The 72,089-nt window shown below is 40.4% G+C and overlaps 1 protein-coding gene across 1 annotated transcript; it reads right to left on the bottom strand.

The window, feature by feature from the left end:
- Positions 1-51,667: 51,667 nt before the first annotated feature.
- Positions 51,668-52,432, bottom strand: LOC129078413 (ras-related C3 botulinum toxin substrate 1-like). Its single transcript, XM_054583256.1, has one exon. It carries the CDS (start codon positions 52,429-52,431, stop codon positions 51,853-51,855), a length of 579 nt encoding a protein of 192 aa, XP_054439231.1. The 5' UTR covers position 52,432; the 3' UTR covers positions 51,668-51,852.
- Between the last annotated feature and the right edge of the window lie 19,657 nt (positions 52,433-72,089).

The raw sequence follows: 72,089 nt of genomic DNA, 5'->3' as shown, positions 1-72,089 counted from the left end.
AAACAAAATGGTAACAGACTCATAAATATAGAAAACAGACTGATAGTTGTTAGAGGAGGTTAGGGGGCTGGGTGAAAAAGGTGAAAAAAAACCCCCAAACCCTCATAGGCACAGACAACACAATGTTTGGTTATTAACCCCTTATCAGTATGGTGATAACCAGGGGGAAGGGGGGGTGGGGGAAGGTTGAGGGGTAAAGGGGAAACAATTGGTGATGCAATGAGGCTGGACGTTAGGTGGTAAACACACAATACAATATTCAGATGATATAAAATTGTACACTTGAAAACTATAGTTTTATTAACCAATTTCACCCCAATAAACTCAATACTTAAAAAAAAAAAAAAAACCTCCACAAGCATTTATTTTTTATTCACCTAATATTGGTGGGTGAATAGCTTTCAAGGGTTAAGGCTGCTGCCACCTTGTGGTACCTCCATCTCAACACACACTTCCATGGTTGATGATTCAGATGGGGGGCTGATGGAGCGTTGCACTGTTAAGTGTTTTGGCTCCAAAATGACACATATTACTGCTAATCACAACCATTTGTCCAGAACTAGTCACATGACTCAAATGTAAAAGAAGCAGTGTTCTTTCCATGTGCCCAGAAGTGGGGGGGTCCAGTATTTAGTGTAGCCATATATCAGGAAAATGTTTTCCAAGAAGTCTTTTGATGTTAGAGCCACAGAAGTTTGGTGATATTTTCAGCCCTAAAAAGACCTTATGTTTTTCATTACTTCTCAAAATTCTAGAATTCCCTATGTCTTGGGTAATTTTAAATAATGGCCCAAATTTAAAGTAAGGCTGCCACTTCATAAAAAATGAAGGATAAAATGAGACTATTCTTAGGGTTTTTGAGAGATTTGGTGTTGGTTATAAGGATGGGGTTGTCATAATTATTTATCTAAATTCCACTCGATGTGGTTCACTAAGGACCTAGATCTGGTACTTTGATCTTTCCCTTAATGCTATTTTCCCAAGGGGATGATTAGCAATATTATTATTCATGGGGACACTGGAAAGACAGACAGCCCAGTACATCTTTGGGCGTGCTCCCTGAAAGTTGAATCAATTCTGTGTCGCACAAGCACCAATAATTAAACAAAGAAGTACAAAATAACCCATGGAAGTGGAGTCAGACTTCATGTTCCAACAGGATTGGCACCAGCTGTTAGCTGTGCACCATTTCTGGGGGCTTCTGCATGCCACTATTAGTCCTCTTTATCAGGGGTCCACTAGATAACTTCTGGGGTAGAAAGAAAGTGACTGGCAGTTCTTTGAACTGGTGAACCTCTTTGGCACCTAGTGAAGAAGTCCCTATGCCAGTGCTGATTTTGTTTGGAAGAAGCGTGTAAAGAGTGTCAATGTTTCTTATCAGCTAGAGGAAGACTGTTAACGTATGGGTGTGTATCCTTCCAGGAGTTTTATAATCTTTCCATATCAAATATATTTAAACATATTTTCTTATTGTTATATATTTTAAATTGATGTGTAGAATTGCACCAAATGATGATATTCTAATTTGTAAAATCATTGTCCTATGTATGGATATTTTTTAGTTTGTCTTCAGTTTTGCCCACTATGATGGCTATTTAGTACTTCCTCTTAATGCATTGTTAATCAATTAGGTGGTTTGGGTGGCATTTTCTTTCTGTCTCCCCCTTCAAATTAGTCCTGTTTGGCATGAACTACTCAATGTATCCCCAAGCTCGTTGCTGTAGTGATTTGTTCAGGAGTGAACAAGGAACCTAAGTGATTGCATTGGAAATGAAGCCCAACACTGTGCTCTATGGTTGGAGAAAGAAAAAAAATACTTCTCCTATAACAGCTTCAGCCATTAAAAAAGTCATGTGGAAGCCAAGTCTAAGGCAGAGTCACTTATGGAGAAGGGCAGAGTCTAGATAACTGGTAGGAAGTGAAGCTGAGCCCAGGCAGAACTGTGGTGGATGCTTGAACTACTTCTAGACCTTTCTGTATGTGAACTAGCAGACTGCTTCATTACTGAGCCCAGTTTGAATTGAAGTTTCTATTATTTGAAGCCAAAAGCACCCTAGGTGATGCATCTATTTTAAATAGCATTGCAACAAACCTACAAAGTTAAATCTTTCCACACATCCATGGCTTTTTCCTCTGCATATATTTCAGTAGAATTAAGGAATCAGGGCACATAGTTCCATGCCCAGATTCCCCTGGATTCCTTTTTATGGCTTTTGCATTCCCACTGGTTTTGATGTGCTTTCACTGCCAAAGTAGGTACCTGGGGCTCTTTTTAGGAGAACTGCACTTGGGCTGCTGGAATTTTCCTGAACAGCTGGAGAGACAGAAGTGCCTGGAGAATTCACTGTGGAGCCTGGAAACCACTCTGGTATAGCCCTTAACCAGTAATGGGAGGATGGGGGTATAGGAAAGCCCAGCTTCTTTGCCCCAGCTCTGATGCATAATTTACCTGTCAGAGTCCCCCGAGGACCCATACGAAGCTACCCTCTGCAGGACCTGCCGGGCATTCACATTTGTGTGGCTTCCTCTTGTCTCTGTCCTGCTTCCTTGGTTCCCTTGCCAGTCTCCCTTGGAAGCATGTATTTAATAAGCCACATGTGCATGGATCCTCATCTCAGGGTCTGCCTCTGGGGAATGTAATCTAAGCCAGTTTGTGAATGATATTCAGGTTTTTGATTGAATTAGACTTTAGTTAAAATGATGAAGAGCTGCTACAACTGCTCAGCAGATGGGATATTATGATGGTCTGGACAGTGACACTGGATCTTAGATACCTCAGTGGTAAGATGACAAAGGAAAGGGCTTTAAGGCCTCTCATAGTGGTTTGCCGAATACACTTCTGTGCAATTTTGAAAGAGGCTTTGGGTTGTGAATGAATGTGGCAGCTCTTACTTCCTTTGGGAAACTGAATATTATCCTTTCTAACAGAGCTCAATATTAAGGCTTTTTTTTTTTCTGAAGTCTAAATCTCCATTTAATTTCATCCCATTTTCCCTAGTGGTAGTCTCTTGCACAACCCTAAAAACAATTCTCATGTAATAAAAGATGGGCTGTTCTTGCATTGGAAAAATGCATAAATTACCCTGCAGGAGAGGGGAGGGGGAATAATAGCATATTAAGTCCTGCATTGGGGCTGTTTTGTTCTGGGAGGCATCTCTACCTTCCCATGCCTTAGGCGGGTAATGTTAGTGTCGTCTTTGCTTCCTCTCTCTCCTTTATAAATATTGTCCATCTGTCCTTTCAAAGTCTCTCTTGTCTGTTCCTGCCCTTGCATTTCTATGGTGACTTCTTTAGTTCAAGCTCATACCATTTGTTATAAATTGAACTGTTCCCACCTGCCCCCCATTCATATGTTGAAGCTCTCACCTCAAACGTGACTGTATTTGGTGATAGGGCCTTTAAAGAGGCTATTAAGGTTAAGTGGGGTCATTAAAGTGGGGCCCTAATCCAGAAGGACTGATATCCTTACAAAAAGATGAAGAAACATCATGATGTCTCTCTGTCCATTCATGTACAGAGGGAAGACCATGAAAGAACACAAAGAGAGGTGGCCATCTGCAAGCCAGGCAGAGAGGCCTCTGGAGAAACTAACCCTACTGGCCCCTTGATTTTGGAGTTCAAGCCTCCAGAACTATGAAAAAAGAAATTGCGAGACTTCTGTTCAAGATGGCGGTATAGGTAAACATAGTTTGCCTACTCGCACAACCACTCCAAAAATACAGCTAAACTATAGAATAACCAACATCCAGAAACATCAGAAATTGAGCTGAATGGAAGTCCTACAACTACAGAATTAAAGAAGAAACCACATCAAGACTGGTAGGAGGAGCAGAGACATGGAATGGGCTGGTCTCACACCCATGTGTCGTGGATAGAAATCAGGAGGGATATCTCAGGAACAAGGAGGGGTCCCAGCCCCACACTAGGTCCCCCAGCTCAAGGTTCCAGGGGCAGGAAGATAAATCTCCATAACATCTGGGTATGAACACCAGTAGAGATTGAGGCTGTGGAAAATAAAGTTCTGGAATACCAGGCAGGTTGTCTTAAAGGGCCCATGCACAGACTTACTCGGATTTACTCCCTCTGAGCTCCATTGCTAAGGCAGCAAACTGAAAGACATCAGAGACATACAGGGAGGAACTGAATTGTCCAGCATAATGGCAAGAGCTAGGGGGTGGCTCTCTCCAAGAGAGAAGTGCTGGCAGAGACTATTGTTCTTTTTCTGAACCCTCCTCCCACAGAGCCAGCAGGTGGGTGTCGTATCTGAGACCCCATTAACCTGGCTCACACTGTTTGCCCACCCTGGTGATTCCCTGAGGCCCTTCCCCACCCAAATTTCAGGCCCACCCAAGCTTTTTTCAGTGGCTTTTCCCTATGAATGGCTTGTCTTGGCTTATGCTTCAGATTTTCCTAAATTCTCTCAAACAAGTAGCATCTGGCTTCAGTGAGCCCCATTCCTCTTGCTAAATTGCCCCAAGCCTGGCCCTAGCAACAGCTGGCCTTGGTTCATAGCTTGGCCTCCCCTGGGCACCTACAAGCCCAGCACAAGTAGCAGCCATCTGCAGATCACTTCATAGCTAATGCTGGGTTACCCTGGACAGAACACACGCAGTGGCTGACCTTTGATATGCCAACAGCAATCAAGGCTCAACTACAAGAGGAGGGTGTAGACAGTCCACACAGTGGGCCCACATTGAATACCCAGCTTGGGTAGGGGATACTGTGCCACTGAATCCTACAAGACACCTACTATCAATACATTAGGCCACTCTGTCAAGCCTGGGAGTTGTAGTAGCTTTACCTGACACATAAAAACAAACACAGGGAGGCTACCAAAATGGGGAGACAAAGAAACATGGCCCAAGTGAAAGAACAGAATGCAACTCCAGAAAAAGAACTAAACAAAATGAAGAAAAGCAATCTGTCATATGAGAGTTTAAAACACTGGTTATAAGGATGCTGAAGGAACTTAGGATCTTTTTTATGCTGTTGAGGTTCTCACTATCAGAAACAAAGTATACACTAATTGAAATGAAGAAAACTTTCAGGGGATCAACAGTAGAGTGGATGAAGCCGAGAATAAAAATCAATGAATTGGAGCATAAGGAAGCAAAAAACAAGCAATCAGAACAGCAAGAAGAAAAAAGAATCCCCCCCCGCCCCCCGTCCCTGCCAAAAAAAATGAGGTTAGTGTAAGGAGCCTCTGGGACATCTTTAAGCATTCCAACATTCACATCATAGGGGTGCCTGAAGGAGAAGAGAAAGAACAAGAAATTGGAACTATATTTGAAAAATAATGAAAGTAAACTTCCCTAATTTGGTGAAGGAAATAGACATGAAAGTCTAGGAAGCACAGAGATAGATGCAAAGAGGCCCACTCCAAGACACAGCATAATTAAAATGCTGAAGGTTAAATACAGACAGAGAATCTTAAAAGCAGTGAGAGAAAAGCAGTTAGTTGCCTACAAGGGAGCATCCCTAAGACTGTCAGCTGATTTCTCAAAAGAAACTTTGCAGTCTAGAAGGGATTGGCAAGAAATATTGAAAGTGATGAAAAGCGAAGACCTGCAACCAGATTACCTATAAATTGAATCTAAAAAAACCCAAGCAGAGCAGAAACAGAATCATAGATACAGAGAATGTTTTGTTGGCTGACAGATGGGAGGGGGATCAGGGAGAATTGGTGAAAAAGGTGAAGGGATTAAGAAGTACAAATTGGTAGTTACAGAATAGTCATGGGGATGGATAGTACAGTATAGTATAGAGAATAGAGCAGCCAGAGAACATACTCACATATGTAGGGCCCATGGACATGGACAATGGTGTGGGGATTGCCTGAGGGAGTGGAGGGGGCTGGGTAGAGGGGGAGCAAAGGGGATAGTTTGGGACAATGGTAATAGCATAAACAATAAAATATAATTAAAAAATAAAAAAAGGGAAAAATGGATTTCTGTTGCTTAAGATACCCAGTCTGTGATAGTATGTTATGGCAGGCCAAGCGGACTAATATACCATTTTACATTGAGATTTTTTTTGGCTAAGTTGCTTTAGTAGTTTTTGTCTTTTGTGCTTGGATCTACACTTAATGTTTGAATTTTAAGTGTTTCATGTTCTCTGCCTATCCCTACTGCTTGACATATACATAATAGATACAGTAAATATTTGTCAGTGTAGGAGTGAACAATGTGGCTAACAAGGTAGAAATAATGTGACTTATACAGATTGAAGTTGGAGCTGGGGTAAAACTGTCCATGGAGTAGGTAGTTAAAGGCCCAAAGAATGTTAGGATCTAGTTGCTATTTAAATTGAAGCTGCGTTGCTTACATCTTGGGCTTGTCACTTTGAGCCTATATTCAACTGATGGCATGTGTAATGTATGGTGAGAAAAACTGGCTTATATGTTGGTGTGAGTTTCTCCCTCACTCAACCATGTGTTTGGGGATTCTTCTTTTGGCTACTGCCATTGCAAAGTAGAGTTAGTAATTTGCAGAAATTTACCAGGGAGGGAATGATGGTGATTGAAGCCACTGGTGCCTAGAATCTCAAATGGATGAGAGTCTTCAACACAGGCTTAATGTCAGGCTATAAACAATACTTTTGTATATGTGTGTGTTTGAACTCATATACATAAGTTTGTGTTCTTTGAGTAAAGGGCTTTTCATTTAGAGAAAAAAGAGCCTGGCTCCCCCTCTGGAACTTTGTCTTTAATGAGGCCAATGCAGGTTAGATATTAAGACTGATATGCTAGGACCAAGCTGACTTTACAAAGGAAATTTATTGATTGATATTAGAGAGAGAAAGAGAACGATTGATTTTTTTTTTCCATTTTGTTCCATTTATTAACACATTCATTGGTTGATTCTTGTATGTGCCCTGACTGGGGATTGAACCCACAGCCTTGGCATACTGGGACAATGCTCTAACCAACTGGCCTATCTAGCCATGATGGTCCAGTAGACTGAGTTTTGTATGAGCATGTCATATGCAAAGACTGTTATAGGCGGAAGAAACAAATTAAGTGTGGGATTTCTGGAACTGCAGTCAATCACTTACTACATTGATGTGTTTTAAAAGAACGTTATTCACATTTCATCAGAAGTGATACTTTGATGCACAGCTAAGGACTTTTCAGCAGTATGTGTTTTCCAGCAATGTATATGAGAATTAAGTATGTGAGCGTCCACACTAGCAACCCATTCCATCTGTGTTACCAATACTTCTGGACTGTTCAGGTGGAAGGGACAGTTCCTGACAGTTTGAAACTTTTCCAGGTGGTACAGGCATTGAGTTTTGCTTGTGTGTGGGCTGAGTCATCACAGTGTTGCCTACTTTAGCCTTGCTGTAGCAATCATATCCAAGAAATTGTGGGGCTGATAGGCTATTTAAGAATTTATTTTCATGTTTGATAGAAAAATACATAATACATAATCCTTGTTTTGAGAGCCCTTGAAGGGCTTGAGCTCAGGGGTGACATGATTTGACTTGGGATTTATCAGGATCGCTGTGTCCCATGGACTGAAAATGGATTGAATGGGAATTGGGGCAAAGCAGAAAGACAAGATTGGAAAGGGTGGAGAGTAGGGGCTGGTGGGACCCGAGGGCTAATTTTCCTTTCTTCCCCAGGTCCTTCTCTTTGTCTCCTGCAGGGTGCTGGGGTAGGATTAGTTTTGGTGAGGCCACATCACAGCCTTTAACTTCCTTAGCTCTCTGTCTTCCCCAGCTCTTGTAAATGCAGGTTAAGTGCATCCTGGAGGATCTCCCAGAGAGTTGATGGCCATGCCTTGGAATAGTCCTGATTCACAGCCCCTTGGCTTTAACTAACACCAGGCAAACGTCCATCCAGGCCATTGACCTCCCTCAGGATGAGAGTCATCATTCACCAGGGAGAAAATGGATATCTTGTAGCTGCCTGCTCTTAACTCCCTTAAAGCTGCAGGACAAATGACTTAACTGAACATACTTCATGCAGGGAGGGATGAGTAATCTCAGAAAAGGGAATAAAAGTCCACAAAGCTCTGAACCTGAGGAAATTGCAGAGATGCTGGTTTTCTTCTCTCTTGCATGCATATGAATCGTGGAAGGGAGTGGTCAGGCACCACTGCCAGCCTTCGAAAGCCCTGGCTCTCGGCTCTTCCTCTTCCTGGGCAAGTTTCTCTCAATATCACCTGAATTTATTTCCTGAATTGTGAAAACACCCAGTGTGGAAAGGGCGAAAGAAAAGTTTGTTAGTTAACATGAAATGTGGTCACCTGATTACTTGTCAATTGTAGATTTGAGGAAGGTGAGATTCTGAAAGCCTTGATCTACCCAAGGAGAGAAAATTGCCATTGTCTAGACTAGGATTTCTTACCCTTGGCACTGGGGACATTATGGGTTGTATAATTCTTTGTTGTGTGGGCTCTGCTCTGCATTGTAGGATACTTAGCAGCATCCCTGGCCTCTACTCTCTAGATGCCAGTAGTACCTGCTGAGCTGTAACAATCAGAACTGCCTCTAGCTGTTGTCACATGTTCCCTGGTTGGGGGTAAGTTGCCCCTGGGTTGAGGAGAGCCTTTGATGAGGTTTAGCAGGGCTTTGGTGCAGACAGGATTTTTTTTTTAAAAACTCCATATCCTTTCTGGCTAATGATATGAATGGAGTTAAAACTAACAGTGGCTTCTACTGGGTCACTAGGATAGCAGAACATGCACTGTTGTGCCTTGAGAGAACAATTTTTCTGTGTTTTAACTAATAAAGCCCTTGTGATGCCTGGATTCTGGGCACCTCAACAAACAAGCATGCCTGTAAGGCAGAGAAACCCAAATCGGCACACACTCTGATTTCCAGGGAAGGGGCATGTTTTCTTTCCCCTCTTTCTCCTGGATTCATGCAATAATTAGCCAAAGTAAAATGAATATTGGCTCATGCTTAACTGCTTTTACAGCATACTCGCCGGCACTGACCCAGTAGTGCTAAACCAATTATTTTTTGAACTTTATGGCTTTAAATAATCCTTTGCTCTAAAATTCCCTGTACCCCTCAGCTACTTAACCACAGGCCCCTCTGCCCTAAATCCTTTTCTTGTACTTTGTAGCTTTTTAAGCAAGGCCCCTCTTTAAGAAGACATAATCCCTTCTCTGTAGAAAACATGAAAGACCTTGAACAAATCAAGATTTCTCCATGGAGAATTCAGCTAATCCTGTGCTTAGCTCCTAACAAGGAAATCCATCTCTCCACCAAGCACGCCATTACCCGGACTAATGCCTGACTTGAATAACAAGCAAATTATTGTGCTTTTAATTGTACCCTGCTCGGTCACAAAGCACATCTGAGAGAGGAATGTGCCGAGTTTTTCCAGGAGAAACAGGTCATGCTTCTAATCCTTCTTTTCTGTCGCCTGCCCCTCCCCCTTTCCAATCTTTTCTCTTCCCAGCAGTGCACAGAGGGGAAAAAAGACAGCTAAATTATGTTTAAAATGGAAGAGTCAAAAGAAGAAAAAGGGTGGTAAATACTGACTTTGGAGAGGATGAATTATCCAGTCTCTGCAGTATGGCTCATTTGAGGACAAAAAGTGTTATCATAACCTGATTACTGGAGGGCAGTCTTTGTTATCCTAAACCAGGCTTCCTCAGCCTTGGCACTAGTGACACTTGCGGTTGGATAATTCTTTGTTGTGAGGGACTGTCTTGTGCCTTGTAGGATTTTTAGCGACTCCCCAAATTGTGACAATCCCAAATGTTTCAGGGCATTACCCAATGTCCTCTGGGGCAAAATCGCCAGTGGTCGACAATCGCTGCCCTTCCCTGCTGAGGTTCATTTGCTCTTATCCTCATGCTATACCTCCTGTACAAGTCCTCCATGAAAACAATGGTTCCTGTAGTGAAACAGGGAGAAAGTATGCTCATTTTATAGGTAGAATGAGTGGAAAGGAAAAGGACAGCAATGTGTGTGTTGTCAGGGGTGGGAGAGTGGGAAGCCCCCTCACCAGTAAGATTGGACAAAGTCTTACAATTTGACTGCATATCTGGATTCCATTCCTAAGTGGAGGTGCCGTTGGTGAGCAAGCCAGCTTTTGAATGCCTCTAGATGCACTTTGAAATTGGGCTGCTGTGGGTGAGATGAGCAGTGACGGAGAGGCTGCAGGGATGAAGGAGCCTGTTGCCTAGGGATGGTCACACTCTCCACCCACCCTGTTTAGGACGCAGACTCTTAACTGTCCATTGTTGAACTGGTGACAACCCCATCTTGGACCTCAGAATCAGGACCAATGAGAACTATCCACGAAAGACATCGTGCAAGCATTGAGTTGCACTTATATTACAGCCATTGGGGCAAACATTTTCTCACTCCTGGAGAGAAAAAGAATCTACCCTATTTTTAGTAATTTACAAGAAGCCTTATTGCTTGCCCTTAGAAGCAAAACCTGGGAAACTAGTGCATTGCATTGAGCGTCTATTTCCACTAGATGGCGATGTAAGTCTTCCTCAGAAGCCCTGCAGAAGGCAGCTCGCGTTGGCTCCTTGGCCTAAGCAAGACAAGTGCCACTTGTCTTTCGGAGACAGCCGGCTCCTCTCATTGTTGGCACAAACAGCCGCAAACAATTGTACTGACCACACAGCTCTAAGCCACATTCCAGGGTGCTGCCGTCTGCTCAGGAGTGAATGCTGGGAAAATGAACCAAGCTGTTAATTTGCTTGATTGGGGGAAAAATAAGATCTCAAATAACAATGGGCGTAATTTATTTTTCCAACAAGAATAGGGGCAATGCCATTTCATCCCTCCCTCCTGACTGCTACCATAAATGAAAGCAATCACCTAATTAGCCCTGAATTACTAACTGGCAGGGTAAAGGGTCTGCTGAAAATCAAGCTGAAGTGGAGACTTTGGAGAAAAGGATGTGATTTCTTAGGGAGGAGGGGCTGTAGGGAAGGAAGGTGTGGCGGGGAGGCCTGAAGCCCTTTGTGGGGCCCTGGGCCCCTGTGGTCTGCGGGCTGTGCTGGCCCTGACTCTGGGAGAAAAAGAGGCCCAGTGAGTTCTCCAGGGCATTCATTCTATGTAGGTGAACGACTTTCTAAACTGAGGAAAAAGAAGCTATTGGGGAAGATGTACCAGTGAGTTCCTTTTAAAATGTTACGAGTGTAGATTGGGAACAGAACACAGCCCAGTGTCCTCCCCCTTCCCCCTTCCCCCCATGATGGGCTCAGACAGGCAGACCCCACAGGAAGGTTCGTTGGTCAGTGCCCTCTCTCCTGACACACAGTAAGGGAAATTACAGGCAGATCTGAAAACAAGTTAGGATTTTAGTCATTAAGAAATACCCTGAAGGAATGAAATCAGTGCCTTGTTACACATTTTGTTTTTTGCATGTGTCTTTATTAATCGCCTCATCCCCAGCTTGAAACAATGAATTGCCCTGACGCCGCTGTATCAGGCTCTCTTCTCAGAAGGAAAGCAAAGCAAAGCAATAACGGGGGAGTAGGCAAGTGCTGAAATCTTCCACTTGAAGACTCCACAAATTGAAGTACTAATTTATTTGTTCGGAGACGACTTCTTGTTTTTTAGTTAGATATGACTTTAATTGAAATACTTTACTAATGCGATTTATCACAACTGTAAACTGTCAGTTTCCACAGCTGTTGCTTTTTTAAAGCAATCTGGCAAATGTGTGTGGGTAAAAACACAGACTTGGAAGGTTGAGAGGAGTTGGTTCAGGCTTTCTCTTCTTCCCACTTAGCTGGCCCACAGGCCGCTCACCCCCACCAAAAACATATGCTCCTCTTCCTCAGAGGCACCCACTTTGATTCTAGTGCGCATCTGTTGTTTTTGGCTGCTAAACATCCATTCCCTCTCTCCTGTGAGGGGTGCCTCATTTTCTTTTGGGGAGCTACCCTTCTCTCCATCTCAGTTCGAGACTTAGATGAAATTGACACCACTCTTCCCCTTACATACTGTAGGGCAGGCACGCAACTCAACTCTGGCCAAAAGTCTTTTGTTCCATTCCTCTTGGCCACAGTGATTGGCTCTTAGCATTGCCAGAATTAACAAAGCAACACCAACAACCAACTGAAACAAAATTGGATGCCTTAAATTTGATGTTAAGAAAAGCAATTTTGAATTTTTTGTGTATGTATGTCTCAAGTATTTTGTGAAAGCACTTATAGTCAAAAGTAGTTGTTTACCTGAACCTTTAATGAGGAGTCCTATATTTTATTTGGTAACCTTGTTGTTTCTAAGAATATTTAACTAAAGGAGGTCAAGTCAGAATTAGCATGGAACGTTTACTGGAGTAAGTACTGAAAAAAAATTGTTGGAGTTGATAGGTTGGTAGGATATATGCTTGCAACTGCTGGTGGCCATCTTTGCTACCGTGTGGGGACAACTGCCTGAGGTGGAAGCCAACACTGCAGAGAACAGAGCTGCTTCATTTGAACAGGTAGATTGAGCCATCCCTGAAGCTGGTCCTCTGGTAGATGAAGGCCAGGGTGCCGATGGCCAGGTGGATCATAATTTTCTGCTCCTTGAGCCAGGGAAATAAATAAATCAGGTCCCACTGAGCATGACTTTTATTCAACTAAAAGAATGGTGAATGGGTTTTGGGCAGCAAAAATAACTGATGTCGACTATACACTTACATTGTTTCCTTATTGTAAGCTTTTTGTCCTGTTGCATTAGCTCTTCTTCACCACATCATGGCTGGAAATACAAGGGCTGATACCTTTGGAACTGGAGACTTGAATTTTATATTTGCCTCTGCCTGGTTGAGTGGCTTTAGAGTCATTGTGACCTCTACAAAGTTGAGTTTCTCATTCTGAAAACTAAGGACAGAGTTTATCTTAATTCATTCAGGCTGCTATAACAAAATTCCAGGGACTGGGTAGCTTATAAACAGCAGAAATTTATTTCTTACAGTTTTGGAGGCTGGAAAGTCCGGGATTGAGGCGCCAGCGGAGTCAGTGTCTGGTGGGGGCCCACTTCCTGGTTTGCAGATGGAGTCTTTTTGCTCTGTGCTTGCCAGGTGGAAGGGCAAGAGTGCTCTTTGGAGTCCCTTATAAAAAGGCACTAATCCCATTCATGATGGTTCCACTCTCATGCTCCAGTCTCCTCTCAAAGGCCCCACCTCCAAATAACATTGTCTTGGGGCTTAGGATTTCAACATAGGAATTTGTCGGGGGGACACAGACATTCAGTCTATAGCAGAGGTACTTTTCCCATTGGCTGGGGATGTGGAGTCCATGAGGTAAAGTACGGAAGCACCTGATACAGGGCCTGGCGTGGAGTAGATGCCCCAGAGTGGTCTTCTCTTCTTTCCTCTTGTAAGAGAGAGAATATTTTTAGCTTCTCTCCTATGTAACTTAAGAAGAATGATAATCAAAGCCTGAGGAACAAGTATTGCCAGCACTACAGCTGTTCCTATTATCACCACACATCATTTGTTTACACTTGGCGGTTTTCAAGCATTTTCACATATATCATCTCACTTCCTGTTTTGGCACAAAATCCCCACTCCCTTTATCTTGGTTTTTCTGCTTTGTATTTTCAGGACAAGAGCTTTGCTCTGTATTATACATAAAAGTGAAGCATTTGAAACCTGGTTGCTGTCTTTCCATATTTCAGTGGCCTTTACCCACTTTTAATGATTTGGATATTTGAGATTAATTGACAAACCATCTCTCTCCTCCATTAAAGCTGCTAATTTTTTCTCTGTTAAAGTGGGTCCCTTTAACTGAAATGAAAAACGTGAGGGGGCGACAGCACTATTTGATAGCATCCTATGTGGAATTTTCCAGAATTTAGGGATAAGTTTGGGACATCTAATCAGGGAATAGCTTAGATTGGGAACTTGCTTTTTTGAGTAGGGGGTGTCACTGAGATCATGTCCTCCTTTTACAGGGTGACTGGGCAGAGTGAGGAGGGATCCCCTCAAGCCTGGGTCCCCTCGAGCTTGACCCAGTAAGTGGTGAGAGTCAGGACTGGAATTCAGTCCTCCTGACTTGTCTCCCCGACTGCAGGTTTCAGGACACTTGGCAAGCCTGGCAACACGCGCGTGCTGGGGGACATTTCAAAGAGGTTTCGGTTGGTTGGACTGCATTGTTTTAAAACTCACGCATATCTGTTAAATCCAGATGGGTGTGTATCTCCCGTGGGGAAGAAGATGGGAAGGGGCAGAAGGTTCTTTGAGGGTCTCTGGGAATGTGAAATGTGGAGAGGACAGAGGTGAACTTTAGACAGATGTTCACAAGGGATACATTTGTTCTTTCCGGGCTGTAAAATAACAAAGCTACAGATTCTCAGGGAATTAAGAGATAAGTAACAGTCACCTTTCGGAGGACTGGTGATAGCACTGCTATCCCCGATCTGTTTTGCAGTACCCCCTCCTCCTCTCCCATGCTTCTCCTTCCTACGGTTTTCTCTTGTCCTCTTCTCTTACCCTCAGCCCTCCTCTTGCTCTGTTTGTGTCAGGGAGGGAAGGGGAGAAGCAGCACACTCTGGTGAAAGAACACAGGCAAAGTCAGAGTCAGTGCTAAGACTCCTCTCCAGCTGTGAATCTGGATGGGTTTCTTAAGCCAAGCCTCATTTTTCACATCTGTAAGCTGGACACAAACATGTCTACCCTGTATGACTACTGTGGAGATTAAGTGAGATTATATTCATAAATATATGAGATTAAATATGTTACTTTGCTGGTATATAATAGTTGCTTAATAACTAGTAATTCCATTTTCTTCAGTGTATCAGGAATGCTGGAGAGAGGAGAGAAGGGCTCATGTGGAAGAGTGTTGAGATACAACTGATAGTGGTAACTGCTGGGTTAGCAATTTATTACATGTTAGTCACTCCCCTGAATGGCTTAGGTGTAATTTGTTTAATGCTGACAGCAGCCCTATGAGGTAGATATTATTATTATCTCCTTTTTATAGATGTGAATACAAAGGCCCAGAAACGATTTGCCCAGAGCCACATAGCTTATAGTGCAGAAGTTGTCTTGGGTAAGCTGTACTGCTCTAGGTGATACATGTCCTCAAGCTCGTTTTACAGACTCTCCCTGGGAGGGTAGATGAGGTGTCAGACAGTGAGGAATGCAAGGTTGCTGGTAAAGAACGGGTGCACCCTGTCCTTGGACTGAGTTTTTACTTTAATCTGATTGGCATCCGTCAAGTGAGCTGAGGTCACCTGCACATGACTGGCAGGTGGAACAGGAGGCCATGAGTGTGGCTTTCAGGGGCTAGAAAAGGACCCCTCTGGCTGTTCCTCAAGTCACAGCTCTTCACTTTGTTTGAAATCTTTGGAGATCTGTGTCTCCTTATTATTTTCCAAAGACTTCATTCTATACATTAGTGCTTAAATGGCACAACTCATCTCCCCTCCTGGCCAGGAGCTTAACATACTTCTTTTATATTCTCACTTGGGGGTGTGGGTAAGACACTGGTATCACAAACTCAATGGAAGCGGGAAATTCTACAGACAGCTTGAACTGTGATACTGATAAACAATTAAGAAAAAAAGCAGATACTCTCCTTCCAGTATAACTGGTAAGACCCTTTTACCAGCCTCAGATATGTTAATACCGTGCTCACTCTTCCTGTTTCACATTTGAGGGATACCTCATCCTTCCCACAAATTGACTCACTCCAGTTGGGTGGGCCCTGCTTCTACATCCTAGCAGAGAGAGACACTGAAGTTGAGACTCTCTGATAGGGCCACCAGCAGGCCAGGATCTTGCTCTCCAATGTTCTTTCCCCCTGTGGCACGCTGTTCTTGAAAATCGGGCTTACCTGGGCAGCTCTGCCTTGTCTATGGGGCCTGGGCAAGTCCAGGTTCCTGTTCAAGCCTCAGGAGCCTCAGGGTTGCAGCTTTCTTTAGCTGGTCTTTATGTGTGAGGGGTGAGCTTAGACAGGCTGCTAGCCCTGCCTTATATCAGAACCAGGCCTTTCCCATGGACCTCTCAGCCCTGGAATGGAGCCTGGGTCTGATCTTGACTTTCCATTTTTCATGGTGAGCCTCTCTTCAAGGCCTTCTATGCCCTACCTACCTAAGTAGCCTCTCAGTAGAGTAGTTCAGTAGGGAGTTTCCAATAAAGTTACAACCTCAGAAGCAGAAAAGATAGGGCCTTTATTCTCTCTACTAAGAAAGTCTTATGGTCTTTATGGTGTATGCAGGTAGTCCCTGTTGTTCACAAGTGAGAATATAATCAACAGGAAGGGTTTTACTTCTTCACCATATTTATGTCAGGCTTGGTCTTGTGACTTGCTTTGGCCAATGGCATGTGAATGGGAGTGCAGTGTACCCTTATGAAGTTCTGAGTGGTTACTTTGCCTTTGCCTTGTTGATCATGGAAGCCTGTGTCAGATTGTTTCTGCCAGGATGGGCCCCTGAGTGCCCACAATGAACAGAGCCATCTTGCTGACCCTAGATGTAAATGTAGCATGAAACAAAAATAACCTTTGTTGTTTTTTAAGCCATAGAGAAATTCAGATTACTTGTTATTGCAGCATAGCTTTGCCTGATATAGTCCTTATGTATCCTTATGTAATTATACAATGCTTCTCTGCTCACCAGAAAGAAGCATTAGTTTCCTAGTTCTTGCTGCACCCTAATAAATAATGCATACTTATTTATCTTATATTTGTATTGTCTAGAGGGCTACTTGGGCATCTCAAAAGACCTGCCTGAAGGCAATTTTTGGTGTCTACCTAGAAGCTCCTTTTCCTAAACAATTTAGATATACCTTATCAGTCTCCCACCCCTTGTAACCATTTAGAAACTATATAATGTATGTCTTGAGTTGTAAAGGACTTCAAGAAATGATAGCTGTGCTAAATCTTAATATATGCAATTATAAAAAAAATTGCCTGAGTGGGTTAATATGCTGTTGCTACTGCAGTGATATTAGCCTTTTCATTTTATTATAAGAAGATAAATACAGTCATCAAACAACTCCCAGTTGCATAATGGACTTACCGATTGCCTTACCCTTTCTGAAGTACAAACACTGCCTCATTTGTTAAGTAGTCTAATCTATTCAGCAGTAAAGAGCATTAGGTCTTGTTTCATATTACTACCCATTTTATAGATTAGGTATCCAGAGCAGGGGTTGGCCAACTCTGGTCTAAGGGCCAAATCCAGGTCACCATCTGTTTTTTTTTAAATTAAAGTTTTATTCAGACACAGCCATGCCATTCATATTTATATGTTGCTCATAGCTGCTTTTGTGCTATAGCATCAGACTTGAGTGTAACAGATAGTATGATACTACAAAGTCTCAACTATTTACTATCTGGTCCTTTAAGAAAAAGTTTGCTGACCCCTGATAGACATAGAGGTCTCAAACAACTTGTCTAAGGTCACAAAAATCTCCAAAGCGGAAATGTGTTTTCTTATAATTCTCCATTTTTGGAGATTGATTTGTCCATTTAGCTCACTGCATCTTCTTCATACAGGAGACTAAGCACTCCCCACCCCCATCCCAGTGGAGAAGTAGACTTATGGTAAAATTTCTACAGCATAAAAATACAGGTGAGCTGCAGTATTTTCAAGGAATGTGATAGCTGGCAACACCAGGGATGTGGGAAAATAATAATAATGTAAGTGAAGAATATACATCACATCCCCTAGATGTCTTAGCCGCAAATGATAACATTTGAGTCTACAAGACAGGTCACTGTGGTTTTGTGTTTTGAATTGTAGTGTTTTAGTTTTCTATCTTTTTCTCTTGGGTGCAATTAGCCCCATTTCATGAAAAAAAAAAAAATCCCAGCTCTTCTTCTGTAGATCTCTCCTCATCCCCATTTCTGAATGAAGCTCAAGGTCATCAGAAAATTAGAGACTTAAAGCTTTTTAAGTACCTACAATGTAACCACATGCATTTACAGTTGAAGGTTAAGACATCAAACCTCAGGAGGTACTCTGGGTTTTGCAAGTGACATGTGACTCCCAGATCTGCTTGAATTTCTTTCCAGCAGCATATTGGGGGAGTTAATTCTACTATATTTTATAGTATCTGGCCCAGCCAGAGATTGCTTTATTTCATTGCATAAATAACAAAGATCTGTACATTCCTTTATTTCTCCCTTTGAGCGACGAGAATTGCAGCAGATCTGAGATTTGCACACATCTACTTGATATAAATGTGTACTGAAGATGGGGGAATAATAAGGACTAACTTTTATAGACCTCTCTCATTAAAACTCACCTTCAGAAAACATTCCTGTTCCTTTCTTATAATCAAATGACACCTCATAACCACCTAACGATTTTTAATATCCCCTAGACTCCACTGAACTACACTGGAGCTCAGACACTGTCTAGCTAGTCAGGAAAAAGAGTCTACCGTCATATTTAAAAGCAGTTATTGGGAACAGCTTTACAGGCAGTGGGCTAGGACAATTCAGAAACAATTGCTTATGTGATAGTTAGAGGATTTGTCCCTGTCAAACAGTTAATATTGCTTTAATACATGAAGTAGGCTGTATAAGATGGCAATAATGAAAAATGTCAGGAAAGACAATATCAATTGTTATTCAACATCCACATCAAAGATTACTTTTTTGTCAGTAGCTTTTAGAAAATGTATTTTCCATCAGATCTGATTGCGTTCGTCTTTGAAGTGCTCCATCCTCCCGGTAGATTTAATGTGACATCTAGGCACTTTTTAGTCCCTGGGCCTCTGAGGCGATTCAGAGAGACACAACAAGCCATCACAGGTTTATCCTCAAAGGCCGACACTGTCTGTCTGATTTATTGTAACTTTAAGAATCATCTCCAGCAAAGCATGAGCCTTGCAACCCATCCACAGCGTCAGACTTTTATCAATTCATTTGTATGCAGCCGGTACCTCTTGGAACCGAGAGCCCTATAGCCACTCATGGAAAATGCATTACCTGCGACTAATCCTTTTTATCTTTAAAGTCTGTATTTTTTATGTATAAGTCATTTTGGGTTATCATAAAATATACATAATTCTCCCTCCCCTCCCCCCAAAAGAGTCAAAATGGAAAGGGAATGTATAATAAGTTATGAGCGTGTGGTGTTCTTATCAGCAAGGATTCTAAATAAACAGCTCTCTTTATGTAAACACCGAGGAATATAAAGCAGTGATTACTTTCAATGGGAAATAGGAATGCTTCCATTTTTTTTTCTCCTTTAGGTTTCAAAGTGAAACAGTGAGATTAATCATTGAAAATATGCTTATACGTGTGCTTCTGTTTTGCAGCGTGTTCGCTTGCGGGCGGAGGTATTGGTGGATTGAGCGGGGAGGGGTGGAGGCTAATGGCTGATGTTCCATTTCACAAGTTTCCCAAATTGCTTCACTGCACAAACATTTTCCAAGCCATTTGTGAATGGCCTTAATTAAGAAGACTAGAAATGCGTCTCCTGGAGGGATTGGGTTAAGTCTCCTTCACCAGGGCCAACCCAGTGAGGTTCCAGTGTTTGCACTGCAGTGGGCGTGGGAGCCCTGTCCCTAACATTGTATCTGCTGTTTGCTCTCTTGTGTTCTGTACTTGTTTCAGATAATTAAACTCTGCTCAGGTCTGAATCTTTACAAGCATGAGAAACACTCTTCTACTTTCAGCAAAATATAAGTGCCCACAGAGCTTATGGTCAGGATCAGGGGTCAGCACGCTGTGGCCTGTTTTTATAAAGATATATTCTTTATTTATGAATTGTCTATGGATGTCTTCATGCTGCAACAGCGGAGTTAATGGTTTAAGTAGACTGTATGGCCCATTAAATAAAAAAATAATATTAGTGATCAGGCCCTTTAGAGAAAAATTTGTTGATCCCTGTCCTGGAACCCTACCTGCAATTTTAAAGTAATTACCAAATTAAGTTTGTTAAGGGAGTCTAATGTTTACTTGCCCTTGGACTGAAAAGACCTTGTAGGGCTAGAGAAAATGGCCTTAAAGTCAGTATAAGCTGTCAACAAAAACTTCTGCGTGGGGATTGAGACTGTGGATGAATGTTGAATGGGTGTTTTTTATTCTCTTATACTTAAGGTTTTTATAAAACAATATGATAGATATTTTCAGAATCTGCCTAGTTTTTGAGGATGTTGTCTCTTTCTGTGCTAAACTCTGCTTAAATCATGCTGCTGCAAGGGGATAATAGTTCTCAGGACATCAGAGGTCATACCCAGTCACAGGGTTTTTATTGTCCCTTTTTATAAACCCAGTGCCCAGCTCAGATATTATCTGCATTGCTTTCAGCCGTCAGCCAAAGGTGGGTTTCTTTATGTGCTTAAACAGTCATGGACCCTCAAGCTGGCATGATTTAAAGGCAGACCAAGCGGGTGTATGCCTGCCAGCCACAGCCAAGCTCTGTGGGTTTTTCAGGAAAGCTGTTAAAAAGGGACAGGCGGTCCCGGGGGCAGGAATTGTGACCATGCCTCTCACCACTTTCAGGGCTTTGTGTGTTGTGGCGGGGGGGGGGACTCATTTCTTTCTTCTCAAATACAAACAGAAAGCCAAGAAACCATGATCTTCAGATGAAGAGGAATTTTTAACCAGAAAATTTACAGTCATTACATGTTCTCCTTTATTATTTCTACATGCAGCTTATCTTTTGGGAAAGGATCTCAGGGCTCTTGTTGGAACTTGCTTAAAAACAATGGGCTGAGTATATTAGTATCCTATTTTCCACAGGAAAGAAAAAAAATCATTTCAAAGTAATGTCTGAAGATGTTAAGATTTTTATGGGGATTTCTCATAATGCTCCCATGTATCACTTTGACAATAAAAACAAAATCAGGTGATTTATTCTCATAGATGTTGCTGACACATTAGCAATTTATAAACTTATATTGTATACAAAGTCTAAACTCAGGGTGATGTAGAAAATACCTTTCAACCCTTATTTTTATGGTTCCACGTAGATTTCCTAGGATTTTCCATAGATTTCCTAATAAATGTCTCTTTCCTTTCCTGCTGCTGTCATTGATGTCTCCTTAACAGTAGTGACTATATTGTGTTTGTCACAATACCAACCACTGTAGATAATTAATACACATCTATTAAACCTGATTCTATAACAGACTTTTCACTTATTGCCAAGAATGAACTCACATTTTGGTCCTGATGCTTATACAACTTAGGGAAAGCTTTGTTTGTTTGTTTGTTTGTGTTTTAAGCATACACTCTTATGGCTATAAAATCCAGTGCATCCAGGCCTTGGAAAGAGCCTGTGCAAGTGATGAGTTCTGAAGTGTAAGATGCACTGGCTTCATGGCAATGCATACTTTACATCTGAAATACAGGTACACCTGCTAATTTAAATGATGCGTTGTGTAGTCAATGGCATTTTAGAATCAAAACCTCTCTTATATCTCACTGGTCTTTTATAATAGCCTTCTAAAGCTTTAATCTCATATTGCTCCAAACCCACGTCCATACAACTTCAGGTTAACCTCCCTAACTCAGTTTCTATCATGTCATGCTCCATTCAGAAACTTCCTCTGCCATCCCACCACCTGTGGACCTGACTCCAACTCCCACAATCTGGCGTTCAAACCCCATTACTATTGAAACCTGGGAAGATTATGGTTTTGTAATGTTTACTATTTCCTCCCTCCCACCCTCCATCTTGTGAATCCAATCAATGTTTATTGCTTCAGAAGGAGAGGTGACAGATTCAAAGCAGAAAGAGTTTACCATCCTGGCCCTACCTTGCAAAAACTTGAATTCTCAAAATGGAGAGCATCTGGAATATAGTCACAACATTGGGAAGAAATAAAATTTAAAGAGTGAATTCTTTCCCCAGCTATAAGGAGAGCCAAGAGGAAAGAGAAGATTTGGGTTCTAAAGAGAGGTGTTCCGATTCCTGTTTTCCATGAAGAAACTGCCAAGTTTCTAGAAGGGTTTGGAGGGCCCAAGAGCAGACAGTCTGCATTCTCAGTTAAAATGATAAAGCAAGGGGTAAATCCCCCCAAAATGTCCCAGTAGACTGAGCCATGAGGTGGCCTCACTGAGATTCCCATGCCATAGGGAGACACAGAAGTAGGAAGAGAACCAGGGGCCCTAAACCCAAAGCCTGAGTGGATGGCTGATGACGACCAAGACGGCCCCTAAAATGTGCTGATCACAGCCAACCCTGGGACTTAGCCACAATTTTGGGCACAGGCAGGGGGGCACTTGGAATTGTCTGAGGCAAGCTTTTTGCCTAGTGAGAATAATAAAAATTAAGTTGAACTTAAGAAAAAGAAAGAAATGTATGATGCTTGTACACTTAACTGTTCATTAAGATTTATATTCATCCAAGTACTTATAATCCTAAAATTATGGATTAAAGCTACTCTGAATTTAAGGCATTAATTCCAGCCATGTCATTTCAGAGCTCCCAAAGGGGCATCTCCCTAGGCTCCTCCATGTGTAACTTGCCCAAGCCAACAGCTGATTTCCTTTAAAAATATCTATGTCTAAAAACATGGTCTGGGTTAGTCTCTCTTTACTGGGAAGATGTGCATCAGAGCAGTTTAGTACCTAGTCAAGATGGCTCTGTTTTTTCAAAATTCAGAGATTTGTGGGGTTTTTTTCCCCCCAAACCACAAATCTAATGACTGGGAAGAACTGATCAACAATTAATTCCACTAAGAAAACAACAGCCCATTCTAGGTCAGATCTGGGTGACAGATACGCTTACTTTCACTAGATAACCACTAATAGTCAATCTGTTTTTTGTAATACACAAAAATGATTACCTTGTATAAACATCACTGCCCCCCTAGATTTGTGCAGAATAAAATGAGAGATTCATTAATAAGGAAAAATTAGACCCAGAGGAGGACCCAATATAGAGAGCTAAATGAGACATAGTGCCAGCCCAACCACTGTGCACAAGTTACACAGAAGAATGGGCACTTGGTTTTGAAAATACACTTTCCCTGCTTATTTTTTCTATTTTACAAAATGCACCAAAGCACACTCAGCTGTATTCCCATGTCACTAATAGAAGAAAGAGCAGCATAGGAAAGTGGTGATAATATGGATGGACTTTGCTTTTATCTTCATGCCTTTCATCCAAAGATCTTTCTGTCTTTAAATGATAATTGATTAAATCTCACAATATCCCCATTGGCAGTACCTCCTGATGGGCCCAGATAGAAGCAAAAGAGATGTGGAATGCATCAGAGCATCCAGGTGCAGGCCACAGGGCTCTAACAGAGCCAGAAAAAGACCCAAAAGAATAATCTCTCATGACCTACCTTTAATCACGGGAAATACCCTGGCTCCTTGGGATTATTAGCCAAGCTACCTCCATTTTTGGAGTTAACTATGTTTTTCATTTAATTATTTGCAGACATCCACCTTTTATAGCTGTTCTTCTGAGAATATGACTAAAAAATTGTCAAAAGGCTTGCCTATGGCCTCCAAAGAGTGTCACCTCCCTGATCATTGTGTAGAGCTGGCAGGTAGCACATATCAAGTGCAGTTCAGTAATTGGGGGGCTGCTGCAGAAGTACTTTCATGCTGACTAATTAATCTCCAGTAATTAGCACTCAGATGTAATAAGTGTAGCATTCAAGGGCCACAACAAGAGAAATAAAATCTGCTCTTCAGAAATTTGCTCGAGAGTGTGAGTGCCTTTTTGCAGATAAATAATGGCACCCATCCATTTAAGCGCAAAAAGTGGAGTAAGGAATTTACTTCATATGCTCATGTTAAATACTGCCCCAAAGTCCCCCAAATAATAATATTTGATCTAATTTCTTTAAAGCCTTAACAAAAGTTGTATCATTCTAAACTTATTAGAACTGGAAAGAACTTCAGAAATCATCTAGGCCAACATTTTCCTTCTGCAGATAAGGAAATTGAGACCCAGGGAGGTGAAGTGACTTGCCCAGGACCCTACAGCTGGTTGGTGCAAAGCTAAGGCTAGAAAGTAAGTCACTGAGTCTAGTATTCATCATGCCCCCTGTTTTCTTACATGAAAAGGGTGTGGACCCGCCTGACACTGGGCATCCTCAAGAATGACTTTAGAGAAGTAGCTGCAGCAGTGGACGCTGGGTCAGATGCCACTAGACTAAGCCAAGTCTTTCTTTGCTCCCTGCCTTCATCTCCTTCACCTTGGACCGCTGTCTGTGCCCTGCTGTGCTTACACCCACACTTTCGTGCTCTTATCCTGTGCCTTACTCCTGTAGTGCCCCACTCTCAGACTGGAGTGTTTTGTGATCCCTTCCATTAGAAAGGCACAACCAGCCCAGAGGTATGTGTGCTTTATGGAACCCTGGGTCTACAGGTTTTTATCTGCCAAAGAGTCGAAGCTATGTTACCTACACATGCACATGGGGGAAGGGGAGAGGGGGGAGAGAAGTTGGGGGAGAGACGGAGAGACAAAAAGGGTTAGAGAGTATAAAAAGAGACAGACAGAGAAATTCCTCTAAATATCCTTAAGACCATTTGAGGTGGAGATATAGCTCTCTTCTTTCTCTCTTATTAATCTCAAGGCAAATGATGGCACCCACGCAGAATCATCTCCATTTATGCCTTCAACTCCCTCTCTCTTTGCTCCCTTGTCCGTGCCTCTGTGTTCTCTCCTCCTCCCCTGCCCCAGCCCTGATTCTCCTCCATCTCCCTCTCTGAGCCAATGGAACACCAAGGGAAGGGACTAGTCCATGGAGTTTCTCTGAGAGGAGAGCATCAGAGGCCCTGGCACCTGCTTCCTGTGGGGAGCCGTGTTCTATCCTGGCAGTTGAGAAGGCTGAGAGTGTGGAGAGGTTTGGACCCTTCACAGCCTCACCTCAGAGTAGCACTGGCCTCACTGTCCATCAAATAGGGAAATTCAACTCTTACTGGGCTACAGTCAGGCAGGAAGTCTGACCACCTGTAAGTTATTGTCCTCTGCTTTCTGTTTTGTTTCAGTTTTTCCTTTCTGTAAGGAGAAGGTCTGAAGGCAAAAAATAGACCTTTACAGAGCTTTCCCCTCCTCTCTCTTGGGCCAGCTCTGCAGAAGCCAGCCCCAGCCCTGGAGATAAAGTGACACATTGGCTGCAGCCCAGAAAGGTTCCAAAAGTAGTAATAATTTAAGCAACTTCTAATTTCTTTATGCCTCAGACTCCATCTACACACTGGATGACTTTGATTAGATGTTCTTAAAGGTTTCTTTGTGCTATGAAATTATGGCCCCACATTTTTTTTTCCAGTTAGCATTTTTTGAGTACCTATTTATGCAAAACACTGTCCAAAGTACAGGAGATACAGATGCCAATTAAACGTCAGGCCACCTCTTCAAGGACCTCATATAAAGTAGCCACATGATTTGGTAAATACAATGATTTACCAAAATCATTGCCCAGAGCATATGCAAGTGCTATGGGCAATTCCAGTGAAGTTATGAGTAAGGTTGGGGGACGAGGGAAAAGTCTCAGAAGATTTCATGGAACAAGGGAAAATTGTACTGGGTCATGAAATAAGAGCTGGAGTTTCTGGGTAAACAAGGACAGGGTATAGAGGACAATTCCAGGTAGAAGAGACTGACAAAAAGGCCAAGATTAGAGAATGTCTAATAGTGTGATGTAGCTGAGGAAAGAAGCAAATGTGGAAACATTGTGTGTCATAGCACACAAGAGTTCAAGTGAAGTCCATCATCTGCTCTGCTGAGAAGGAGAGCATGCTGGAGCTTTGAGAGACACAGAAGATGCAGAGAGAACTGTGGGGTTGGGAGTTTGTTGAGGAAACAAATTGATTTGTACCTACCAGATCATCTACCAACATGCTTATCAAACAGATGGAAATGTATGTGTGGGTTCTGGGGACTATGTGAGGATAATGATAGAAATTTGGGCATTTTTAGAGGCAATAATTGAAGCCATAGAAGTGGATAAGGATCTGTGTAGAGGGCCAACTTAATGTCTTTCAATGCCCCCGTTACTAGGGCCTTCCGAGAAATGTTTCCCCACATTTGGTGCTCTTATTTATTATATGGTCGACTTTTACATACTCTTTGCCCTAAATTTGTTAAAAATAATGTTGGGGGTATTGTGTTTCTTTTGTCAATTGCCTTGAGTCCTTCCTGAGGTGGAGGATAAGCAGGACTGAATTTCAGTGCCCAAGTCACACTCCATGCTAAGTATTTTGAGTGTCACCTCTGGAGATAGGCAAGTAAGTGTGTTCTTCCTATCCTTGCAGTAATCACTAGATAGTAATTGGAGGAGATAATATTCCTATTTTAGAGATGAAAACTGAGGCATAGATAAAGTGGTTTTACCAAGTTCATGTAGTTCAGGTGTTGCTGGGACGAGAGCCCTGGTCCCCTTGTCACCACCCCCTGTTCTTGCCATGAAAGCCCACTGGCCTGAAGGACAAGACATTCTTTATAATTTTATTTTTTTAGAGAACTTATTTGTGGCCCGTTCAGTCAAGAATCCATTTAGCTTGGAGAATGTGGTTGATTACATGGAAAATTTAGAATCCTTGATTAAGAACAACATCCCTCTTTCAGATTTTGCTGGAGAACACAGGGGTTACCACAATGGCTATGTAATTTTTTTTAAAAACGGTTTTAGCTGCCTCTGCCAAGTTTTCATTTCCTCCCTACAAAGTACTTATATCCTGCAGCATGCTTCTCTTGAAAAGAAAACTTTTATTTATTTATTTTCCCATGGCTTCATTCCATGCCATCATCCATTCTGAGGTGTTAAATTTTAATGCCTAGGATTGATTTGAGTTAGATAGTGAATGCAAGCTCACTGTATAATTTTTGGAAAGGTCTGATGATAACAGTGATGTCTTCACATGATAAATGAAATTACTTTATAGCTATGTATCTGTCTACCTATCTAGTTTATCTATTATGCGGTTGGTATCTCAATGTCTTTAACATTATAGGTGAATGTTGACTCTGAAAATGCCAATCTCTGTAGGTTCTTTCCATGTTGATTTATTTTCAGATTATAAATAATATTGGCAAGATCACATTCAATTGGGATAAGCTTAAAGTAACAGTAGATTTGTCTTGATTTCATATTACCTTATACTTGAGGTAAATGCAGATTTCACTTTTGCAAGGCATATAATGTACATTTTAAAATGAATAATTTATTTGGGTGTTTTTCAGATTACCTTTGCATTAGCATTGGGGGGATGAAATATGATTTGATTATTTACCAGTGATAACTGAAGCATATCCCGTGTACTACAGTATAGATAAAGTGTTACAGGAATTATTTTTTGCTTTAATATACTAAGAGGACAACTACCTCCTCCCAAAATAAGAGGTACTTAAATGGATTGATAGATATCTACCTAAAGTGTTTCAGGGGTGTCCAACCTGTGGCTTGTGGGCTGCATGTAGCCCAGGATGGCTGTGAATACAGCCCAACACAAAATCGTAAATTTACTTAAAATGTTATGAGATTCTTTTTGTGATTATGTTTTGCAATGTATTTAATGTGTGGCCCAAGACAACTCTTCTTCCAGGGTGACTCAGAGATGCCAAAAGTTTTGATACCCCTGGAAATGATCCCAAACATACCTGAATTTTTAAGTAAATGAGGATACCCATTTAGAGACAAAGCAAGGGTTTGAGGACTGAATTCAGGTTTGTCTTTGATGTTTAATGGGAAGAACCTGGTTGTTGAGTTAAACCTGTGCAGATTCCTGCAGGTATGAATGTGCTGGTTGTTCACGTCGGCATCTCTTCCAACTGGTTGCTGTGTCTGCTCTGATTCACTAGTACCTGAACCGTACCGTCTGATAGATATTGTAAATATCAACCCTGGTTACACTTATCAAGCCTAAAATACTTGCTTAGCTGTGTAAGGAGCTGTGTAACCATGTCTTCATTAGATAAGCTCTCTGAGCCTTAGTGTACTAATCAGTAAAATGGAAATAATAGGGCTGTTGTGAAGATCCTGCTAGATAGTGTATAAATACTTTCCGTCTTCTCTGGAAAATAGTAGGAGTCCTCATCTACCATTCCCTCTTTTTTTGTGATCTTGCTAAGAATTCCTCTCCATTCTTGTCCCAAGAATCATAGATTCATAGGACCTTAGAGACTGGAGAAAATGCTGGGTTCATTATGTCCCGCAGTCCTTTAGATGTGGGGATCTATCTTATTGGTAAATGTTTTGACTCTAATCCAGACCATTATCTCTGGCTGTCTTTCCTGCCTTTGTGCATTTCTAATTGGAGACACATACTTGTTTTGTGTATACTTTGTTCTGTATTTGTTTGGATTCTCACTGCATCATTAACCTAGTCAGTCAATTTCCAAGTCTGTGCCACCATTAGACATAAAAAAAATGGAATGAAAGATGGTGGGAAGGATCAAAGTAAACACATTGCTATTAATGGGGAGAATTCTACAAATTGATCTCCCATGTAAAGAGGGTCAGTAGCATTGTTTCAAATGGCAGTGCATGGTTCTTTAAAAAAATTCTTTTGGCTAAACGTCATTCTAAGAAGGACCTTTCTGTTCTATAGCTAATTTTTATGATAGGGAAAGTGTTTCTTTTTTGAGTTTCAGCTGCCAGGTAATGTGGCAACTCCTTGGCAACACATATTGCAAATCTTAACTTCCTCTTTTTCCATTTTTATCAGTATCTTATGGAATAAAGCTAAACAAATGGATCTAGTGACATTTTATCTATCTGTCTGTCTGTCTGTCTGTCTATCTATCATCACCCCCCCCTTGCAGTTTGAGAAACTTAACTTCAGCATTTATCTTACAGTGTAAACATTTTATCATGGGATCCAAAGCTATAAAAAATGGTGTTGACTGTAGATCGAAGCCAGGATTAGATTTGTGTATGTAAATCCAAAATATATCAGTGATACTAAATGTACAAGTTCAATGAAAATGTGCGATAAACACTTGGATTTTGGTAATTTAATTTGTGTGTATGTGTGTTTCAGTTTTAAATTATGATTCTGCCTAGTTTAAGTCAAAATATGTTTTGCTTTTCCATATTGCACACGTCTTCTCTCTACTGTTAGATCTCACTCCCACCTCTCTCACAAAACCTCTTTCATAGTTCCTCTTGAGTCCTCCTTGTTTCCTAAAAACCCCTCTGAGGACTGACCTGTTGGGTCCCCACCCATTGTTTGCATAGTATTTACTGCCTGAGCTGCTCATAGTATTTTGCAATAGTTGAGGTTTTGTATTTCTTATTTATCCCTGGGTATTCAACTTTGTAAATGTATTTCTTATTTTCCTCAACAAAACAAAACAAAACAGAAACAGAAACCCTCTGAGGGAAGGAGCTGCATGGTCTCTTCTTTTATATTTCTTATGCTGCCCAGCATGGATATACTCAATACCTGCTGATTGGAGCAATCTTGTCCACTCCCTTGGGTAGGAAGCAAACAAATAACCATGGAGGCATTCAGAGAATCATCTCCCTAGTGCATTGTGATTAATGTTTAACTGCTCTTTGGGTGGGTGGGATTTATTTTACCTGTCTATCTATCTTGCCTCATCTTATCCAGAGCCTCAGGGTACCTTCTCTGGGCCTATTTGGCATCTCTGTCTTGAGTCTCCCATAAGTGAAACTGGAGGTAGCAGCAGCATTGTGAGAAATAAACAGGAAGTCTCTTCCTTGTCCTAATCCAGACACACATCACCAAACACAGACTTAGCAGGAAGCCAAGTTTTCAAGTAAAGCCAGTGAAGCGCGGAGGGGGTGGGGTGCATCAGAAATACACCCCAAATTGACTAGGCGCCTGTCGCCTGGGACTGCCTGGGCTGTGAATGGAAAACTCTTGTAGATTAAAGGAGGAGAGTGCAGGCAGTGGAATTTATTTCGTACTCGCTGTCCGTTACAGAATCCCTGCGAAATGGTTGACCTTAGAGGGGACTCTTGATGATTACGCCTACATCTTTTCAACCTGTTGTTCCTATTTACACTTGTGCTTTATGGATTCCTTCAGGGAGAAGTGTTTTAACAAAAAGCTTTCCACCCCAGAGACACTCCAAAGGTGACAGTTTAGGCAGATAGCTTTCATTCTTCTGTTTATTTTCCTTGGAGGAGGAAATATTTCTTCTTCCCCTGAGCGTCTGGATTTTGTGATCTGGGACATGCTTGGATTTAACAGTTTGAACTTTTAAAAATAATAATTATTTGGCAGATATTCTGCCCTTTTATCTATGGGAAGACTGGGGAATCTGGAGTTACTTCTGTAGCTTCTTAAAAGCCAAGCTTTCCTGAAGTGCTGTTTTTTAAACTATCATAAGTCAAATTTATCATGGGGATAATGTAATAAAGACAAATATTCAACCAATAATGAAAAGCTAAGTAAACGGGTATGTTTAAGCTCTATTATATGCAGGGGAGTACATTAAGGCAGATCTAAGAGAGACTTTAATGGATTTAACATTAGCAATCAGACGTGGACTTGGTATAAATCAAACACCATCACATTTCAGTCTAATGCACACCCACTCATTCGTTAGCACCATTCAATGTAGATTATAAATATTAGCCAAGAAACCTTCAGTTCTTGAGATTCTTTCCACAGACACAGCAATAATTGAACAATAATGATGACAATTTTATTTTTATGAATCACTGTGGCTTACTTTTATTGATTTGCTCTTGGGCCTGGAGAAAGCTTCCTCAGCCAGCATACAACAGGAAATGGTTATAGCATTATCAGATAGGCCGTAAAGAGATAAATAAAATAAAGGGGGGTAGGAATGATGGTGGGACTCAGCAAGCTGCTGATATAAGCAAGAATTACTCCCCTTACTCCCAACAATAGAGCAACTTAAATTACCTCCTTTCTCCCTCCCCGCTCTTCATTCTTAATTCAGTGAAAGGAAAGTACTCCTTGGCTGTAAATGTGCATTAACTTTGGAGCTGAACATTTTGGGGTTCTTGGTGTCAGAGGGAAATAAATAAGATGGGAATAAACGAGCTTGCTCAGGCATTGTGTAGAAAGCAGGGTGAAACCCTGTGGGAGTATGGCCTTTCACTGCCTCCTTTGATGATGTACCACTTCTTAATAACAAAGGCAGTATAGCCTCCTGAAATATTCCATCCATGCCTATGAAAAAGAGCTGAAACCTTACCGCCTATGCCTATGCCAGAGTATAAGATGCATTGGTATTTTTAGCCAGCTTTCCCCACCCACTAGGTCACCATAGTAAAGAACTGAACATGCTGGGGTAGTAAGAAGGAGAGATGGATATGGATCTGCACATGTGTGTCTTACGCCTGCTTGTGTTTTTTTCCTTCTTCTCAGTGACAGGTTCCAGAGGTTTTATTTCATACTCATGCCCTCCCATCCCCAGTGACAAACTAGATTTGTACCTCTGTTTATTTGCTGGATTGAGACCTTACCATGATTTTTAGTGAAGGGAACAAGAACAAAGAAGTCTTGAGAGTCTGTCAGTCCTCTGCAATTCTGTGCAATGAAGCAGACTGCCAGGTCTGACCATGACAGGGCCAGTGGCAAGAGAATTTCTATCTTTTTGCAGTTGCTTCTCATTCCCAATGGATTTTTCTTCCCTGGCCAAAAATTTTCAGGCCAGTTTATAGTAGAGAGATGGTTAAGATGATGTCTAAGGGCTTGTACCTGGTTCTATGAGTCATCCATGTCCCCATCTATCTGTCACGCTTGATTTGGAAGAACGTGATGCTGAGCTGCTCCTGCAGTTAGAGACACAGGTCAAAGGAGACTATAGTGTTAGCAGCTATAACCTCTCACTCTACTTCATTCTTTGTGTCACCTTTTTGATTACGTCTTTAAGGCAAGATGTACTTTCCTCTTTTCCCAGAAAACAAGTTCTTGTGACTTCAAAGTTACTTAAACTATAATAACAAGTTATGCTTAATGAATTCATAGATTTAAAAATGTTTTAAAAATTCTTAGTTAGTGAGGGGTTTCCAGCCAAGATGGAGGCGTAGTTAGACACACTTTGCCTCCTTGCACAACCATAAGAAGGATCACAACTAATCTCAAAACAAAAAAACAACCAGAGCTGCCAGAAAATCAAACAGTATTAAAGTCTGACAACTAAGGATTTAAAGAAAAAATATTCATCCTGACAGGTATTCCCCAGGAGGTGTGGAGATAGGGGGCTGGGATGGAGAGAACACAATGTGGTGGTGGTGGTGGGGAGGCAGCAGCAGCAGCTGGCAGAATGGGCGGTTCCACATTCATGTGTGGCAGATAAAAACTGGGAGGGACACCTGGGGAGCAAGTGATCCCAGGCCCCACACCAGACTGTTCATCCCAGGGTTCCAGTGCCAGGAAAATAAAGAATAATAACTTATGGCTGTAAAAGCCAGTGGGGTTGGGGCTGTGGAAGAAACTGCCAGTCTCTCAGGAGAGTCTGTTTAAAGGGCCCCCACAGTCCCAGAATGTCTGCAAACCCATCCTTTCTGGGAACCACCACCAGAGTAACAGCTAACAGGGTGCCAGGTGCATATGGGAAGTAGGTGAAGTGACTGGAAATGGGGCAGGTGCCAAACAAGCAGCATTGTTCTCTCTCTGACTCCTCCCCCACATACAGAGCCACAAAACCATGAAGCAGGTTGCCTTGCCCTGGTGAATACCCTGTCTCTGCCCCTTACAACATAACAGGTGCACCAAGACAGGGAGTCAAAGCAGCTCTACCTAATACACAAAAACAAACACAGGGAGGCTGCCAAATTGAGGAAACAAAGAAATATAGGCCAAGTGAAAGAACAGATCAAAACTCCAGAAAAAGAACAAAGTGAAATGGAGTTTGCCAACCTATTAGATGCAGAGTTCAAAACACTGGTGGTAAAGATGCTCAGAGACTCACTGAGTATGGCAACACATAAGGGAAGAAATGAAGGCTACACTCAGTGTAATAAAGAAAAATCCACAGGGAACCAACAGAAAAGGGGAGGAAGCTGGAGTTCAAATCAATGATTTGGAACATAAGGAAGAAATAAACAGTAAACCAACAGGGAATGAAGAAACAAGAATTCAGAAAAATGAGGAGAGAATAAGATGGCTCTGGGACATCTCTGAAAGTGCCAATATCTGAATCATAGGGATGCCAGGAGAACAGGATGAGCAAAAAATGGAAAACTTATTTGAGAAAATAATAAAAGGGAACTTCCCTAATTTGGCAAAGGAAATAGGCATGTAAGTCCAGGAAACACAGAGAGTCCCAAACAAGTTGGACCCAAAGAAGACCACACCAAGACACATCATAATTAAAATGCCAAAGGTTAAAGATAAAGAGAGAATCTTAAAAGAAGCAAAAGAAGAATTACCTACAAAGGAGTTCCCATAAGACTATCAGCTGATTTCTCAAAAGAAACTTTGCAGGCAAGAAGGGACTGGCAGGAAGTATTCCAAGCAAGGACCTATAACCAACATTACTCTATCCAACAAAGCTATCATTTAGAATAGAAGAGCAGATAAAGTGCTTCCCAGAAAAGGTACAGCTAAAGGAGTTCAGCATCACCAAGCACTTATTATATGAAATATTAAAGGAACTTATCTGAGAAAAAGAAGATCAAAACTATGAGCATTAACAAGGCAAGAAACGCACAACTATCAACAGCTGAATCTAAAATATGAAAACAAACTAAGCAAACAACTAGAACAGGAACAGAATTATGGGAATGGAGATCATATGGAGGGTTATCAGCAGAGAGGGAGAAGGGGGAGAATGGAGGAAAAGGTACAGGGATTAAGAGGCATAACTGGTAGTTTACAAAATAGGCAGGGGGATGTTAAGAATAGTATAGGAAATGGAGAAGCCAAAGGACTTATATGCATGACCCATGGACATGAACTAAGGATGGGTATTGCTGGAGGGAAGGTGAGTACTGAGTGGAGGGGGACAAAGGGGAAAAATTGGGGTAACTGTAATAGCATAATCAATAAAATATACTTTAAAAATTACTAGTTATTGGTCACACATTGAACTATAAGAGCTGGGAATGGACTCAAATCTGGTAATATTAAAAATAATCCACAAAAGTTCAGCATATTATTTGTGGCTATTGGAGAAAAGGAAGGTGGGGTGTGTTCTTGGCTTGTGGGAATCTTTTGTCTGTGAAGGAAAAAAAAACCCCTCAGTAAACCAAAACTATTGCCTCAACTGCAACTTGGGTTGAGCCTAACCACACTTTTGTGGTGGTTTGCAGAGCTCTTTGATGCACGTGAAGATGTGCATGAATTCAGTAAACTCCTTGGTTTCTAAACATATGAAAAGGAATTATACACATGACCAGTTCCAGGAGGGTAGCTGAGAAAGTGGTTGTTGGAGCCTCCCAGGGGAAAGAACTGAGATCTTTGAAATGGGGGATGTTGCCTCCCTCACCAAGAGCATTTAAAAGTATTAAGGAGGACAGCCATTTATGCCTTTGTTAAAAAAGTAGCTTATTCAAATATTTATTGAGTGCCTGCTATGAACCAGGAGCTTTGTTAGGTACTGAACACAAATGACAGCAAATGAGACAGACATGCCCACTTTCCTCAAGGAGCTTACCCATCTTAAGGGGAACCAATTATGCAAGCTAATAAAATGATTTCAGATAGTGATAAATGATAGAAAATTATGTGATGGAGATGTGGAAGAGTCTAAATGGAAAGGGTCGTTTTAGAGAGGGTGAAGGCCTTATAACTTCAAGTAAGAAATATGGGGTTCCTTCTAGAGAGAGACAAATGACACGATATAGTTTACACTTTACAGAGATCATTTTGGCTGCTGTGTGGGAAATCTGCCAAGGTTTAACAAACCTTTGGAACAGATCACTACTGATTAATAGGAGACTAGGAGATGGAAAGATACTCCCTTTCTGGATTCATATGCGTCTCTAATCACTCTAAAGTTCGAGGAAGAAAACCGACTGACTTGTAGCACAGATGGTGTTTTCATATCTTCTGATTGTCAGTTGTATCTTTGGGAGAGGAGGTTCTAGGAAGTGAGTGACCGGATACAGAAATGTGATTTAACAGTTCAGTTTAATTTTCTGTGGAGTACTTGCAATGATCAAAAAATGAGCTCTGGGAAAGGGTGTCAGGAATGCTCTTTATGTATTTAAGTATTTGCTTTTGATCCTGGCAGGACAGAGAGGGCACCTGCACAAGTGTGTCAGTAGCTAATTGCAAGGTCTTAATGAAGAATCTAATACTAACATAACAGCTTATGCACAGTAGGGATTCTATACGTATTTGCTAGATGAGTGAAATCTTGATTCTTAACTAAGGGCAAAAATTTATTGAAAGGCAAAGAAGTCTTAGAAATAGGTATAGAGCCTTTAAAAAGAGATGGTTTGAATTTCCAAATGGGATCAGTCCTAGTCAGATAATTATGACCCCCCTCTTATACACTGAAAACGTGTGCATGTCTGTAAATAATAATAATAATAGAAAAGTTTCAGGTATCCTGAAGATGTGGACAGAAAGCACAGGCACAGTTGCCTCCCCACAAGGGGTATATGCCTGTATTTGGGAAACCATCAGTAATTGCTGCCTAAATATGGGAAGGATTGTATGACCTCATGGGCTTCACTCTGCCAGTGCAAAATTTGGCAGTGCGGGATTTCCTGGTCTTCCTACTCTGTGTTTCATTGGTCTGGGATGCTGTGAAGGAGAAGTCAGGACCAGAGGATGTAAGAGACAGGGTACCAAGAATAAAATCATAACATTTAGGGTGTTCCAACAGCACCGAACAGTCAGTGAGGGGAAGCCTAGGGATCTTTTTCCTTCTCCAGGCCAAGCCTAGTAGCAAAACCAATTTCTTGTCCAAGTGGTTAGAGCTTCTCAATGACAGAGGATGCTATAATTTTACTGTGTTTCCCAAATTTTTTTTAGTTGAATGAATGCATCTCTTATGTTATTGTAAGATGGAGAATTCAATGTTGATTTCAAAAATTGAATAGTGGGGCTTTTGAAAAAATTATCACGCAATCAATTTCCCTCAGTCAGTGTTGTATGTAACTGTCTCAGCTGGGCTCCGGTAGCAAAGATTAACATGGAGTAGGAGAGAGGGATATCTCCTTTCCTCAGAATACTACCTCAGATTCCAAAGCTTTGACAGGGGTTGGGTGACACCAGCAAAAGATAGATGTCCCCACTGACAAGTTTTTGTTTTGTGTGCAAGCTATCAGCTAAAGCGGTACTGGCCTAATGCTGCCTTCAAATAGCTGTGGACAGGGGATTTCTAGAAAGAGGGTAAAATGGAAAAAATGCATACAGACTTGGATTTGACCATGTGGTGCAGCTACTCTAGAAGACCATGCTGTGTTATAGGGAGACATTTGAGGACTGTAAATGGGAAAGCAGGGCTGAGTGTGAAGAAGGGACATGAAGAAGCTGGGAATGAGAGGGTGAATAAAGAAGCCAGAAGCTGGTGGGGATTGCATGGAGGCTCAGACAAACTGATTTGGTACAAATGAAACTGGACTGAAATCTTGGGTGCTTAGAGGCCCACAGAAAGCCTGACTTCACGTGAGGCTGCTGAGCATCACTTGGAGGCCTCAGGGAACATGCAGGGCAAGAAACTAATTTTATAGAGTTATAGTGGTTTTTGAGCTGATAGGGACCCCAGTAAAAAAGGACCTTATTTAACAGATGAGGAAATTAATGTACAGGGAGAGGTTCAATGATGAGCTCAAGCCCCACCCTTCAATTACCCCAGAAATTTACAAGTTGCCTTAGTTTCAAGCTCTGTTAAAAATCCTACTATACAAAGTAACTTGCATCTACTATATAAAGTTGCTTATGAACACACATCTCAGAACTTTATTGTGCCAAAAATACAGTTGCCTCACAGACAAAGAATATCAGGACTGACTTTAGGCTCCGAGACTTGGAGGCATGGAATTCTAAGGGATTAGATAATGACTTTGTCATTTTTCTTGCCAGCAGTGGATATTACACTATCTTTGCATTGGGTAACTGTATGTCCTTTTTTTTTAAACAAAACAAAATATCAGAAGTTTCCTGTAGTAAGTAGAAAAATGCATCTTAAACTGGCCTAAACATGAAGAACATTAAAAAAATATATATATTTTTGGATAACAGAGGGAGATCAAGCAACAGCCCTTCCATGATCGGTGAGCTCCATGTTGTTAATGATACTGGGGATAGGGCCTCCTCAAAGACAGGGTGGCTTGTTCGTAGTTGCAAGATGGCTCCAGCAGTTCCAGCTCCTACATCCAGAATTCTCTGCTGGTATGTCTTTTTTAGGAGTTAGGAAAATATTTCCCAGGCACTCTGCCTAACCACTTGTATCAGTCAACTATTGCCACAAGAATGCTGAGTAACAAAGTGTCCCAAAGGTTTGTGGTATAGAAAAATTATATATTTTCATATCCTTAGGTCAACTGTGGTTTGGCTGTCCTGGGCTAGGTGGATCTGCTTTGGTCTGGATGGCCTTCTGGGAATACCTCTGTGGGTTGTGTTCAGGTCTGCTTCACAGGAGTTTGTTGAGAGGCATGGGCTGAAGGACAATAGCTACTAAGAACATCTCTTCTGATGGTGGATCAGTTGAGAGCAGGAGCCAAGTCATTGTGCAGGCACATTTATGTACTGTGACTTACTATTGTACCAACGTTCCACTGGCCAAAACAAGTTACATAGCCACACCTAACACAAATGGGATAGAGAAGTAAACTTCACTCACAGTGGAAGAATTTGGGTAGTAGTGGATATTTACTGAACAATAAATTCTTGCTATTATACCCCTTCTCCCAAAGCTGCTTTTGTCTCATGGTACCTAAGCCAGAATTTATATTTTTAAACTAATTGCTGAGAAGGGGGATGACTATTATCAATAATGGTTAAGCACAGGGGTGGTTGGGAGTCTGCCAGCATGACCGCTAAGGGAACATAGATGTAATGTAATGTAATAGGCACAAGCAGTCCATCAATAAAATTTACTGGTCATTACAGAAACTCACGATAAATAGAAACACAGGCATTCATTGTCTAGCCCATGGAAGGATTGGATGTGTTCAGAAATGCCATTATGGTCTGCTTGATTCCTACTCCAGTCTCCCCTAGAGCACTGTCCCAGTTTCCTAGCTCTACTTCTGTATATTCTCTGGTCTTCCCTTCTCTTGGTCTCCATTCTTCTATCACTTCCTGTCTTCCTTTTGAGTTCATTGTATGCTCTTGACCATGGAACCAAGGGATAATGTTGGGAGAGGAGAGATGTCAGGGAAAGAGTGTATTATAATTATAGAAAATGATAACTAACATTTTTTAGTAACTTTTAAGTGCCAAGAATTGTGCTGATGTTTTTATCTGTATTACATTTAATTCTCACAATGTCCTAATGAGATAGATGCTACTGTTACTCTCATTTTACATATGAAGATATTAAGGCTTAAAGATGTCAAAAAACTATTCAAGGTTACAAAACAAATAATGGATAGATCGGGATTCAAATGTAGGTGCATCTGAGTCCAAAGTTATTCTCTTAACTGCTATACAATCTTGCCTATTAAGAATTTATAAATAAAAAATATATTAAAAGAGAATAGTTTGGAAGGAGGAGAAATAATATTCTTATTCAAGTATTGAAAATCATGAAGTTTAATAATATTGCATCTTTTTTTCACAACAGGGATAAAGTCAAAGCCTTGAAGTGAAAAAAAAAAGCAATGTCCCAAGTATTATTTTTATGGAGTTGTTAATTGTTTTATGAAGCAAGCTCATAAAAGTCACAGACCACAAAACATAATTACAAAATGCACTTGACATCAATTACAGGAAGTATTGATTTGATTAACTCACATCTTGTCCAGAGCTATAAATTATGGGAATAGGGAATGAGTGTATATTTACTTTCTGAATGGCTAATCACATACCACTCACTATTGCATTTGTTATTGGGATAGTGTTCTATGGCTCAAGGAAACATGTTTAAAATTTTGTTTTTATTCTCAGAACCTACTCTTCAAAAGACCATATACCTCTTGAGCAATCTATGCTTTTGTCTTACTGGACCTGTGTTTCCTGTGACTTTGTGTTTCTCAAACTGTCTTTTGGGGACCCATGGGGTCCCTGAGACCTATTCAGGACATCTGTGAGGTGAAAACTATGTTCTAATACTATGAAGAGGCTATTTGACTTTTGAGCCTTCATTCTCTTGTGAGTGTATTAGTGGGAGTTTCCCTGGGCTGCACACATGTGCTATCACAGCAGACTAGATACAGAAGCAGATATGAGATTCTAGCTTTCTTCTGTTAAGCCAGAAGTCAGTAAGATTTGTGAAAATGTAAATGCCAATCATTTAATTTGTTTGAGAAAATATAGTGACTTTTCATAAATATATTTGTTACTGTGTGATAGGTTTATTGTCATTTAAAAATGAATTCATATTTTATTTTTTTTCAGTTTTAGTTATATAAAGATCAATAGATGTAACATATAAACCCCACACAAAAAGCTCTTTGAGTCCTCTACTAAGTTTAAAATGTAAAGAGATTTTGAGACCAAAAAGTTGGAGAAATGCTGCTGTAACCACCTGCATTTCTATCTTTGTTTTAGAAGCTAGGAAACCAGAACGAAATCTGCATACCACCTTCAGTACTGAGCTGAGATCATAAGACCTGAAGTTCATGGACTCACATTTCCCCATGCCTTATCTTATGTTTTGCTCTTATTTCCTTCTAAATGATTTTATTACTTATTTTCCATACTGCTCTATTTAAAAAGGTTTAATCATAAGCTTCCGATAGGTTATTGTAGAAGATTTCTGGAAATTAAATAGAGGGTAGAAAGGATGGGTTGGCCTCTTAGAGCATGGTATAGGAATATAATGTGGAAGATTTTCATATAAATAGGCCCTCAAATTCCAATACTGCTGCTTAGAGATTGCAGGCAGGATCTTCTTGGTTATTGTGGGAGCCATTGCCACTATATCTAAATGAGTAGAACTTTTGTTCTGAAGCCTCTTCACTCTTTGTACTCTAAATTATGCCTACCCTTGCAAAGTACAACCTCTCTCCCTCTCCCTTTTCTTCTTCCCCTGCCCAGTAGAGATTTTTCCACTTTCCCTTCTCCTGCTTTGCATTTACATTCTCTATGACCTATTCTTAAAACATATTTTCTAATGCATTCTTGAGTTCAGAATAAAAGGCTAGTACTTTCAGCATTACTTCATCCTCATTAACTAGCCTCTTATAACTCTCTCTAATTTAAGGTTATTGTATAATACCTGAACTCTCTGCTAATGTACATTACATTGGCAGTGTAATCAGTATACATTTCAAGGGCTTCAGTCAACAAGAGTACCCAAAGCTTTGAATACAAAAAAAAGTATAATTTTTTTTTTTTGCAAAATGATGTGTAAATAGAGAGAGGGGGATAAATTGGTTGAAAGCATGAACTGAGGGCTACCCTTCAACTTTAGTATTGTGTATGATGTACAGGTGACTAAAATTGGGCATTAATTATTATCATAGTTTTGATCAATGCACTAATATTTTCTTTTTCCTCAAACTTGAGAATAGCTTATCTGCGTGTCTCCTAGTTGAATTGAATTGTAAACCTACAAAGGGGGAAATGAAACTATGGTAATGTTTGAACATTGTGGTGAATGGGTAGTCTCTTTTGGGAAAGCTTTCTGATCTCTTGGTAGTGGAGCGTGGATAGTTAGAGTTGAGTTCTGGGGGCTGAGAGTAAGAGAGAATTAAGATAATCCACTAAAGTAGGGATGAGTTTCTTGTTTCCCTAATGATGAGTTTCTCTCTTTTACCTAAACCTATCTTGATGCTATAGAGATGGTATAAATGCTACCCTTTTTGACCACAACACTCAGTGACATGGGCCAAGCACAGTGAACTTACCTGAGTGGAGACCTCTCATGAAGCCACTTTTTTGCAGATGTAACAAGTCATAATGTGATGACAGGGAGGGAGCGCTATTCCCACAGACAACAGAATCACCATTATTTTGTTTCCTAACTATAGTTGGTAAGCATTTCTTAGAAAATGATCCCTTGACTTATTAGTTAACAAACCTACCAGCAAAGAGTTTTTGGTCAGAGTATACTTATATCTTGGAGGAAAAAATCCAAAAACTTTAACCTGGTCTTTAAAGTCCTTCACCTCCAACTTTTTAATAAATTATCTCATAGTATCCCTCCAAACACTGCCTTCTGTGACTTACTTCAAGTCTTTCTGTGTGAAATGCCCTAGCCCTCTTCTCTTTTCAGTAATATAGCATAGTGGCCTTTAGTTCAGGTCCCAGAGTCAGGTGTCCCTGGGTTTGAATCCACTTATTGGACACTTAGTAGCCATGTGGCCTTGTTGCATGATTGAAGACCAAGTTCATTATTAATAATATGGAAAAATAACAGGACAGACCTCAGAGGATTTTTATCAAGATCAAAGGATGTGCTTTAACACCATCCCTGATATATAATAAGCATTCCATAAAAGGAAACTATTATTTCTTCTTTTTTAGACTCTAAACAAATGCAGACTTTGTTAGCAGGAACTGATTTACCACCCTTAGTTCTACAGGACACTTTGTTGTTTTCCCATAGTTTTCTTTGGGTCATGGTGGCTTGTGTGTCTGCCTGGCTCATCCATTGAAGGGTTGAATCTATGTGTCGCTACCCTGAGAATTTCCCTCAACACTCAGTATGTTGCCTTGCTCATGGGGAGAGTTAAATCACATGCCCTGTGTGCCCTTAGCATTGTCATTTGTGCATAAGTGCAATCCTGGCCCTCTATATACTTGCCATCTGTTTCAGGAGATAAAGCTAAAACACATTTTACACTTAAAAGGAGGAAGGACTGAGAGCTCCATGAAAACCTACACTGTCGAGAAATACTTCTGGTGGAGGGAGAGCTTCTGGAAGGCCTGGATGGACTTGTTAGAGAAGGGGATATGGAGGAGTATTTCTGGAAGATGAACAATGTTTGTTAGAGTCTCTTAGTGCAGATAAAAATTACATACAGTGAAACGCACAGGTCTTAAGAATACAGTTGGATGGGTTTTTATAAATGTATGTACTTGCATAACTACCATCATTATAAAGATAAAGGAAATTTTCACCATCTCAGAAAGTTCCTTTTACTTAGTTCCAGTCATTTCTAACTCCCACTGCACTTAGTTTTCTGATTTCCACTTCCATAGACCAGTTTTTCTTGTTCTGGAAATTAATATAAAGGGGATTATACAGTATGTATTCTTTTGAATCCAGCTTCTTTCACTCATCATAATGTTTTTGAGGTTTATCCACGCTGTTTGTCAGTAATTCTTTTTTATTGTTGAATAGTATTCTGTTTTTGAATATATAATAATTTACTTATTTTCATGTTGGCAAATGTTTGTATTACTTCCTGTTTTTAGCTATTGTGAGTTAATGAATAATAAATATTCTGTAACAAGTGTTTTTGTGGACATACAGTCACATTACTCTTGGGTAAATACCTAGATAACTGATTGCAGGTTTATAGATCGGGTGTGTATTTAACTTTATGTGAAACTGTCAAAACATTTTCTTACATGGTTGTACAATTTAACACTTCCACCAGAAAATTAAGAGAAGAAAAATTAATCGTTTATAATTATTCTCCTATCTATTATTCTTGGTGCTCTTTATTCATCCTGTAGATCTGCGTTTCCATTTGCTTTTTTCCTGAAGCCCCAAAATTTCCTTCACTGTTTCTCATACATAATTTGTTATTTCTGGCAATAAATGTTTGGTATCCTGAAGAGTCATAACATATCGTGAAGAATTTTTTTTCACTTGATATAGAATTCTAGATTGATAGATCTCCCATCCCTTTTATTCTGCAGTTAAAAAATATCATTCTATTATTTTTTGGTCTCCACTGTTACTGATGAGAACTCAGTCTTTGTTTTTACTATGCTTCTCTTTATGTAATGTGTCTCTTCCTCCTCTGTGAATGCTGTTACGATTTTTTTTACCTTTAGTTTTCGACAGCTTAACTATGATGTTTCTAGATGTGACTTTCTAAAAAAATTTATTCTGCTTTGGACACAGTGAGCTCTTTGGAATAGTAAGTTAATACTTTTCATGGTATTTGGGAAGTTATTAAAAATAATAATTATTTCTTCAGGTATATTGTATTCTACATTTTCTTTTTCCTATTCTTTTAGGATACTAATGATCTGTTAGAGAACTTAATATTGCCTCATAGGCCACTGAAGATTTGTTTATTTTATTTTTGAATCTATTATCTCAGTTCTTTATGTTAAATAATTTGTTGATTATGATTTAAAGTTTACTGACTCTCTCTTCTGTAGTCTCCAATCTGTTGTTAAGCCCTTTTAGTGAATTTTAAATTTCAACTATTTTCCTTTTTAGTTGTAGTGTTTCCCTTTGGTTTTTAAAACTTTTTTCAATTTTTCTTTTGATATGCCTTATCTATTAGAGTAATTCTGACAAGCGTTTCCTTTAAATCTTTGTATATGCTTAAAGTAGCCTCTTGAAAGTCCTTGTATGCTAATTCCAGTCTTCCAGTCATTTTGGGATTAATTTCTGTTGGCTGTCTTTTCTATTGATGGTGGTTTGCATTTTCCTTTCTCTTTGCATGTCTACTCTTTATTTACCATACACTGGCATTATGGATGATTCATTATAAAATATCTGGATCTTTTTTACCTTCCATTGAAAAGTATTGATTTTTATTCTTGCAGGCAATTAAGTTACTGGCTGAAACTTTTGAACTTATGGGAGCTTGGTTTTATTAAGATGGGTATGTTTGGTTGTGCCATTTGTATTGGTAGAGTGAATCCTTTACTTCAGGGAGACACACTTTAATTCTAGGATGTGTTCTTCTGGGATTTCAGTGGAAAGCCAAAGGTGTTTACCAAAACCCTTTAACTTGGAAGCACTCGAATTTCCAAGTCTTTCTACTCTACAGTGGGCAGCACCAAATAATTCTGCTCATCTCTTTTAGCCTTCCAAGCTGTTACTTTCTGCTTGGTTCCTTGCAGCCTTCCTTATGTAAATGTACTATAAAAGTCAGCCAAAGATTGGAGGGGAGTTTATGTATCAGATTTTTGAGTTCCCTCCTTTGGTTCTTTAATTTTCTGGATATCCCTTCTTAATTTCCAGTGACTCTGGAGGTACTGAACTCTGCAGACACTTCAGGCCAAGAAGACTGAAGTTCTGTTTGAATTCTAGCTATCTAGCATCCCCTGGACTGGGGAGTTCTCTTAAGAGAGAAGCTATAGAAATGACATACTCACCCAGCTCATTCCCCTTTTTCATAAGCTTACTACTCTCCAATTTATGCTTTCTTCTAGTTGTTCACCAGTGCCTTCAAAATGTTTTTTTATTTTTTGAGAGTTTGTTCAGAGATTATAGTTCTTAGTTGTAGAAGATTTATTCTGATACAAGCTATTCCTCCATGACTGAAGCTGTAACATCTCTGTTTGTTCCCTACTAAGCAATCCTGGCTGGAGCTGAGGTTTTGTGTGAAGAAAAATTGGTTGCTTCCGTGAACTAGAGTATAGAAGGCCTTAAAGGCCAGGCAATGGATATTTTTTACATGATGGAGTAGACAATAGGGAAAGGGTCATGTCTGAATTATGGATAGCTTTTGTTTTTAAATATTAGAATGATGCTGACATTTATTATAATTCAGGGAGAGATTTGACATGTGTTCAAATGAATTGGTATGATATTTCCATCATTTACTCATTTACATGAAGCAAATGTCAGAACAGAAGTAAGACCCTCAATTTATCCTTGTAATTATAAGTCCTTCCCTCCCCCTCTTCTTCCTACTCTTTTCTTCCCTCTCCCTCCTTTCCTTTTCTCTTCTTCCTTTTCTTGTCTTCTCTCCCTTTCTTTCCTCTTTTCTTTATTTTCATGTTTGTGACTAATATGTGAAGTAGATACCAGAGTTATTGAAATAACTCTGTGTATGTTAAGAATTGATATTCAAAAAGTGTCCAACATTTTTTACTTAGTAAAAGCACTTATTTTTATTTTTTGACTTTACTATTCTCAGTGCTTAATAAAATATTAAAACCAGAGAAATCTTTAAATTATAATATAGCAGTTCCAAAAATACTGTGAAGTGCCTGCAATTATAATTGGTAACTCTATGTAACAACTTGGAAAAGAAGTGTTGATCAAAGCATGACCCCAAATTATCTGTTTACTATGATGCAGACTGTGGAAATGTTGTATACATGACAAAAATTGGGAGGTAATACACAAAATGTTGATAGCTATATGATGATAGGGTTATGAATGTTTATTTCCCAAATATTTTCAAAATAGAGGTACTTTGACTGTATTTTAAAATTCTTTTGTATTAGAGTAAATGTGCCAGGATTCAGCAAGGATACACTTTTCAACCTACAATTAAAAAAAAAAAAAAAAAAAAAGGAGGAGGTCCGCATGTGGTGGAGCGCCCCCACCTATCCCCTGGCTATTACTTTCAGTAGTGCTTAGGTGCTGACGTAGTGATGCTGGACATCCAGGAGGCAGACAGACATCAAGATGTCTAGTAAAGCTTGAATCCTTATGTATTTTTGGATGGAAAAATCACAAGGTGCCAAGGGTATACAGGGAAAATAAGGGACACAACCTCAGGATAGAGGGTGAAGATTGTGTCGGCTTTGTCCCACTAATCCCAGTGCTGTTACTCCTCGGTTTCATGCTTAGGCTGTGACGCTGGGTGGACGATGAGCTTGGGACAACTGTGTTAAGCTGTACTGAAGGGTTCCTTGTGGCATCTATAACTTTTGGTAAAAAATGATTATGTTGGTGGAGGGCATGTGGCATCGTAATGCTCAAAATTAGAGCTATTATAACATTTATTGTCCAAGCTAGGACACGTTTGAGAGTCAAAGGGGGTGCTATTAGTTGTGATGACAGACACAGAATGGGATATACCTGGTAATCTAAGGCATCAGGCCAACTTCCCCGTAACACTTGTGGCTTTTTGGCCATACTAGGATAATAACATTTTCCAAGTTGATTTGTGTCTTCTGGTGACACCATATCACAGGCCATCACCCTAGGCCATTAATGGAGGAATCGGGCTCTGTCCCAGATGGCACTTTCTAGCTCTGGCTTTCTTCTGAATCACTAGGATTTTGAGCAGGAGCTGGAATGATTAACATGACATTTCATGCAAAAATGCCTGGCAAAAGAATGTAGGATGGATTAGAAGGTTAAGAATTGTGAGTCAGGGAGCTCAACTAAAAGGTTGTTGCAGTTGCTCAGCTATTTTGTATAAACAGATAAAATGCCCAGAGACTAACAGGTATAAGTACTCTTAGAATAATACGGAACCAAACATCTTCAAAATCAAACATATTCTGGAAAATCTGCATGATTACTATAAATATGAAAAATCTACTCAACTGGGCATTGGAAGAAATAGTCTGTGGCCCCCCCACATCTGTCACATTAAATCCCAGAGCTTCAGAGTTCCCATTTTAAAAGGTAATCAAAATAGATGGCTACCAAGCTCCCTTCTTATCCCTAGAACAGTGATCCTAAACACTTACCTGAAAAACAATTCTATTTAGGACTCTTTAAATCCCTATGCTGTTCACGAGAAGGTGTGTTCAGGGTAGGAAATGTCATTAAAGAAAACATGATGTCCAGATAGAGACACATTTAATCTTTTTGTTCTTCTTGCCTGAGTCAGCTGAGAGGTTGACTAAATAAAAGAACTTAGAGGTTTTTGATGCGTCATCAGATTCTGATTTTGGAAATTTATCCCAGATTTAATGTGTCAACTCCTATCTTGTTAATTATAGACAAGTGCCATACAAGTGCTTAAGATCATTAGAGGAGATTTGAGGGAAAGGAGAATGGATATAATCTTTTCAGTCATCCTAAATGACTTACGAATAATACTGTGGAAACCCCAGGAAGTATAAATGTCCCACTAAGACCCAGTACTATCTTGTGCTCTGGTCAGGTGATACCCCTCACTTTTCACTGAACAGACCATGTCGATTTCCATTGCCCATCTACCTCTCCCCCCTTCCAAGATCCTTTGCACTCTAAGACCCTTCAGTGTTCATATCAAGTTTGTGCGTTTTTAAAAAAAAATGTGTTTAATGACCCTTCTATTACCTTCTTACTTCCAAGGATGGGTAAGAAAGGAGAAAAGGGTATATATATTTTCATCATTCTTGGTAGTTATATTCTATTAAGTTACTGTGAATTCTGAGTAAGCAAATGCTAAACTATTGCTCCTACAGGAAATACAAGTTAGGTTCCTGTAAGCCTCTGGTTCACAACACTTTTGTTACTTGGTCAATACATTTGTTTTGTGTGGGTTTCTGTTTAAGGACACCTTATTTAATATGTATTGTTGATTCATTAACATTGAACTCATGACCAGTGGCACCATAATTCATGTCTGAATGAAGATTGATTAACACATGTGTTTTCTCTAAAAGGTACATTATAGCCTTCTTGTCCTTAAGGACACTAGAAAACCCTTCAGCACTATGCTTGGGTCCATTTTAAACAGTGAAATCATTAAAAAATAGCACAAAAACATAAAAGACATGACACTAAGCAGACTGTGACAGGGCACTTGTTTATAGTATGACCGCTGAAATAAGAAGGCAGAATGTCATCTTGTTCAGCCTCAGCTAGGAATGTGTGCATTGGGTGAGTCAAAATTTTCTCTGCTCTCTGGATATCCGTGAATGACCATGAAAGCACCACAAGCATTGATTTTGGGGTTACCAATAAATTTTAGTGAGTAAGTGAATTCTCAAATATGGGATCCCTGAATAATGAGAATCTACTGTATTTTTTAAGGACTTAGAGATTATACATAAAAATTTACAATTAACTGGGTATTCACTGTCACTATGAGAGGACTAAAACAAACCGACATTTATTCACTACGTACCAAATACCATACACTATGCTAGGTACTTCCATGTAATTTTTTTTTCTTTTTCTTTTTTGTGTCAACCTTTGCAATCAAGAAAATGGAAACTTAGGGAGATTAAATAAATTGACTAAATTCACACAGCTAATAAAAGCCCCAGCTGTAAATAAATTCATCTGTGTAGTTTGGGCAACCATGGGATGGGTACTCAGGTTATTCCTATCACTTAACGTACATGTGTTTGGGTTGGGAAGGGGCTGGAGGAGACAGAAGAGTAAGTCTGGGGCTTACCAAAGTTGTCAGGCTCCCTGAATCTGATCACTTCTAGGAAGTAAATAAGTAGTCCACTACTGTGGTAATATGAGGAGCATGCAAATTGATCCTTAGCTTGGAACGGGGAGAGCCAGAAAGAGAGGAAAGAAAAAAGCAGTCTCCTTTTATCTGCAGTTTAACTTTTCATGGTGTCAGTAACCCTTGGTTAACTGCAGTCTGAAAATATTAAATGGAAAATACTAGAATAAACAATTCAGCTATCAAGGATCCCCAGCCATAGACATACATCATAATGGCTCAATTATCCAGGATCACCAGGAGCAGATAATCCTTCTGCAATATTGTCAGGTCAGCAGTGGCCTAATGCTACATCACAATGCCTACATCATTCACCTCACTTCATTTTATCACACGAGCATTTTATCATCTCATATGGTTATGAAAGAAAGATGGGTGAGAACAGTACAATAAGAGACTTTGAGAAAGAAACTGCATTCACATAGCTTTCATTACAGTATATTGTTATATTCAATAATTATTCTATTTTATTATTAGTTATTGTTAATTTCTTACTCTGACTACTTTATAAGTTAAAAAAGAACATAGTGTTTATGGGATTCAGTATCTGTGGTTTTAGACGTCCATTGGGGTGTCTTGGGAAGTATTCCCTGCAGATGAGGGGGGATGATGTAGCCAGAATCATGACCTGCGGTAGCTCATGGAGTGTGTGAGGCGCTACAGGGCAGCCTGTCTGTGATTTCTCCCTGCCATGTCTCTCCTTTAGTCTTTCTCTCTGGGACTCAGTCTAGGTTTTCAGATTCTCCCAGGGCATATAGGCCTGTGCAAAGAGAGTTATGTTTACCACATGCTATATTTTTATAAAAACGAGTATTAACAGCTAAGTTATACAGTCATTAAAGTTAGAGGTCACGTTTATGTTTTTGTAGCCTTTATAATACCTTGCACAGTGTTAAGCATGCAATAGAATCCATACTTAATAAAATCAAGGTTGATTGCTTACTTTCTTGCTAGGAGTTTTATGACTGTAAAATAGGTGCGGTTTGGGAGTTTGTATCGTTGATTTTCAAAAGCGAGGACACTGCCTTCTTTTGTGACCTCTTAACAGCCTGTCTCTTTCAGCATTCTTGCATTAGTCATTGTATGTTTTCCTCCTTTTGCCTCTCTACCTACTTCCTCTGGCCTGCGCCGATTGTGTCTCCCTGAAACAAGGCCTTTTGTCAGCTGATACTGTCCTAGAACTGAACAAAACCCTCATGAGCAGGCCATGAACTGAGTCACTTACCTCTGTCACCAGAGGAATTTATCTCCCCTGACAAGGTTTTGTCTGGTTTTAGTGGCACAGTTAGTGACAGCCCATGCATGTAGCAGCATGTGACCCTGCTCCTTGTCTTAAACTATGTAGACGTCAGAACTGTCACACAATCAGAACAAGTTAATTCCACGCCAGCAGAAGGGCAGACTGTAATAATACAGAGTCTTTGGGGAGGGTGCTGTCCGGTGGCGCGTAGCTGTCGCCACCCAGCTGCCCTGCTCCTTGGGCAAAGATGCATGCTGACAGGTAGCACGCTATTCCCAGGGAACCAGACGGGAGCAAGCTTGGTGATTTTCTGTTGGTTCCATGGTGCTCCTGGAACTGCCAACTGTAATCTGGGAATGACAGTATCAACAGGGACTGTTTTAAGCTTTAAAAAAATGTCTTTTGCTGGCAGAGGCAGAAAACAAATCTTGACCCTTCTCCTATCTTAGTTTCCTTTTTTTCCATCAGTGCTAATGAGAATCATGATTGGGTAGGTGCATATTTGTGGGTTTGCATGGAGACAGTTGCTGATGAGCTGATGGTCTCATTAAGGAGTGTTTTCTTACTGCGTTCTTTACAAAATCCTTGGTTTCTGATGCTGGACGTGGGGGAATTAAGAGTCCACCCTGTGTTTGAAGAGGGAACCAGTGTTGCTCTGTGTGAGGTATTTTTTCTGCAGCAGAGTTATTGGGTTGTGGAGAAAGGCTGGCAAAATGCAGAGTGGGGACTGGTGAAGTTCATGGCTGCTCAGGAACAAGACACAGACCCTCGGTTTGCCAGGGTGGGAAGGCCCAGATTCCTACTAAAGGCAGAAGTCACAGTTACTTTTTAGATTAGTGGTTGATGACCAAAGTGACTTTTCTTTTTTTCTTTTAGACAGAGGGAAGACCAAGGAGAGACACAGATGATTTTGCTTGCAATTAAGTAGTAATGAAAACAAAAGATAACTTTTTTTTTCTAGTGATATATATCACACCTGGGGATGTATGATTCATGTTAGTATGTTTGCCTCTTTTTTTTTTTTTATGATTCAAGGATTTATTAAGTCATACATGCAAAACATACTGCTAATTGCATTAGCAAAAGATCAATGTAAAAACACTCCACAATTCTGCAACTGTCAATTTAAAAAATGTTGTTTTAGTGTTTGAAAGGTCCCACCTCGTCGCCTTGCCAGTGGGCGAGCGGCACAGGACTCCGTGAGCACAAGTGCGGGGCTCGCGGGGGCTCACCCCCAGGGGCCTCGTGAGGCAGAGCGACAGGTAGCGTGTCCGCGGGGAGGCAGGGAGGGCCAGCGTCAGGCAAGGTGCGGTGGGGGCTGGCAAGACAGCGATGGCAGGAAGGTTTGTAGTAAGAATACCTAAAATATTTTAAAAACTGTAAAGATGCAACAGGTGATTTTTACATCTAGTTACTAGAAAACTAAGTAAGGAAAGCACTTATTAGCTTTGAATACAGGAACATGAAAACAGGAATGCACTTGTACTAATCTACAAAACAAACAAACAAACAACTAAAGTGTTATCAAGAGAGGTTTTATACAAGGAGGCATACTGCCCAGTGAGAAGGGGCTCCATAAAAAAAGCACTTTCTCAGTTAGTAACCGTGGGAATGACCATTTCAAAGATGAATTAAATGCCCAGTTTTGGGAGGGATCGCAGGTTTAAGAAAAACAAAAAGCTTAAGAAAACACGTACTGATTAATACCGACTTTCTTCATCATCTACTACATTTGATAGAAATTAACCTATTTAAAATTTAACCCATGACACTTTTATTCAGTTTAATTATTACATGTAGAGTGTAGTGTAAATTAATCTCCACTTCCTATTTTGTCAAAATACTGCCGTCTTCATCCTTTGATCACGTCAGGTGTTCCGTACTTGCCCCGTGTGCCCATGGCTGGGGCAGAACACTTCAGAGGAACACGTGAGTAAGAGTTCTGTTCAAAATCTCAGCAAAAGCTAACACACTAATTTTTTAAAAAAATCACTCCGAAATCAGAAAGACCGATCCAAAGAGTTGAGCTGTTACACTCATTCCACTACGACATACAGTGCAATGTTAGGTCGCGACCACGGGCGGGTAAGTTACCGTGCAGTGAATGGCAGCGCTTCCTAAGGGAAGCTGCGCTGCTCGGGCCTATGAAACACATTAGAAAGTGTCTGCCTTCCCTCCCCACGGAGGCTGGTCTTCTCAGAGACAGGTCTCTGAGCAGTTTAGTGCTTAGTGTTCTTAGCACAGCAATGCGACTTAGTTCACAAGGTATTTTGGCAACTCTTAATATGAAGGAGAATAGGGACTTTTGAAAAATAAGGCTTGAAGAAAGCTTGTCATTTTAGGGCTAAGTTTTAATAGAATATGAAAGTTTGAACTCTTACACTTATTTAAGTAAAACCTAAAAATTACTGATTGGTTCAAAATGGTTTTTTATGGAAAAACTAATCTGTAACAAAAATTTGGCATTGAGTGCGAAGGCTCCATTGTTTTTGAGCAAAGCGTACAAAGGTTCCTGGGGACAGGGCAGCGGGGAGAGGGGCCCAGGCATTTACAACAGCAGGCATTTTCTCTTCTTCTTCTTGACGGGTGGTGGGCAGAGAATGGCTCGAAGAGCTTCGTCGAACACTGTCTTGAGGCCTCGCTGTGTTAGAGCCGAGCACTCCAGGTATTTCACAGCACCGATCTCCTTAGCCATGGCTAAACCCTGTGGGTAGGTGATGGGTGTCGGTTTCTTTTCCTTCAGCTTCTCAATCGTGTCTTTGTCATCCCTGAGATCAAGCTTGGTCCCCACCAGGATGATGGGAGTGTTGGGACAATGGTGTCGCACTTCAGGATACCACTTTGCATGAACATTTTCAAATGATGCAGGACTCACAAGAGAAGAGCAAATTAAGAACACGTCTGTCTGCGGAAAGGATAGGGGACGTAATCTGTCATAATCTTCTTGTCCCGCAGTATCCCATAAGCCCAGATTCACCGGTTTTCCATCTACCATAACATTGGCAGAATAGTTGTCAAAGACGGTGGGGATATATTCTCCAGGAAATGCATTGGTTGTGTAACTGATCAGTAGGCAGGTTTTACCTGCAGCGCCGTCTCCCACCACCACACACTTGAGGGCCTGCATCTGGGCCACTTGGTGGGCCGCGGCGGAGGTGGCGACCGACCGGGCACGGAGGCGAGAAGCGGCTCGGGGAGCAGCAGGCGGGCGGGAGCGCGGCTGTGGGCGGCAGGGCGTGGGGTGACGGGGCCGCTGTCCACGCCGCCTTGCCTTCCACCTACGGGAAGCTGAAGCCCAGGCCCGGCCACCACCCAAAGCTGGGGAAAACTCTGTTTGCCTCTTTTGAGTGTCTTCTGAAGTGATTTTAGGAATTGATGAGCAAAGAGTGTCTTTGAAGTAATTTTAGGAATCGATGAGCAGTCTTTTTCAGATATGAAGACTTGTCTTCTTGAAGACCTGTTGCCAGATTTACTGACTCAATCCAGCACCTATATAGATTCATCAGCTCAGAAGTCACTCTGGTTGGTGTAGTGCAATAAGCCTAGGACACATTATATCTGATGTTTCTACAGGTTCTCTAAGAGGGAAGGTACTACAGAGAGAAATTCACAGTGTAATTCTTAATGATACTGATGAGGAAGAAAACTGAGATGCTGCTAAAGAAACCACTGTGACTACTGGAGTTATTTTCCTAAAAAAGCAAATCTAATCACACCATATTATTGTAATATCCCCTAAACTTACATGAACTGTTCTCTCTTACTTCTATGCCTTTCACAAGTTCTTTGCATGTCAAACTTTACTCACCCTTTTAGATTCAGATGAAAATTACCTTCTATGTGAAACATCCCCAGAAAAGTTTTGGAGCTTCTAAAACATGTGTTTACATATCTTTAGTATACTTATTGAGCAATATTTAAATGTGTCTTTTTATATTTCTATCTTTTCCTCTAGGTTATGATACATTGAGGTTAGGAGCCATGTATCATTTGTAATTTTGTCGGCAGTGACTAGAAAATGTCTGGCACAATCACGTGCTAAAAATCAGTGATTCAAGACTGAAAAAAGGGGACTCTGATGAGCTCTGGTATGAGAAAAAGTGTTCACAGATGAAAGGTGGAATTTAATCAGGGGTGAATTTAAAAGGGTTGATATTTGCAATCAAATATATAAATGTAATGGCACGAGCCCTTAGGAGTACTATTAGAATGAGTTCAGATATTTGAAGAGTGCTATAGACAATTAAACAATTAAAAGGGCTCTTAAAAGCTGTGAGTATTAACACAATGAATAAGACAGATGGCAGAATGTTAGCACATGGCAGGGAGCTAGCAGAACTGCCAGAACCTTGCTTCTGTGTTTGCTGTCAGGGAGCATTATCTACAAAGACCTACGTAGTGAAAAGGGAATACAAGATTATAAGACAGGATCTGGCTCTTTTCAGTGAATTCACATGTCTGGGGCCAAAATAGACATAATCCAGGGTTTTGAAATTGGTAGGCGATTGTGGAATCATTTGGAAGACAAGAGACATCATGGTCTTGTTGAGTCCTCATCGTTTTCTGTTTTTTCAAATCAATTAAGTTTTCTCCAGTCCTACTGTTATCACTGTTAGTCTATATTTCCCAGTTAGCCATTCACCTCCCAGATTACTGAAGAGCTGATGTCCTCTCTTTGTCTCTAGAGTTGCTTTTCTTGTAGTTTTTGTACAGACACCAGAGTGATACAGATATGATCATATCACTCCCTTGTCAAGCCCACTGCTGGGACTTTCCGTTTCACTATTTGTTGTGGCTGTTTGCCCTGCCTCTCCTAAGTCTCTCCAAGCTGGACTCTATCCACCTGCTTCCTCCGCAGTCCCTTTCCTTGCCTGGAGATTCCAGCCTTACTGAACTCCTTCCAGCCTCTCAAGCATGTACCATTTTCTCTGAACCTTTGTACATATTATGTTCACTCATTCAAAAATGTGTTCACTGAACCTGGCCATGTGTTAGATAGACATTGGGGGACATAGGTTGATAGGACTTGGTGATGAATTAGACAAGAGGTGTGTAAAAGAAGAGCATTTCAAAGAAAACTTTCAGCTGTGGGTTGAGTAACTGGATGATGGTAGATGGAGTCACTGAAGAGGAGGCTGTGGAAGAAGATCAGTTTGGTGTTGGACAGAGTGTGAGGAGACTCTGAGCTGTTCAAGAGGAGAGGTGAATAAGCAGTAAGGGTCACTGTTCTGAAGCTCAGGGGGAAGTCCATATACTTGTAAGACCTCTTGCAGAAATCATATTTGAAATTGCGGACTTTGACGCAGTTGTTTTAGGAGAGAACACAGAGTAAGAAGAAGAGTTGCACGGGACCAAACCTTGAGCAAAGTCAGGATTTAATGGAGAAGGAGAGAATGAGATTATAGAAAGTGCAAGTTAGAGGACAAGTATTGTGTTGTGACACCCAGATGACAGCTGGATGTTCATACCTGCTTCTGTACTCAATTTGTTCTTATATGTTGTTTTTGTTGGAATATATGAAGGAAAGTAAGCCTTTCACAGATATAAACAGTATGCAGTTTTTTATACCATTTTTCTATAAGGCATTTGAGCATCTGTAGATTCTGGTATTTGTGGTGAGTGCTAGAACTATTCCCATGAGGATACCAAGGAATGACTGAAGTTTTTTGGGGGAGTCAAAAATTATAAGCAAATTATAAGCAAATTTTTGACTGCAATGGGTTGGCATCCCTAATCTCTGCATTCTTTAAAGGTCAACTTTGGTTGGAAAAGGGGGAAGTATTTTAATGGCCTTTTCAGATAATTGCGGATATTATTTTTGGATATTATACCAAAACTTGAAAAACGACAGTTTCTTTAAAGTTAGTTGTTCTGTGAATCAGAAATCATATTAATGAAATTTTATTGTTCAGTTACATTAAAATTCATTAGTTTGTCTTTTACTTTGAATAGCTTTTTTCCCATGCATAATTTGGAACATTATGCATTGTTCATTTGGCTTCCTGAGTTATGCAGATCTTCCAAATATTGACACGGTTTACCACATTGAAAAACCACATTCATTAATGTCATCAACGATTTTATCATGTCTTTAAATATTGGGAAGCTGTTAAGCTCATAGTAGTATATACATATTCTGCAAAATTCTCATCTTCACTTCAAAGCTCAAATTTTATCATTGGCAATAAATATTGTCCTTTGTTTCATTTGGAGTGATGGGCTCACTTCATTCATTTTCAATAAAATGTCTGCCAGTACCCAAGTTTGAATAACTGTGATGTGACTGTCAGTCATTTTTTTAAAGTAAGAAATGTTGTTTTATGAAAAAAAGTGGCTGGTACCATTCAAACAATTGCACACGTGCTTTTCTCTGAAGCAACCATCATACTCGGGATGCACTAGAAGTACTTCATGTATATTTCTCATTTTGTCATCGAGAATATGTAAAAAATTATACCCAAGAGCTGAGATTTACTAAAAATAACAATTTTTACAGTTTCATCAAGGATTCTTAAGTGAACCTACTCTGCTCCCCCCAATTCATCCCCCACTTTTTATTGTGAATACATGCCTTGATTTATCCTAAAATGCCAACCATTTTGCCACTACTAATTTTGTACCATCAATGCAAAAGCCAACATAATGAGCAAGGAATATAATCTTTTAGTATAATAAAAATGTTCTTAACCTCTTCAGTCATCCTGAAAGGGTCTCAGGAGAGGGCTCATCATATTTCTCCTGTCCTTGGAATGTACAATCTATCTACTATTCACCCACCTAGATGCCTGTAGATCACACTCTGAGAACTGGTGGACTAACAGTTGAATTGCCTTAGTACTGCACTGTGTAAGCCACCTTCTAGTGATGTATTATGGGAGGGGAAGTTATAAATTTCCCATATGGGTCAGATATAACATCATTATCCAGCACTGATGGTGTAGCTAGATTATACCAATCAAGTGAACAACAAAGCCTAATTCATTCATATTTCTGTCTTTCATCAACCTGAAGTTGAATTGTTGCTAAGACTGTTAGATGTTCCCCAAATATATTGTCTCTTTGTCTTGGACAAACTCCTTTGCGTTAGATATGACTAAGTTCCAACAATAATATTGGTGGAAGGGCTGTGTGTTAGTTCCAGGCCTATCCCATAAAAATCTTCCACACATGCTTCTCTCTGCCCTTTTCCTCCCACTGGTTGGATGAGGATCAGGATAAAGGCTGATGAGATGGAGGGAAGAACCTGGGAATGACCATATGGAGAAGTGCTGACTGTATTCTGAAAATGCCTGAACACCTGTTCAGGACTATTCAGTGAGCAAGAAATACATTTCTATTGTTTTGAACATCACATGTTTAGGTTTATGTGTCATACCAATTAGCCTACCTTTAACACTGGCTTGAATAATAACCTTTAATTAGAAGTCACAGTGATTTATATTCCTCAATGACATGTAAATTGAAACTGTACTAAAGGGTGACATCATTGATGATTTCTTTTCATAGAGATAGACTGGAAAAAGACATACCTTTCTGAATCTATGCCAGATTATGCTTTGATTCTCTCAGCAAAGATCTATTACCAAATTAATGGGTAGTGCAGAGTGTAATGGGGAACAGATATTTGCCCCTTAATTATTTGGGGGAATATAGTACTGCATTATTACTTTATCTATGTTCCAATCCTAAAATGTCTAGCCTTGGATACCCATGGGTGTAGACAGGGAATTAAGCAGGAAATTGGAAATGTATTCCATGAAAGATACAACGAGAAAAGTAATTGAAGATGGTATTATAAATAGGATGACTCAGGAGCTTGAAAACTGCTCTCAAAAAATGGATATAGTTTTTCAAGGGGAAGTAATTGAGTAGATTCCAAATTTAAAACCCTTGGGAAATTGGTTCTTCCCCTAATTACTTATCCTTTCTCTTGGGTTTGAGGAAATGAAGTGAATTCCCCCTCGTGTCAATTCGATAGAGATGCAATTACAAAAATAGTGGATGTGATCCAGGACATTATTAAACTTTTTTCACTTTGCTCTTATTTGTATTTAATGCTAGTCAGCATTTTAAGCAAATAACTGTGTTATTTCCATAAACATTATTGTATATCAGGTTATGTGCTACATGATCTATGTCACATTCAATGGTGTTGCTTCTATTGATTCCACAGTGCTTATTTTCTATCTTGGCTCTCTGGAATGACCAATTTTCTGATTATTTCTTCATTTTTTAAAACAACATCTAAATTGACTTTCTGTTAAGTTGATTAAAAAAAATTCTAAATACACTTATTCAATAAACATTTACTGAGATTTTACCATGCACTAGGCACTGGAGATATAAAGATACATAAGCCACTCTTGTTTTTGAGGAGCGCTTAATCCAGTGAGGAATTAATGTTGCAATGTTCAACTAGACTAGGTTATGGAGCAGTAATACCCTCCAACTCTGTGGTTTAATGCAACAAACATTTAAGTTGTGTTTATACTTCAAATCCAAGTAAAGTAAAAAGGGGGCTCTGTTGGAGGAGGTCAGAGAGAAGATGTGACTGTTGGGTTGACCCTGAAGCTGGACCCAGGCAACTGGAGACTCTTCATCCCTTCCTTGTCCTTGCAATGCACAGTCTGCCTGTTATTCACATGCTAATGGGGGCTTCAAGGTCACAGCCTTGAGAGAGTAAGGTGTTCTTGAGACAACCTGGATGTGACTGAATCTGATTCAGGCCTCTATATTAACTTTTAAGATTCTGGAGGGGAGAAAAAAAGATTCTAGCGGGCTGATGCAGAGATCTACTTATTTTACAGGTGCTTAAGACAAGCCTTGTATGTAAATTCCCTTGCTTATGAAACCTGCCACTTATCAATCTGGAGTGGTCTTCAGTCTCTCCTTGTTTCTGTGTGTAGGGCCTAGTTTCAGATTTTGCCCAGGGAGCTCCTGAGTCTGGGAACCAACAGACTCCCAGGCCCCCAGAGGCTTAGTTTCAATGTGTGATCTCCATACGATCTCTGTGATTACAAAAAGGACCGTGGTCAATTGCACACATTTTTAAAGCTTCTGTCACATGCCATTTTTGCTCATTTTATTGGCTGAAGCAAGCCAAGACACTATTTCTAAGAGAAACTGGAAAGTCCAATCCTAAAATGTGCCCTGGAAGAAAGGAGAAATGAAATGTCTGTCGACAGCCATATGACAACTGCACATACAAATAGACAGTTACAATGCAGAAGAAAGCAGTAGACAGCCACAGCACCGGGAGATCTGATGCAATAGTGAGTGTCATGAGAAAGGTTTGCGCAGGATTCTGAACCTCAAATTAGGGGAATTGGGCCAGAGTGAGCATCTGCTTAAAAAATCTCTTTCCTAAACAAGCTTTTTCAGAGCCCTGGACTTAGGTCTTTTCTGTAACTTGTTTAATTCCTTCCTACTATCCCCCTTCACAGTGCCTTTTGGTTTGATGTCCATCTTTCCTGGCAGATTATCATCTCCATGAGGGCATGGACTATGTCTCTCTTTGTCATGACCAGGGCCAAGAAGTGTTCGTTGGACAAAACATGGCCTGACAGATAGCAGGCACACAAGGACTGTTTGCTGATGAAAGCATTAGAGCAGCTGAATTTTGTTTAGCATGTTAGTATTGGCCCAAGGGGTAAGAGAGGGAGAGCATTAGAGACTAAGGGCCATCCTGTTTAGACATATCAGAGGCAAGGCCTTTTTGAGAAAGGAAAGTGCAAAGTTATGGTTAACTTATTCCTAGAAGAGGGATTTTTACTCATGCATAGCTTAATTGCCATTTTAAGGGAGAGCAAGCCAGTGTTCCATTTCTAAAGCAATCTGGGTGCCTAACCGCCCTTTTCCTCTTGTCTTTATACTTTGATGAGCTGAGACCTCCAGCTGGGTGAGGCATCTATACTGTGGATAAATGTCCACAAGGGACAACAACCAGGCCACCAACCTCATTTTCACTAGTGATTCAAGCCCCAACTTTAACCTTCCTCCAGAGGAGTAGATAATGCATTAATACCTCATACCATTCTACTGGCTCCCAGGGCACAGCGGGATCTGTTCTCTCCCAGGTCTGAGTATAGCTCCCATTTGATTGTGATAATCACTTCCTGGGAAAATATTTCAAACAGGAGGGAGGGGCTGTGGAGAGAGTGATAAGGAAGTGTCTCTCACAGAAGTGGAACTTTTTTCTTCAGGAGCATCTTACTTAGGTACATCTTTCTTTCTTGTCATTAAGCAATTTGTCTTGAATCCCAGAGGTACAGGGGTCGCCCCTTGCTTCCACATGTGCCCTAGCAACCCACTAAATTATCAAACTGCTGCTGCTGAGCAAATTCTGGGCAACTTCATTGGTGTTTAATTAGCAGCATTTTTCCAGGGTAGGAGCTACTGATTCTTGGTCATATGTCTTAAACGAAGGCCTAGTGTTTATGGGAGGAAAGCTGACTGATCGGGGAATGTTCAGTTAACATCAGTACGGAACTGATCAAATGGAAGCAGACAGCAGGCCTTGTCTCCGCCCCTTGAGCACCTGCCCTGGCTAACTCACAAAGACAGTTGACATTTCCAGCTCAAAGGAGCAATGTGGGATGCTGCTGAATATTTCATCTGATGTGAGGATGAAGTGATTTGTTTTTTTAAAACTACTTGTAGTGATTAAATTAAATGACTCCTGGCTTATATATTTTTTCATTGCTGTACATATACTTTCTCAAAATGAAAAGAGAAATAATAATAGGTCAGGACACTTTAAACAAATAGCTTATATCTGCACTGGGTGCTCCTAGTCACACTTGTCTATTTAAGTTAAAATGAAATAATTTAAGAAGTTTATTTCTTCAGTTGCACTAATCACATTTAAGTGGTCAATAGTCATGTATGGCTAGTGGCTACCCTATTGGACATTTTCATCATTTTAGAACATTCTTTTGGGCAGCACTGGCTTTGACTATTGTTCTCCAAAAAGGAATGAGAGTAACCCAAGGTGTTTTAAAGACAACCCACTGTGGTGGGAGAAGAAAATATCATAACTTCTATTTATGCCATCTGGTTTCAAGAGATGGACTTTGAGATTGAGTTTAACACACAGGGAATGTGTCAGGGAGTGCTCTCACATTTAACTGCAGAGGAAGTGAAGGAAAGGGGATTGGAAGGACAAGAGGGAGAAGTTGGGCTATGGTGCAGTCACAGCAAACACCTCAGATGACCCACAGGGGGCCCTGAAGTTGGGGAAGAATTTGAGTTCCTGAAGGGTGTCAGTCCTTTATATTCCTGAGAGTGACCAGTCAAGGATGCAGGCATCCCTTGGGAAAGGGTATGACTTTGGACAAGGAAGCTCTCTCTAGCAGCTAGTGGATGGCAAGGGAAGACTTTTCAGTCCTGAGGGGGGAATATGAGAGGTACATCAGTGTCTGTGCCATTTGGTTTCCTTGTATATGTTTTGAATATTTGTTCAAGTTTGTTAGTGATAAATGAATATAATTTATAAACCAATACATGTACATCTAACGAGGTTCATGCTAAATAGAGCTTACAGATCAGGATGCACACAGTCAAAAAGTTTGGAGATCAACTGGTCTAGGCTCTGGATTGAAACCCATATTTTTGTTTTGAATGTATAAAACACGCTTTGCAAACTGCTGACCAGTGGTCTAACCCAACAGCAGACTATTTGGTTCGTTTAGATTATTTTTTTTTAAAATCACAGGTGAATGACATTAGGCTGGAACCACTCTAGTTGACTATAGACCTGATGTCTTACTGTTTTCTTACACTCAGTAATTTCACACATTTATATGACATATTTGAACCCTGAAGGCATTTGCATTTGTAATCCCCAGTTTGTGTAATAGCAGGGGAATGGAGTGTCCCACGTTGAAAGCAGCAGCGTCAAAAAAAAAAAAAAAAAAAAAAAAGAAGTGGAGTATGGGAGAAGGAACTCAGGGCCAAGGAATGAGAAGACATAAGAATAAAATATGGAGTGGAGAGTGGAGCTGGCCACTGTTTTCAGAAGTTGATTCCTACATCGTGGTGGCTGAAGAGGCAAAGCCGAAAAAACCTCCTAGGGTACTAGGCACCCAGGCCAAGGAAGGAGAAGGGAACTAATATTCATTTAGCATCTGTTTACACAGTAGGTGCTTAAGTGTGTAGCTTACATATACAAATGTTATTTAAGTATCCACTGAGCTAGGTATGAGTATTATGGGTTAGGAAAGATGGCCCCATCAATGACAAGGAGATGGTGGTGAGGCTTTTAGCATAGAAGCTCTGCAATTTTTTTTTCACCCTTGGAAATCTATATTTTGATCTTGGCTTTCAGTGATATTGATGCAGAGAAATTTAGTAGTCATGGGTCAAAAACTCCAGTACTGCTGGAGGCTGGCAGGCAATGTGAATGGGGAAGCGAGTCCAGTATGAGGCAATAAGGAGTGGTGGAGACTGTGGTGATATGGAGAGTCCATGTTCCAGCAGGAGACAGCTTCTGTGGCCGGGGAGAGCTATATGACTAGTGTTATAAAATCTCTGAATTTTTCTTTTTTTATCCGCTTTTTTTAATGTTCAAATATATTTGTCTCCATCTTCTCAGCACTACTCTCCCCTGCCCCACCCACTCCTACCTCCCACCCTCAATCCTTCCCCACTTTGGCTTTGTCCATAGGTCCTTTATACATGGCCCTTGATTTGACCTTTCCCCTTCTTTTTCAAGTGGTGCTGGGTTTGTCATTAAATGTAGGAGATACAGTGAAATCTGATACATATTGGCAATCAAAAAATACTGTGGGTCACAAGGAACACATCTTGGCTGCAAGTGAGTGTCTGAGACTCTTGGTGGCTGGACCACTGTTTGTGAAGGCAAAGGCTCAGGTTTGAGAACTTGGGGAGCAAGCCATTCACGCTCTCCTCTTTCTCAGAGGATGCTGTCACAGGGGCATCTGTTTAGAGACTAGCATGGATGTGTTAAATATTGGAGAGCTAGCTAACAGGGCAGGCCTGAACGCCTCACTTCCAAAGTCAAGAGAAGTTTGCACATAGCTTTTGGAGCCCTTATTACCATGGGTGGTCCCTGCCTGTTGCTTCAGCTAGTTTCAGAAACCCAGGTCCTGGATGTCTTGTAGACTCCTTGGCTGTCATGGAATATCACTTCAGACTTTGAAACTAATTATAGAAATGGTGCCATAAGCTGTCCTTTACTAACACAATGCATTTAGTCATTAGCAATTAATGAAGGGTTTGCTCTTGAGCTTGGGTGGGGAGGAAAGCAAGGAGAGGGAAATGTGCGCATGCGTACTTCTCATGGTCCCAATTTATGACGGTGGCTTTGCACCATTACCACCCTGGTTGGAAAGTTTTTATTCAGCTTGTGTTCTCCCTGTAGTGGAGGACATGAAAGAGTCGAACAATTAATTCTTTCTGAAGTGAAAACTCACAGCCTTGGGGATGTTCCCTAGAACAATACTGGTATAACTACTAGGCAGTTATTATTTTGTTTTTTCCAGCAATGATTGATGGGTGGGAACAAGATGCTGAAGCAAGTAACTGTCTGGAATTTGTTCTCTTATGACAAGAGTCTGGGAGAATTCTAGAATCCTTTCCATTGTCAGTGCATGACCATTTTGTTGAGGATTTACTATTTAACACAAGATCCTTATAGTACTTTTCTAAGTATTTGTATTTACTGTTTAGCAAACCATTTAGAGTTGCTTCTTTAATTTTAGTTTAATTCTTCTTAACAAATCCTTTGATGTGTCTCTAGAAAGCTCAAATTAAAAGGATTCCACATGGTGTAGTTAAAGGTAGATATCTTGGACAGGGTGGACCCAAATGATATGTGAAATTCCTTAAAGCCTGAATGGGCAAAACCCCTCCACAGAACATTGTTTCAACTAGACCTTTTCCTCTTTGCCTGTGTCCCTTTTTGTAAGTGGCCACCACACTTAGTAAAATTTGCAGATGTGGCCAGCCTTGATGTATCTGACAAGCAGAGACAGACTCATATAATTTATTTAAATACGGCCCTTCTACTTTGTGTGGGATGAGGAGTGGGGAGCCTGGGGCTGGTATGTTCCGAGTTTGGCAAGAAATACCTTTCACATTAAGCTTTAAGCAAATTGGTTTCTTGGAGAAGAGAATTACAGAAATTCTTTTTTAAAAAATGAGAGCGCCTGGACTGGTGTGGCTCAATTGGTTGAGTGGGTGTCATCCTGCAAAGAAGGAAGTTGACAGTTTGATTCTCAGTCTAGGCACATGCCTGGGTTGCGGGTTCAGTCCATGATTGGGGCACATAAGAGAGGCAACCAGTCGATGTTTCTTTCTCACACTGGTGTTTCTCTCACTCTCTTTCTCCTTCCTTCCCCCTCTCTAAAATAAAATTTTTATGTCTTCCTTAATTTCTTTCTTCAGTGTTGTGTAGTTTTCTGAGTACAGGTCTTTTACTTCTTTGGTTAAGTTTATTCCTAGGTAATTTCTCTTGTTGCTATAGCAAATGGGATTTTTTTTTCTGATTTCTGATTGTGATATTTCATTGTTGGTGTACAAAAATGCCTTTGATTTCTGAATATTGATTTTGTATCTGCTGTTTTGCCAAATTCACTTATTAGGTTTAGTTCTTTGGTGGAGTCTATGGGGTTCTCTATGTACACTATCATATCATCTACAAACAATGACAGTTTTACTTCCTCCTTTCCAATTTGGATGCCTTTTATTTCTTTTTCTGGTCTGATTGCTGTGGCTAGGACTTCCAATACTGTGTTGAATAGAAGTGGTGAAAGTGGACATCCTTGTCTTGTTCCCTATCTTAGTGGGAAAGCTTTTAGTTTTTGCCCATTGAGTATAATGTTGGCTGTAGGTTTTTTTATGTATGGCCTTAATTGTGTTGAGGTATGCCTCCTTTATTCCCACTTTGCTGAGTGTTTTTATCTTAAATGAGTACTCTACCTTATCAAATGCTTTTTCCACATCTATTGATATGATCATGTGATGTTGGTCTTTCCATTTGTTTACGTGATGTTTATTGATTTGTGAATATTGAAACTTCAACAAATGGTGTTGGGAGAGCTGGACAGCGACATTCAAAAAATTGAAATTTGACCACCAACTTACACCATACACAAAAAGAAACTCAAGGTGGATCAAAGACTTAAATATAAGTCGCAACACCATCAAAGTCCTAGAGGAGAACATAGTCAGGAAAGTCAGATATTCCACGCAGTGATATTTTCACTGATATGTCCCCTAGAGCAAGGGACATAAAGGAAAGAATAAACAAATGGGACTTCATCAAAATAAGAAGCTTCTGCACGGCTAAAGAAAACATCAGCAAAATTAAAAGGGAACTAACTGTATGGGGAAATACATTTGGCCAATGATTCCTCAGACAAGGGTTTAATCTCCAAAATATATAAAGAACTCACATGACTCCACTCCAGGAAGATAAACAATCCAATTAAAAAATGGGTATAGGACCTGAACAGACACTTCTCTAAGGAGGATATACACAGGGTTAGAGACATATGAAAGGATGCTCTTTATCACTAGCCATCAGAGAAATGCAAATTAAAACCACAATGAGATATTGCTTCACACCAGTCAGAATGGCCATCATAAACAAATCAACAAACAAGTGCTGGTGAGGTTGTGGAGAAAAGGGAACCCTAGTACAGTGTTGGTGGGAATGCAGGTTGGTGCAGCCACTGTGGAAAACAGTTTGGAATTTCCTCATAAAATGAAAAATGGAACTGTCTTTTGACCCAGCAATTTCACTGCTTGGGATTATACCTTAAGAATCCCAAAATACCAATTCAAAAGAGCCCATTGTTCATAGCAGCACAATTTACAATAGCCAAGTGCTGGAAGCAATCTAAGTGCCCATCAGTAAATGAGTGTATCAAAAAAATATGGTACATTTACACAATGGAATACTACGCAGCAGAAAGAAAGAAAGAGCTACTGCCCTTCGCAGCAGCACGGATGGAACTGGAGAACATTATGCTGAGTGAAATAAGCCAGGGGATGAAAGACAAATACCGTATGATCTCATCCATAAGTGGAACCTAATCAATGAAATAAACAAGCAAGAAAAATATAACCAGCAACATTGAAAGAAAAAACAAACTGACAGTAATGAGGGGGGAGGGTAATGGTGAAAAGAAGGGGAAGGATCAAATCAAGGGACATGTATAAAGGACCCAAGGACAAAGCAAAGTGGGGAAGGATTGAGGGTGGGAATGGCAGGACAGTGGTGGCAGGAAAATGGAGACAAATCTATTTGAACAATAAAAAAATTAAAAAAAATAATTTAAATAATAAAATAAATTAAAAAAATGAGAGATGGAACTGACAGGATATTCCCTCCTATTTTAGAAAATTTATTTATTTATCCAACCAATATTTACTGAGTTGCTGCAATATTTACTGATAAATCATAAATTCATCAAGATGATGCTGGCATAACGCTGAGTTGTAATCTGTATGCCACTTGACCAACGGGTCTATACCACAGTTTCTTTCAGGGCCATCACTGTCCTTTTTAATGTCCCCTCTCCACACTGTTACTGTTCTGTGTCTAGACCAGTCCATGTATCCACTTTCTTGCTCGTTCTGTGAGTTCCCTTCCAGTGTCACGTGAGTCGCCTAAAGAGGGCTCTGATATTAGCTTGCTGTGCCTTGTCAGTTCAAATCAAGTCACGGCAGCTCAAGCCCACCCGGCGGGCAAGCGCTCGACAGCTCTCCTTGTCAGCCCGCTGCTGAAAGGCGGGCAGCAGCAACGAGTGGGAACCCGCTAATTAGCAGTGATGACTACCAGGTTGGGGTTTTTTTTGTTTAATGCTTAGTTAATTTCACAGTAATTGAATTTAGACCCAGCTTACAGAGACGGGGGTGAAAGGTTCTCTGTGGAGCCCCAGCATTCTTCAGCAGGAGAATGAAAAATGCTATTGTTCTGAAGCCTGCCTGGCCTCCTTTCATGAACCCTGTGAACACTCAGAGGCCTGGGATTTCCCACAGAAGGACTTTTAGATGCAGACAAGTCAGCTAGAGTGCTGCTGGCTCTTTCCCATCAGGAGGGGCGGGCATCAGAGCTGGCAGAATCTCCTCCCTGTGCCAGGAGCAAGCAGCATATCTTGAGTGATTTCTAGGTAATGGTCACAGGGCTGGGCTCCTCACGTTTTATGTGTTGCTACGGACTGAATATGTGTATCCCTGAAATTCATATACTGAAGTCTAACTTTCAGTGTTGTTGAATTTGGAGTTGGCGCCTCTAAGGAAATAATAAAGGTTAAATGAGGTAATAAAGGGGGGGGGGACCTGATCTTCACAGGATTAGTGCCCTTATAAGAAGAGACACCAGAATTTGTGTGCACTCCTGTGAGCACAGAGAGATGGCAGCCACCTGCAAGCCTAGCTCCTTTCTCAGTCTTGAACATCCCAGCCTCCAGAGCTGAGAGAAATAAATGTCGTTGTTTGAGCCACTCAATCAGTGACATTTTGTTTAGCAGTGTAAGAAGACTACTACATTTGTGTTGGCTCATTTTCCCCATCTGTAGACAACCTTCTCCCATGTAGCCAGGAACAATGATCCCATTTCACAACTTAAACTGAAAGAGTCTGTCATCTTGAGATTGTCTATACAGTTAGAATCACGGTGGTATCATGTGTCCCTATCCTGGACCAATCACTGATTGGGGAGTGTGTAAAATGCAGGATAGATTATGATTGTCCAGGCCTGTTACAAGAAAAAGGGGGCATGAGAAAACTGCCAGGGTTGACGAAGAGGTAAAGACAGTAATAACAATGCACTGCAAGAGAGAAACACCATTTTGTGCCATTATAGAGGAGTAAGTGCTGACTTTGGAAATTGCCCAGCATGATCCCAGGACTGGCTATAGGACCTGATAATTATTAGGACTGCCTTTTAAGTTTGATTTTTTGAGGAAACCACAAGATGAATTCTTTTCATGTTGTTGGCATTCCACTCCACAGCCTCTTCAAAAGGTAACACTTTTTTTCTATTGTGTTTCAAAGAGTCTTGGTGGAGTTACATGTAAGAGCAGGGTTATGATTTTCTAATAGATACTGAAACAAAGAATTGTGTAAGCAGCTCCAGCATGGATACAGTGAGGGGGCAAGTGCGTTGTGCTTGTCCAAGAAAATTCCTTCTCTTCCAAGGTACAAATCCTAGGATATCAGTTACACTAAGAATTTCTTTTCAGAATGGTCTTTCCCCTGAGGGAGGGTGAGCAGGCCCTCTATGACAGAATGAAAAATCTATCTGATGGAGGAGAAAAATCTAAGCGCCTTTTATGTCCAAGTGGAATGGCACCCAAATTCCAAAATTATCCCTATGACACTGAAATAGGTTATAAACATCTACTTAATGAATTTAATTGACAAACACTATACAATATATCCTTCTATTTGCATAATGACATTCATGTTTTAAAAGGATGTTAACTAACATTTTTATAACAATTGAAGAGAGAAACTGATTACACAGAATTCTGTTGATTTGTTAAGAACCCATGACTTAATGATTCTAGTAGCATCACTGAAAAGGACTTTGAATAGTCTTGTAGGTGGCTCTTAATCGTAGCTAGGTCTTCCAAATGCTCGTGTATTTTTTTTTTTTTATCTTATGAGAGTGGTAGCAGATTTTAGTTGGCATGTGATATCTAGAATCAGAATTGGTACTGGGTTTATGGTGGGTTTTAGCTTTCTTGCACATTAGTTGTTTGATTTTGGGAAAGTCATCAAGCCTGTGAATCTCAGCTTTCCTATCTGTAAACTGGGAATAATAATAAATTCTTCTCTGTCTATTGTCCAGGGTTAATTTGAGCAAGGAATCAAAGTCTGTTCTTCAAAGATAATGGGAACTGCCAGACTTCTATAAAATATTCTATTCCTCCTCTCCCTCTTAATTTTTCTCTCCTTGTTCCCCGTTTGGCTTCATTTTTAGCCAAAGGAAGACATTTTGGACAGAGGATGTATCTAGCACATCTTGGCTTTGATTATGGGCACATGATTTGTTGTGTGCAATGACAGAGCAGTGATGTTGTCACAGTTTTCAGAACACATAGCTTCCACCTATCTATGGTACAAAGGCAAACTGCTGTATTTATTCTTCAGAGATTAATATGAATTCTTTTGAGGCAACTTGTTTTGAGTTTGTGGATCTGTTTTGAGTTTTTATAATTTGAGACTGTGATTTTCATTGTTTAGTCAATAATTTATAAAGGGTACCATTATGAAAGAGATAAAGTCATGTAATTACAAAGCCAGTATCTGCCAAGGAGCAGAAGGCTTCAGTCCTCATTGAAGGCACAGTGGCTGAACTTTTGGGTAGACCCTGTTGTGATCATCCCTGTTAGCACTGGGGTGCCCCATCAGTAGGGTGTCTGTATAATACGTGGGGAACTGTGCAAGGTAAATCAGGACCTGTAGTTACTTTATCATCTTTCTGATCTTCCCCAGACCTTCTTATCATTCCCTATCTGTAGAATGGAGATGAGTCAGTCTCTTTATCTTGGGTTTTAAGAATCTATAAAATTGAAAAATTTTTCAAGGAAAAAATTTTAATCTAAGGGTAGTCGAATTAGTTATTAACTCTAATTCCTCCAATATATGATGTTTTGCAAACTCCTTCTGAGAGGCCTTTCAATATTTTACTAGAGCCTCTTTTTCACTCATGGATTCAATAGGTTCTCTTATTTCTTTAAAGACATTAATTATAGATTTAAACTTTCTTCCTTCAAAGTCTTCATTTCCTTTACGTTATTTTCGTTTGTTTATTTCGCTCTCCTTCTTCCCTTTTAAAGTATTTCTTTGGTATTTGGTAGTCCTTGGTTGCTTGCTTATGATTTATAGTAAGGGACTGAAAAATGAATGAGAAGTTCTGCGCATGTGGAAAATGGGAAGCTAATTGACTGAGCTTACCCAAGGGGTGATGTGGGCAAATCATTTGCTGAGGAACCCCTGATGCCATCTTCTTTAGATCTTTACTCTGGGTGTACTCACCCAAATACCTACAAATCCCCAATGTGTTAGTTAAGAGTCTGGCTGCCAGTGTTTCTGGGGAGTGGCACTGAGAGCCGGAAGGAGGCTGAAGGTCTCAGTATTACATGTGTATGGTAGATAATCAATATATCTTTGGTACATTACCCAGGTCCTCAACTGTACCTACCATCTCCTAGTCCAGAAACTCTTTGTCTTACCCAGAGAATTAACTTGGAGACCTCTGTCAGTGTGGGTGAAAAGCAATTACCCAGTGATGTGGGGAGGAGGGAGGGTTTTAGGAACTAATTGATTTTCAAGCAGGTTTTACATAATCCTCCTTTACAAGGCCTTTCTTTGCCTTCCCAACTTTCAGATCTCAGTTCCAGAAGTAGGTGGAACTGCTCATTCTTTATATTTTTAAGGATTCTGTAGTATGATTTGGGTTTTGTAAGGGAACAAAATTACATGTTTATATTCAATCTGCAATTTTAACTCAGATTGTTTCAATTATTTAATTTCCTTGAACATATTAAACATTTAATATATGCTGTATTTGAGAATTTTAATATCTGAAGTCTTTTTTTGGCTTGTCTCTGTTGATTGTTGTTTCGGTTGACTCTTGTTCATGGTGCCTTTTTCCCTTGTAAGTTTTATAAACTTAATTGTGAGTTCATGGTAATTGGAACCTGGAAGGAACTCCTTGAGGCTGGTTTGGTAGATACTTCTGCCAGACACCTAGGGGCACCCTCGTCTTGGGTCAAGTTTAAGTTCTCAGTTTCTGATTCTTTTGACCATACAAAACATGTGAAGGCTGCCCTGTGGTCACAAATTCCCCATAGCATGCCTCTGCAGGGAAGACATTTTCATTATTTAGCTTTTTTCTAGTGGGTGTGGCTCTTTGGGACTCTAGCTTCATAAGGGGACTCGCTCAATTCTCCGTCTGGGATAGGCCCCAGATTTCACCTTTTGCCTCTTAAATGTGAAGCTCTGAAAAATAAAGCTCTGACCCAAGGTTGGATGTGGCATCTGGGCTGCCAGTAGCTGTGGGATGTGCTTCTCTCACTGGCCATTCTCTCTCGTTTTGTCTCAGGCCTCAGAGAATTTCCCATCTCTGCATGCATGGTTAGACATGAAGTTAAGAGTGTATTTATAAGAACTGGGTGTACTTGTTTTCTTTTCTTCACTTCTGCATGTCAAGTGAATTGAGCAGAAGAAGTTGGCCTTGTCTGATGGCTCTGGCCACTGCTGCTGGAGCTTTCCGGTCAGCAGCAGGGGATTTGCCATGGCAGCCTCCTCACTCCATTCCAGCTGCAGCAGCCGCCACATTTCTGCCCAGACAGAGACCTTTCGGGGCTTGCTGTTTCTTCTCATGCTCTGTGCTCTCCATCCTGCCTTTCTCTACTAGCTTTTACTTGACTCTTTAGTTCTTCCAGTGCCCTCTCCTTGGAACACCATTGCTTGCCTCATTCTCAGCCGCCTTGCTCTCAGTCTTCGCTGGGCATTCCCGCCTTCTCCCTCATTCACATGGGGTCCTCCACTTCGCATGTCTTCACTTTACCTGCCCCATTCAGCTGGTCTGTATCTCAGCCATCCTTCTCGACTTGACTCCAAAACCACCTCCTTCTCGGAGACTGCTTTGATCCTTCCCACTAAAAATAAGCTCTTTCCTGACACTTTCTCTAAATCCCACTTACTTCTTTGTACTGTTTCAGAAGGGTTTATAACATTTTTGCACATACGCCTTTCAATTTAGGAGGTGGAAAATTTGGGCAAGGGAGATCTAGAAAAATGTATTATCTCAAAAATACTTAAAGATCAGCTGAGTTGAAATTAATAAATATTGAATTAATCTAAAAATGTGCTTAATATTTTAATGCTCTGTAAATATCTATCTAATCTATCTATATCCATCACATTTGTTTCCCTCACTTCAGAGTTCGTCAGAAAGATCCCATTCATGTCAATAGCCTCCTCCCTACCATTCCAAAGTAACCACTTAAATTGAAAATAGCAGGATTAAAAGATATAATCTCAGCATCTCTTTCTTTGCGCTGGTGAGTTTATTCTGTTTACTTTTATTGAAATTACTGATACGCTTGGAGTTCTTCTACAATCTAATAATAATTTTGTGTTCTCTATAATGCTTTTTGTCTATTTTTAATCCTCTTTCCCTTGTAGTAATCAAATTTAATTTGTTTTCTATTTCTTTGATGAACGTATTCTCATACATACTTGACTTAACAAATTTTAGTATTAATCAACATCTCTATTCTTCTCTGGAAAAATACAGGATCTTAGAATGCTGTAATTTCTATATCCTCATTGTATTCTTTGATGTTATTTAGTTTAGTTTCTATTTAAGAAAAACTCCTTGAATTAGTCAATGTTAATTTTACCACTATTTTCTGATTATTTTCTAACTTCTTTATCAATTTATTTGCTTGTATTGCTTCTCACATGCTACTATGTTGAGGATCAGTTTTCTTCTTACTCATGTGTATTCTTTGATGTTTTTCTCAGGCAGGGAACATCTATGAGTAGCATATTTTTGAGTGAAAATATTTTTGTTCTACTTTCACTCTTGGAGGAGAGTTTTCATTTTTAAATTGATATAGTAACTTTTCCTGAGTGCCAGGACAGTGGGAGTTTTTTCTTTTTGTTCTTGTTTAAATTCCAAATTCACAGATGGAGCAGCCTTTTGAGACTCAGGGCATTTTCAAGGTGATTGTTTCCAGCCATGTTCTCCTCCCTGGGGTGGCCTTAAAAAGAAACTGACCCTAAGCACTAGGGCCA

The sequence above is a fragment of the Pteronotus mesoamericanus genome, unplaced genomic scaffold (assembly GCF_021234165.1).
Source record: "Pteronotus mesoamericanus isolate MK-2021 breed Mesoamerican mustached bat unplaced genomic scaffold, CSHL_Meso_final contig_73, whole genome shotgun sequence".
In the NCBI taxonomy this organism is placed as follows: Eukaryota; Metazoa; Chordata; class Mammalia; order Chiroptera; family Mormoopidae; genus Pteronotus; species Pteronotus mesoamericanus.
Note: the sequence above shows the minus strand (reverse complement) of the source record. Positions and strands in the feature narration are given on the sequence as shown.

What these genes read in the sequence shown, in the direction of transcription:
- LOC129078413 (XM_054583256.1), bottom strand. Translation starts at nt 52,431, where the DNA reads ATGCAGGCCCTCAAGTGTGTGGTGGTGGGAGACGGCGCTGCAGGTAAA.